We start from the raw sequence: 72,089 nt of genomic DNA on the forward strand, positions 1-72,089 counted from the left end.
AAAACTAAATATTATTTAAATATATAAATAAATAAAAGTAATTACTATAGGTAAACCGGTTGGTCTTTTTTTAAATATTGCAGCAGAAAATGCCACAAAATAATAACATGCAAGGACAAGTAAAAACTAAAAGTAAACAAAATATTTTAGTTATAATATAATCTTTTTGTTCATTTATTATACTTATTCCATCACACCTAATTAGTCATTAGTTTATCACCTATATTTATGTATAGTTTAAGTTTGAAAACAATAGTAATGAAGGAAACAAAACTAAAAATTTTTTAAACATAAAATAGTAATAAATAATTAATAAAAAAATGTTATAGTTAAATGTCTAGGTGGAAGTAAAATTGCATAAAAATTATATTCTTTGACTATCTTAGTAAACTGCTTGATTTGACTATATGCCTACAAAATATCACATATTCATTATAATATGCATATAGCCCAATTGATAAAGCCAAATTGTTATTAATGATTAATAAAAGAAAAACAGTTTATTAGTATACAATGTTAATTTTATTTAAAAAATATGTATTTAAATGTAAATGTACTTATCATTAAATTATCAAAATATAACAAATGAATAGTTTTATTCAATGATTTTAGCATTTCCAACAAACGTAACACTGGGAAAATACTAATATTGTACCTGCAATGGAAAACATTACCTTCTTAGCATCTTATAGAATAATGGAATGTTTTTGATTTAATCTTATTTATTATTCTGTAATTTTCTTTACAAATAACATTATTAGTAAGAATTTATATATAAAAACCATAAACATTAGAATGGTAGGAACACACGAGAGCGAAACAAAGATGAGCATGACTCTAGGGATTGAAGAACACAAAGGTATAATAATAACAATAATTAGACAAACAAATATATATAATATATATATTATACATATACATACATACATATATACGATTATTATTTTATTTTTTAAAATTTTTTATAACTAGAATAATTTAATTTTTTTCCCATGGTAGAAAAAGGAGACTGTAACACAGCGTTCACAAACACTGGACACTTATACACATATTAATAAAATGCACGTTTGTATACAAAACAAATAACAGCGCGCGAAACGTCGTCAAAATTAAACAAGAACAAGATAACCGAATACATAATAATATCTCCGACACATATATATATAATAATAATAATTCATACAAAATGCAACGTACGTAAATAATTATCTTAGTCCTGACTGCATGCATACACAGATATTATAATTCTATTACAAACGATACATTGGATTCATTGGAAAAAATGCACTCAACGGCTGATGGACAGATTGTAGAAAAAAAACTGCATATCTTATCGCCTAACATCCCCCCCCCCAATAATAAAAAATATCAAAATAATATATACTCCTGTTGTGTCCGGGTGAGGCTGTCGTGGTTTTTTTCCCTGCGTTTTACTTAGCTCTTTCTCGGTCTTACTTTATTTTTACTTTTTTTTTTAAATATTATATATATTTCTTATTTTTATTTAAATTTTTTTTACAGTCGGCTTACCTACCAGTGGTGTTATGGAAATATAGTTTATAAATCATTATTTATATTTTAATTATTATTATTCGTTTATTTAATTTTTTTTACTAACCCTTTCACCAAACTATTCTATGATAAGTTTTGAAATAAAAATTTAATTTTTTTTTAAGAAAAAAATATAAAGCGTACAATTATTCTATTAATATTATAATGCTAATTTTTGTGTTATTTTATTTACGGCTTATGGGTGATCTAAATACATACATAAACATATTATATTTTTTTCCTTGTTTTTTTTTTTTTATCTAATGACTTGAACGCCTCAAAATTTGTTAGAGCCGATAATTATTCAAACAGAACTTTATGCAACAACCGATTCCACATAAGTCAACGTGTGTAGTTTAAATTATATGCCATAGTTGTTTTAAAGAGAAACAATAATTATATTTGTGTAAAAAGTATTTTTCTTTAAATTAAAATCGACACAAGTATATGGATAAATTATTAAAAAATAAAATTAGGTATTCTTATCATGAGCTTGTATTAGTTTTTTTTTATATAATTCTAATAAAATAACTATTACAACAAGCTTTAAAAATAAATATTAGACATAATAAAAAAAAATTGTATATGCGTTCATGTCATAATTATAAAGTGATTATTTTGTCCAAGAAAAAATAAAGCCCAAAAATGAGATTAACTATAAAAATGAAGCACTCAAAGATATAATAATAATAATAAATAATAAGAATAAAAACTAAAGACAAGCACAATAAAGTTATTTTCATTATCTTGTAATATCAATTTTTAGTTAAATGTAAAATAAATATGACGTTATTTTCACAATTTTAAATTGCCAAAAAAAAAATTAAATAATAAATGGTTTATATTATAGTTCTAAAATACACATAAATATTGAATAGTCCATTTTTTTTTTTATTTTTTCTTTAAGTTGTAAAACATGTATAATTATTGTAAATAGGGATTGGTGGATATCCAGCAGTAATAAATAAAAACCCCATTTACATTTTTGTACAATTAATATAAAATGTGTTATCATATCAATCAGCCGTTTTAATTTCTACTATAACTAATATACATTTGTTGATATATAATATGACAACATCGGTAATGGTTCAAGATATAAACGGCCGCCTGTACGGATTTAACTACTATTACAAATACAAAATGAATGTATAATTATTATAAATTTAAAACGAAAAAAAATAGATACGGGAGGAAATGTGCCCACGAATCTACAGATATCTATCCTATAATAGTAATAATAATGTTTAATAATCGATTAACTTTCAATTATTTTGTAAATTTTTTTTTTTATATTACTTATTTAAATGCCCATGAAGTTGCTTTAATAATAATAATTAGTGTTTCACGACATTTTTAAAACCGAATAAATTTTAGTCAATAATTGTTTATATTTCCCCCAGTAACCGAACTATGTATAATGAATCTTTGGTTAAGCGCTTCGTAAAGCTTGGGGTTGCTTGGTCAGAGCGTTCTTGTTCTAAAAATATATTATTAAATTTAAATATAACAATAAAACTGTATATAAACTATTGTGTAGTGTATAAATTACAAAAAAATATTCTATTGATGTGAATCACAATGTTTTAAGTCACAGACAGTTATTTTGAATTATAATTTCATAATTATATAATGCCCATAATAAATTGAGTATGTGTTGATTATTCAGTATGTAAGTCTAGAACAAGATGCTGGAGACAAAATTGTTACATGTCAACAATATATATTTTTAATATTATTATTTATAATTAAATATAGTATAACAATTATTTTATGGACTAGACCTCCTACTAGTCCATTTAGAAATGCTACTGTGGCATTGTTTAATTTATGTAAGTGGGGGATGGATGGATTATCGCTAAATTTGTAGCCAGGTCAATGTTTCAACCTAGTAAAAGAGCAAAAAAAAAAAAAAGGTAATAATAGATTGCGTTTAATTTATTTTTATGGGAGAGAAGATGTTATTTAGAAATAGCAAAAAATGTTTTATTTTGTTTTTAATTTTGAGGGGTGTTGTAACTTAGTTTGAAATTTTGTATCTCCATTTTCTATGTAACCCTCCTGGGAAGGGAGAGCTACATCCTACCATAGTTATTTTTTTTTTTTATAAAATTTTTATAAATATATAAATATATATATAATATATACTTTTTAAATATAAAAAAAAATTAACAAAAAAAAAATTAATAAATTAAAAATTAAATAACTTTTAACAATTTATCAAAAATAAATTTAAGGAAAAAAAGGTATTTTTTTTTCAAAATTTTGTCTCCCTCTTTTTAATTAAAAAAAAAAAATCCCTAACTTTAATCATGTATAAAAAGAGCCGATTGTGAAAGGTAGATAGAGGCAAAAATCGTCTCTATCTATACCCTAACAATCGTTTGTACTCTTGGTCACGCAATCAGTCACATCCCCTCCTTTTGACCTATAAGGTCAACAGTAGCTCTTAATTTGTTGTGAGGAAAGACAGCCATTAATTCCTGTAGCAAATAAACCGACAACAATAATGTATAGTATGAATATCATTATTTGTTATGTAGAAATATTTAACGCCGGTGGAGGAGATATATTTGCCAGGAACTAATGGTAACTGTCATCGACTCACTGTTGTGGTGTTTCTGTGGGTCTGCTGTTGCGTTGTTGTGGACGTGGCACCGGATTTGCTCCAGATGCAACCATTGAACGAATTCTTCTTTGAGCCGACTAAAAATTAAATTACAAAAATATTATATTAATAATATTTATTAAAGAAACCATTTAAAATATAATTATGATACTTACTTGCGTAGCCAAAAAGTGACCAATAATGTGTACAGTGGTAGTATCTTCTGTGCCATCAGTTGATCCTTGTGTTGGCAGTTTAATTATAGATCCAGTAACTCTTTGCAATTCTCTAACATTTGATCCTCCACGGCCTATTATGCGACCAACTTGGCTACTAGGCACCAATATTTCTACTGTCAATCTAACTTCTTCATTATTTGGTACAAAACCTTCATCCCGCAACTTGTCAAATATCATACCTTGAGCCTATAAAAGTGCAACAAATAATTATTTAAATTGAAATATAATATATTACAAATAATTACTAAAGCTACTAAGTTGATTACCCAAAAAACATAAAATAATAACCTATAAAAAAAAATGTAAATAATATCTCAACAATGTTGCAACTGTAAAATTTGACATAAATCAATAAATTATAAATGAGAAAAAAAAGTTGTGACCTCTCTTTCTTGTGAAATTGGTTTAATACCCCTAAAATAACAAAATGTGATAATAAAAGGCCGAGAAAATGAAAATAAAAATGATTAATTAAATTTTTTAAAAACATTTTTAGTTAAGAAAGCGTCATTGGAAATACTTAAAAAAAAAAAAATTGAACTATCAAGCTTAAAACAGTAATTTATTATGATAAAAATATTTTATATTATACCTTCCACTGAGAATCAGCTGTACCAACAATTGTCACTTTTCGGCTAGCTTGTTGTGCGCTGTTTGCGTCACCTGTGCTGCTACCCGTTGCTCCTTGTTTTTCATTTTCTGTTGATGCAACTTTGACTGATGCACCACTAAATCTAATCATACTACGGATATTGGAACCCTTAGTACCAATTATAGCACCAACGGCACTGTTTGGTATAAACAAAAATGCTGTTTCCTAAAATTAAATAATATTTATATAGGTATGTTAAATAAAAATAACTCGGGTGTTATAAAAAAAATGTATATTAATTTGTAAGTATACCTGAACATCTGCAGCCAAAGCTGGATTAATTGGTGGAATGGTAGATGGATACATGGGAGGATATGGTGCTGGTGCAAATTGTTGATAACTAGTTGGACCACCGCGGCCTGGATAAGTTATACCTGTTGCTGACATCATTGCCATTGGATGAAGTCCAGGGAACATAACAGTTTGAGGCTAAGCAAAAATACACAATTATAATGTTAGGTCAGAAAATTTAACCGTTTACTATTTAAATAATAATTGCAGAGTAAATACTTACAGCCATAGATTGTAGATCATTTTCAAAACTTTGTCTGAGCTTAGCGCTAATTTGAGCCTCTGCTTTAGACATATTCTCTATTGAGCCTTTGACAGTAATTATCCTTTCGTAGTTGAAGCTGTTGATGTCATTTATGCTATAATTATTTTGAATTGTTGATTACTATCTAATTTTTTACAAACATGAACATGTTTGTACTTTTTACTTACCTAGATACAGTAATTTTTGTTTCAGTTTCAGACATAATTCTCTTGATCGTATTACCCTCCTTTCCGATTATTCTACCAATCAGATTATTATGAGCCAAGATTTTCAGTATCACATCACTAAAAAATATAATTATAAAATCCATATTAATTAATAAATGTGTAAACCATTATTTCTTAAATTTAATACAAGGAATTAGTCATAACACAATTTATAATTACCTTTTATTAGTGTTAGTCGCTTCTTGTTGCATAACTTCCAAAATTTTGCGACATGCGTTAGTGCAATTTTCTGGATTACCATAGATGGTTATAGCTTTTTCCAAGGATCCAACATTATCTTTTCTATGAACATCCACTCTAGAACATAAAATAATATTGTTATTACCTAATTTATAACAATAACATACCAACGTAATCAACCTTCTTAATTAAATTAATAAAATAATACTTAACAACATATATTTTACCTGGCTCTTGTCTGTTGTGTTATTTGTCGAATTGTAGAACCACCACGGCCAATAATAGCACCAACCATATCGCTGTGCACTAGTATGCGTAAAGGAAACTCTGTTTGCCTATTCCCAATAGTAGGAGTAGCGCCAGGGGCGCCATAGGTCCTTTGTCTTATCGCACTACGATTTCTCCTTTCCATGGCTGGTTCAACTTTAACCTGGCAACCCTCAAGCTCTAAACCTGGCAAATTAGCTAATGCACTATAAAGTTAAAATACACTAAATTAGTACCTAAATGTAAAATACATTGCACCCAATTGGTACACATTTGAAGTTAGAAATTAGAATACGTATATTTTAATAATTGTATTATTCTATCATATTCCACATGATGTTATAATCATTATAAAAAAAAGGTATGAATCGATATTATGAAATCAAAAATATAATACCAAATTAAATGGCCAGAAGTTTACAATTTTGCAGTTACACAATGTAACACCAAAGAGACTACTCTGGGTCCTAACGTCTCTGAACAGTACATAATGACATAGTGGGAAGGATGGGTTGTAATTTATATGCTCACTTGTGTGCTTGTTCGGTGGATTCGAATGTGATCTGTATGACCTGTGTTGGTCCATCGCGTTGGCTGAGCTTTTCGATGTCTTTGACTTGACCGAACTGCAACAGTATCTGATCCAACTGTTCGAATCGAACGCTGCTTGGCACGTTGCTGATTACGATCTTATTGGCACTGTAACGAGAACGAAAACAAGACTGAAGATTATTGAGTGCCGGCACGAGTAAATTTTGAAGGCGGTGGGACCACGTGTGTCCGCCGTGGCGTATACCACAACGTGTTGTGCTGTTGTGCAATCGTGTCGAGGGTGCAGGAGGTTGACGGACGACGGTGATGTGAAGAACATCGAGAGTATACCTAAAATAATGGTCGACATTGTTGCGAAACCACGTCCTCCTCCACCGCCGCCGCCGCTACCACAACGACTTCAGACTTGGCGCAGTACTACACCTCCCTAATCAGTAATTCATCAGTCCGACCCTACACCGCCCCTACAGTGTGACGGTTTCTAAGTTTCTTTATCTACTATCGTGCCGTACACTCGTACGACATTATAAACATTAACTCTGGGTTGTCATGCATCTATGTTTATTTTTGTTTATTTATTACCGTTGTTCATTACTAATAAACAGGTAGATAATAGTGTATTACTACAACTGACAGTAGTTGTACTAGTTGTATAACTGCTTTATTTGTATTATATACGTTTATACATAGGTACTACACAGATATCGTCAACGAATGTATGATAATGATATTATTATTATTATTATTATTATTATTATTTATTGTGTACAAAAACATCGTAAAACGATAGTGTGTGCGTATGTGGTATATGTATTCGGTTGTGTTTTAGTGTAAGCGTACGTTACTCCGTTAGCATTGGCGTTATCGTCATTGAGTTTTCGATTTCGCAAACGTCGGCGCCCGACGGGTCGACGGAAGAGACGAAAAACGAATTACAGGGCGGAGGGAGTGTAGGTGGCGGCGCCGCGAATGCGGTCCGACAGTGTTGCCACGTCGTCGCCGTCGCAGGCACCCGGCGTTTGCAGCCAGTTTTAAGTACACGTTGCCGGTGTTTTTTATTTTTTTTTTTTATTTTCACGTAACCTACTGCGCCGGACACGGATCCGCTTTGCCCGACAGTGTGACCGCCGATTCCGGAACACTCCCGTTATCAATCAATCGTAAATATACTATTATACAAAATACTACATTTTATTATAATGCCGTTTTGCATTATTGTTAATGGCATTATTGGCATTATCGTAATTTGTATGATATAATAAGTAGAAGTTAAATAAGGATATTAATAAGATTAACGAAACGCAAAGTAATTTTCAAAGACGAATTTAATAGCCCCCTCCGAGTGGCGGACCGAATCGATCCACGGACGAAATAATATTATAATGTGGCCATGGTAGTAGACAGCTGCTGCTACTTCTAGTGAGTTCTAGGACAGCACGATTTTGTTTGTACGGTAGGGGTAGTATGTACCACACTACCATGTTATTGGTATGCTATGTTTGTGGCAGCCCCGGTATGGCGGCGGTATCAAATGTCGAATACCCTACCCAACGTAGACCCCGCTGTCTTTCCTTCCGTAGTTCCGTCAGTTAACACACTTTTGTATGTAACGAGCGGGAGATGTATTGTACAATTTCGGTCGGAAAAAAATGAGAAATTAGAATGATTGACATGAAAGACGAGTCCCAGTCTCATGTTCGTCCATGATAATACAACTATAAGGGAAATTCGACGATTTTAGCAAATTAGCTATTTGAGAAACATAATAAACCACCCAAAGATCCAAAAAATTTTACTTGTCGACTTATAAAAATAATTGTCACGATAATTGGATACACACACACACTCATGAGGAGCGTAAAAGAAAAGAAATTATTTTTAAACGACTATTTAATAATTAATTAAATATCTTTTGACGATGACGCAGACAGTTCACTGCTTTAATACTTGAAGAAACAGATCAGCAGATAGAAAAAGAGAGCCCTTAGTGATAGGACGAGAAAATGACTTATCCAGGATAAAATCCTTAATAAGACTATTACTAACTTATTATGTTTCGGTATACCACTTCCCGGGTGTAGAAAAAGTGCATAATATATGTTGTTATAACGCAATCAGACTACCTGAGTAGAAATTATTAGACGCAGATGTGTGTGGGCGTAGTGTTGTGTACACTAAGCGCACACAAATACAATACTGCCAATCTAGAATGGAACCAGAGCTTAAGCTTATTCCAACCTGCCGTTACTTAAACATTGCAAATATATGCAAGATCAAATCGAAAATCCGATCAAACCCACAGAAAACAAATGTCAAATAACAATGTCAGCAACATAAATGTCGTGAAGTACATAAGGATTTTTTAAACATATATATATTTTTATGTATATTCTTTTTGAAACGTGCACACGTTTAATTCTATGAACGAGAAATAAATAATAATACAATCGTTCGATACGATGACCGATGACTACGTTGATCTTATACATTGAAATGAAACATATTTATGTTTCTTGAAACAATTTTATGTGAGTACACGACTCATTCGCCAAATTATATGTAGTTTATTTGATAGATTTGAAAAACATGAAATCAGTTAATAAATAAACCTAACCATTTAATGAAAACAATTATAGATTTTTAATAATGTAATTAGTTTTAACTCGATACGAATTAAAAAATATGCACAAATTATATAAACTTACTATAGTACTCAAGGTATATATACTACATATTAGATATATAATCAAATCAAAACAATTATTAGCCTCATACCGAAACTTTACATCCTAACACATAAATAATACACCAATATACTGTTATACATCAATAACGTTTTATTTTTAGATAAAAAATACATTGATATCGTATTATCGTAAGAAAAAGATTAACAAACAATTTTTGTTGATGTTAAGGAATGAAACGCCAATAATGACAATAATTATTAGCATTTTGTTTGACAAAGTAACATATATCCTGTCAATAAAAGAAAAAAAAATTGAAATATGCCCCCTGCATATAATTTTGAAATAATGGCGTATATCCATGGCAAGCACATAATACACATTGCTACATATTTGTATTTTATTATATATTATGTTATAATTATAATAATGTGTGTATATATTATACATATATTAATATATATTATATATATATACTAAAAACATAATGTGTGTTATTACAAGTTCGCATTATACTTTTGTTATTACTTTTTAATTATTATTTCCGGCCATCATTCTTCATACATTATTTTTAACTTATAATTGTAGGTTAAGTCATAGTAAATAATTGTTACTGTTGTTGTAATTAAACTTATATAATATATTAATACGAGATTAAAGTGGCATAAAATTAGTTATCGTCAGGTAAAACATCGGACGAAAGAATTTGAAGAAAAAATAATTATTTTAATAATCAATCGTTATAGTAACAGTACAAAAATTAAAAATTAGCGAGACAATTTAATATAAACAATAAACATATAATATAATATATATAAAGTACACATAATTAGTACATTTTTTTTTGTGGAACAGACTACAACTACATCACCACCAGAAGTTCTGGTCCCGAACATTACTTATAATAATATATCAGAGCATGATCATGTTATACATTACGTCTCCACTAGACACTCAGTATTATCTCATAGTATTATAAATAAAAATATCACCAACTAGTACTTACAAACTAATTATCGCCACCACTTAAATCGAGTTTATGTTTTAAAATGATAAAAAATCAAAATACCGGTATCATACAACAATTATCTTGATTTAAAAATTAATAAATACATTATATTTGAATACCTATATTAGCAGGAATATAATTATCATAAGATAATAAATTATTATATTATTATTTATTTTACAATATTACAGCGATTACCTAAGACAATAAGACGTGATATAATATTACTGCTGTAGCGCTATATCGCCAGGGTACAGGATGGTTATTAATTATTATATACCATTTTTCAATGGTATACAATGGTATTAAATGGTAACCATTATTCAATGGTTAGTTACTTATTATAGGTACGCAGTAGCCAGTCACTATGATGTAAATTAATTTCACTGCAGGAAGGTTTCATAATTAAAACTCAAAAATATAATTGAGAAAATTCAAATCGGCACACACCGCTTTTCACACACGTTCAAATTTTGAACAACAATAGTATAATTTGAACGAATGTTACTCGCTCCTCTGATGAATCACGCAGTAACCGTTGATACAAATTGTACATTTCGAAATTGTTTCCAATTTCCGATGATAACTGGTAACGCTGTCACTATGCCGTCTGACAATTGGACCGGTTTACTCCAGTAGCTTATACATGTAGATCAAAAGTAGTCGTAAGACGGGGTGACGCTGCCATACCGACAAAGTCTAATTTTAAATTGCTAGGAATTTGAAATTGACTTGAAGAATACTCCCACCTCGAGACGAATTAAATACTTATTATTTATACTGTTTATTATTTTGAAGGTGTACATAAGTAATTCTCGTATTATCCATTATCAACGAATTTTGATTTTATGTGGTATATTAAGTCACTCTATGCTTTAAAAGTTTACAATACATTCTGTTAGTCATCCGCTCATTGATTGTATTTATTATTAGTTATTAGTTATTACAATATTATTACCATTGCGATTGGCGAGTCAATAACTATAAAATTCAAAAGATGTAGGGCCGAATCTATACGTTTACTTGTGTTACCCCCCCCCACCCCAATATCACACACATAAATACATATATTATTAAATCATGGTGAATTTGACGTCTGCACTAGATAAAAATTATAAGGGCTGTGAATTTGTAGGAAAGTGAATTTTTATTTTATGATTGTGAAACGTAGCTTTGTATAATTTGAATTATGTAACAACAAATTTATTTACGAAACTTTTATAATGGATTTTTTGATATTTTTAACAAAATTTCATTAATTAACATTTTTGAAAACCTTTTAAAATTTTTAAAAAATGTTCCAGGCAAATAGCATTATTAAAAGATCAAAATTAAAATTAAAATTAAATCAACTTTTTATTAAAAAAATACATTTTTGCATGTAATATACTAATATCAATATAAAAATTAAATTAAAAATTATTTTAAGTGCATTTTGTTCAATAATTTTTGAAATTTTAAATGGATTTTTAAGGTTTTTTAGTGCATTAAATGCACAGCACTAACAATAATATAAAACAACTCGGCGACGTTTATAAAACAAAAAAATATTAATCTATAATATAAGTATATATCGTGTTGTAGGTATGTAGGCGTTCAATTTCAACGACGACAAATATTGTTGATGTTCCAGCCAGTAATATAAATATAACCTTATAACGTCATTATAATCGTATAACTACAGAATATACATGATATAATATAATAAGTAGTGTCAGAACGTATTATTATACTTATATTAAATTTACAATACTGAATAAAAATTCATAACCCATTTATTCCATTCTATGCTGCACACAATAATACGCGTAGGTAACTACCACCTAAATAGTTGTTATCTTTATACATTTGCAATGCGTTTAACACGTACTTAGGAAAATACACTAATTTACTTTGGTTCATTATTATTATTTTTTCCATTTTGAAATGACACACATACCATATTCCGTTTTCAGAAAACTGTCAAAAACCTACACCATGAATGTGCGAACGCGTTTTTATGAAATATTATTGAACGTCGAAAGACCTGTATGGCTGTTTGTGGTACATTATGTTTTATGTTCGAATGTATTAGGAATACAATAATATTGATTCAAATAAAATATCTGGACTGAGTATAGAAAAAAATCCAAATGAATATTTTGACGATTTTTACTGTACAATAAAAATATCGTGAGTTCTCGGTATCTACTATAAATAAACCATTCAAATATTTGTGAATGTATGTTCAGTTTATACATATTACTTACTTAATTAAAATTTACTAAAACGTATTACTATAGTTATTTTTTTTTTAATATGAACTGTTTTCGTAAACTTCAATAGGTAATATAATATAATATAATATAATATGCAAGTAAATGATAATGTCACAAAGCCGAATAAAGTTTGAAATAAGAATTATTTTTTGAAATTTTTGTCATAGTCTTTATGTCTGTATACAATTTACGGGAGGAAATGTACTTAAAATATACGCGCCGGTGAGTTCATAAGCTCCATCATAATATCGAATTTCAATAGCTCTTTAACAATATATAGCTTATTTATAAAAACCCTTGAAAGCTCTATTTAATAATAAACGCGCGCCATATGCATATTGTTATATAATTCAAGTATCTGTGCGATTCTGACCAAAATGGAGTCATTAAAAACCTGCAGAAGTTACGCCCATCATGATTTAAGGGTAATAACATTTTTTTAAACTACAAAAGAAAATCAATATTTATTAATTTATTGCCAACATGCATAATATAAGACATGTATTCATGCGTATCATACCGTCATATTATAGACTTAATACATTAGGCGGTGAGATGGGTTTTATTTAATCATAATTATCACCTTTGCAAATATTGTCGTCATCGTATAAAAAGCGAAAAAAAGTATAAAGTTATATAAATTTAAAAATAGAATAATAAAAATTTGCATGACTGCAGCGACGATAAAAGTTTATATATTTTGTTATAACTTATAAGTTATAAGTATTAACAACAATATATAATATTATTATACAATATGTCGTGGTATATGAGGTACGTTAAAAAAAATAGTCATAATTTTTAATTAGATATATTTAATATATCTAATTATTTATTTACATTTATCAGCTATTTATATCGATATCCTGTATATTAATCATATACATTGCAAGGACTTCAAAAACTTATAGTAAAAATTTTATCCGTGGATAAATAAAACATAATAAATATAAATATCGCCTTGTATACCCATATAATAATTTAAGGTATTGATATGGACTGGAGTAATATAAACATTATGCATACATGCGTTTCGGGAAAAATAATTATACAGGTTGCACCATAATAAAGTTTGTAGGTTAAGACCATTGTAATGAATATAACAGGGAAAGAAAGATACGAATATTAACATACATATTATATAATAATATTATAATAGAGAAGATCTAAAAAAGCAAAAACCTAATATTTTAGAAATATAACATAATATAACCAGGTTAATTAAAAAAAAATAGATTGTATTTCGTTTAGGACCGGTTTCTTTCGATTTCAACACTTGTGTTAAATGCCAAAGGATATGTATATATTATATCATATACCTTATTAATATAGGCTACTGTATTGAGTAATGAGGCAAGCTAAAAGACATAAATGGGCGGATCAAAAAATAGGGGGATATTGTAAGTCGACCTTGAAATCTTATAGGCACTAGAAAGAATTTGTTTTGTGCACATGCCGCCAGGGGTCATTGCCTAGCATTCGAAATAAATATTGCCTACACACGCACACACAGGATATACTACACAAAATAAATACACTATCTTCGATGACGTTGGAAAATTCGAATTCCACATGATCCAAAATAATGTTTCGTATTATATACATAATAAAATATTTATTTATAATACTGTAAATCTAACTGAACCAGATGAATAATTGAAACTAGCAGAATATAGGTTAAAAATTAGGGAATAATTTTTAAAATACGACTGTATAAAGTTAACTATATAAAAATGGTATTTTATAGGTACATATTTATCATAAAAACAGTAACTTGATATAGCTCCGGATATATATAAATATATAATATAATATAAATTAAAAGCGATTAATTAAAAAACAGTATAAAATCGCTGTATATTAATTGAGTCCCAATACATAGACGGGGAAAAAATAATATGCCAATTATCAGTAATTGAGTCCGCAGTTGGGAAATCATAAATATACTAATTGTGTCCGATAATTATTTTGAGTAAAATATAAAAACAACCATAATTTAAGTATATGGAGACAACTACGTGATATCGTTGATATCCATTTCATACAATGTTTATAGCACAAGTTTGTACCAATATATATAAAATGTAATTTTATCATCACCTATATTCATTTAATATTTAAATTATTTATATTATATTATAGCCATACATTACTATGTAATAAAGTATTTAAAAAAAAACATTTTTTAAGTCTGTAAAAATGGAAAGGAAGATGTTTTTTTAAAGTTTGACAGGTCTTAGTATATTAAAACACGGACTAAATTAGAATATACCTTGAAAACTCCAAACTCAATTCATCCTAAAAGGTTGTATATGGACTCAATTCGTATGCAGGCTACATAATATTACGAACTGTAGTAATTTTAATTTATATACACCTATAATATACCTATATAAAAAGGAAAACAATTCTAGTTCATACTTAATTGCATAAAAAAATTCAACTGCATCTTCAGAAATAATGAATCAAAAACATTTTTAAAACACACATTAGGCATCCAAAGACACGGTTTTTTTCTTGAAATCAAATATTTAATATTTTAATGAAGATCCTAATGAAAGTTACGCAACGATTTTTTGTTTTTGTTTTTTGCTCGTTCAAACTTAATAATCCATAATACCATACAATAAGATCCATAAAATTAGCAATCAATACTAAAAATCGAAATTTTCAATTAATAAAATACGCCGCACAATTTACTCAATTGATTCGTTCAGTATTGACAAGTTTAAAAGTATAATCTACATAATATGTAATGGTATACTTAAAATGATTGTAAAACAATAAGAAATATATGAGTTACAAGTCTAGACTTTTAAGTACTAATATGGCAATGTCATTTAATATTAAATAAATAAATAAATTACTTCAAAATAGTTTTAGAGTATTTAAAAATAGAATTTATTTTTCTTTTGAATAATTTACAATATTTTATCTGCCTGTGTGCTATTTTTAATACGTTATAATAGTCATGCCATGTTTGAAAAAGCCACAGCACGCTTATATTAGTATAGTTTTATAACACTCTAAGGTCAAAGTCATTTATGTTATTATTTTAATATTTTATGTTATTTATAATATAGGTACATTATAATATTATATACATGATTAAGTTTAGTGTAAAGATTAAAGACTAAATAGATTACAGCTAGAGATAATAAAATAACTAGGTGGAAAGAAGAGTCAAAAAATTTTTGAATCTTATTCTGACTATTAGACGAACTTAAAACAGACATAGTCATTTAGATTTTATAAGTCTATACACAACATTTTATAATGTTTTGAAAATAGTTGATTCAAAAATCCTAAAAATAATTTAGGTCTGCCCTTATTTCAATTCCAAGCTACTCAACAAAAAAAAGTATATGTATAACTACGTATTATATTTATCAATTAGGAATAAATATAATTTTCAATAGCAAATAATACATAATTATGTAACAACTGATGCATTAATTCAAAAATAGTTTATTCGCAATAAGGGTTAATAAAATTAATGTTAAACAAGAATATTAATACAATTAGTTGAAATGAACAAATATTTGAAAACATTCTATTTTAATTGACAATTTTTAATATAAATCTAAAATAACATTCGAATGGATTCGATTAAATGTTTACAAGAATAAATATTTAATCATCAGTATTGAACATTGAATCTACCTGCTTAATTATTTATTAAGCTTCGGATCACAACACTATTTTTTTATTATTTAATTTTCAATAAATGTATTAAAACTAACGATTAACACACTTGTACAATAAATATTATGTTTTTATTAATGAAAACATGCGAATTAATGTAATAAACATTATGAACTTGATATCATTTTGGTCATATGAAAATGCAATTTACATCTGAACTTCACTTATTAAACTATTTGTACATTATTAATCACATTACTTTAATTAATTAAATATTTATAGAATTTAATAAATTATTAAATATAATATACTATAAAATCAGTACTTGGTTATATGCGTAGTTAAATTTTAAATTAGATATTATTTTTCCGTAGGCAACATGAAAAAAATAAAACACTGTAAATAATATAATTTAAATATAAAGAAATTGACTAGGTATTTTATTGAAAAAATATAGTATTATAGTACTCGTATATTGAAATAACAATGCTAGAAAACAAACAATATCGTTAAATAATATTATAATATAATAAATCCCAGGCTTTTTTAGTTATCATAATTGTATTTGTCAACTCAGGAATTCTATCGGGCGAGCCAAAAGTTAGTGATGTAAGTAACTATAATATAGTTTGTGTACAGACTACAGATTATGACATGAAAGGTTAGGTTAGGTTAATTATGTCTCGAAGAAAACTTACCTTGGTTTTCTCCAAAACATAATTAAAATTTCAAATAGTAGTACGTCATAATCGAGGAAATAATGAACCATACTGGCATACCTATATTCTATTATAGCGGATTTCAACTTTATAGTAAACAAAAAAATTCGAAAATTCATTGTTATGATGCAAGGCGGATAGTTTCTGCAATTAACACCGTAACCAGACTCAAACTGTTGATAAAATAAGGACTGTTTTTAAAACCAGCAATAAATTTGACAAGACCCAGACGAGGTTGATAATATTTGCGAAACGCGGTGAATTACAAAATGTCTTCTGGACTCCAGACCGCCACAATTAATATTGTCAACAGAGTATAAATTTTAATAATACTATTTATTGTTTATTGACCAATGACAGTTCATAATTATAACGTAGTATATACCTGAGTACCTCACTTATACGCTATATTTAATATATTTTATTGCTGTACGCAAAACAAACAATAATTATATAATATAATTTAAAAATAACGAAACGCTTTATAATTGAAAAATTTACAAAAAAAAATATATAAAGTAATCGTTGTTCGCAAATCATACGTATATAACTAAATAACTTAATTTCAGCATAAAAACAAAATATACAAACCATAATATTTGGTTATCATAAATTAAAAACACACTAAGTATATATAGCTACACAGTACATTTACAATAAAATGGCTATAATAACTAAACAGTATAACTAGTAAAACTGTTTTTTAATTATCAAATATTTTCTTATGTTCAAATGTTCAAATGTTTACATTTTTGTTTTTAAGCAAGAAATGCAGTTTTAATTTAATACCAAGCGATTCTTTAATAACAAACTATTCATTAATTCAAAAACTATTAACATTTGAAATTTTTTTTAAATATTTGTTTTAGATAATTTATAGTCGAATAAAACAACATTTTTAATGTTTTTTAACTTACTCGAATGACAACATACATTTTTCTATTTTTCATTTCATATTCTAAAAATTTCCTTTTTTAAATGTAAATCGCATAAAAAAATATTTTCAAAAACGTTAATATAATTTTTGTAAATAATGATTGTTTGTATTGATTAAATAAAAATCATTCTGTAGTATAACCGTTTTTTAATAAAAATTATAATTAAAAAAATAAAACAAATCAATAATTGAATAATCACGATTTAAAAGCATTTAACCTTCACTGATAAGTATTTTAAAACTATAATAATAAACAAGTTTTAATTTATTTTATTCGACTAATTGTACATTAAATCGAAAAAATAAAAAAATAACATAAATTAAAAACAAATTTAAGAAAAAGTTTAATGGAAATTTCAAAACAAACCTAGACATAGCAACGTAGTGTCTTAACACATGGTTTAATCTTGAAAATCCGATAAACTGATTATAATTCTTTGGCGGGTTACACATAAATTTAATATATTTACTGGCCCTCATTACGAGTTTGACATTAATTGGGCTGTCAAATATTTGAAAACGTGTTAAACTCTATTGTATGTTTATGGACCCCATCTCAAAGATGTTAAAAAATAAATAACTTTATACGTATACTAAATATTTAAATACATTATATTATAACTACTATTAATCGCAGTAGTTTTGTTTTTAATTCAGGATATCAGGACTGAGAAACAAGTATAACACAATATTAAATAAATAATATATGACATACGACAACGAGTATAAAATTATATAAATATAAAAAAAAACAAATCTGATTGAACTGTGGTAGCTAAATAAGTGACGAATACTATATTATCTATATATATTTGACGTATTACAAGTTATAACGAGTCTAGGTGTATATACGCATCTATATGAACTAAAAGAAATATTAAGTCTCAATAAACATATTATTACACTATAACTTGGTGTGGAGGTGGCAGTTAGTATAATATTTTAATGATAAATCATAAATACGATAAACGGGCGCTCGACGACTGTTTTGTAGTTATCGCGTGCGTGTATAACATAGTACATAGGAAATTAATATAATAAGATCTATTACCCCTTGCGGCGGCGACCACCATCATATCAAAAACACCGGGCCACGGCGGCGGCATCGTCCCACGCGCAAAAAATTACCTCCTCCCCCGCGTCATATAATTCGCTTACCCCTTTCACCGTACGCCCCCACAATAACGCACACGCGCTGTTGAGACACACGAGCTATATGTTCGCATATATAGTAGGCGGTGCGGGCACGTGATTGTCCAGCCGCCGGTCCATCCCGTAAGCAGGATCCACACCCCCGCGCTGTACGGGTTATTGTGGATAGAACGCGTGCCCCATTGTACGCGGCTCGTACGCACACGCCAGTTGAAATTATAGACGGGATAGTAAAAAAAACGCAAAATACGCGGGGGCCACCCGCACTATATATATATATTATAAATATATGACATATATATGTAGATACAATAATGAAATATAATATGCGAATCCGACCTCCTATTGACTTGCTGCTGCAGTCAGAGATTTTTATTTCTATTTTTTTTTAGTTGTCACATCTCTCCTCACCCACTCATTTTTTTTTCGTTATTTCATCTTTTAGCTCTTTTTTCTCTGTTTAGTGCTCGAGAGTTAGTTCATATACGATTCACGAATATTTAAATATACATACAATATACACACAACATTAATATATATGCACGACTTGCCGTAATATATAGGTATTTATATAGATATATACCCTCCCATTATCCTAGATTGCGCAGAGGTGATTAAAAGTTGATGAAGGCCGAAGGGGATGCCACTACCATTATAAAATTATCGATTAACGTGATATATATAATAGGAACATTAATATATATGCCTTGACGTACCCCCGCCCCAAACATCACCACTGTGCATGTATGTGACATCAACTAAGTCATAATATTATACCGACCATGCCGATAAATTTGTTTTTTTTTGTTGTTATTACTCAAGTACTACTGTACTTGGTATTTTGATGTAATCATACATTTCCTTCATTTAGGCAGGACCGCTAATTCCTAATCCCAATCTATTTAATAAGTGAGATAATAGAACTTAACAATTGGGTCAGACTTGAGTATAGGTTGGTTATCGGGACAGTTGATTGAGGAAAAGATACCTACTAGCAATCTACGAATTTTTTTATATCGACTGTTCTAGAATCATTACGATAATCAATCGAAAATTATGCAACGAAGAATAATATATACCTACCTATTAAAAAGGCTAAAATGCTAGGCTAGGTAGATAGCTAAAACATGGCTCAAACTCTATGATATCAAACCTCATGTTTGATATCATCACTCACAATTCACAATTATAATAATATAACGACAAGCGTTCGTAATGTAATTTAAAAATCAATAATGATGATGTTAAGAATGTATGTTTCGTTGAGTTATTTACAAGACATCGTCGTGATATTCGTAACAAACATTTTTATTTTAAATAGTAAAAGTATATAATATATAATATTATATAAGAACGAATAATATATAAATAAAGTTGAAATTATTTTACTCAAATACTATTCTATAATGATTAATGGCGTTCTGCATAATAGCTAGAATATAGAAAATGACAGAATGCACTTAAATAATTTTAGTGTACCTAAGTTCATCAATCACACATGTTCTTGAATTTAGTATGGTTCGATTTTAAACAATAACATTAAATTTCAACAATTTTTTACTTATAACAGTAATATTAATGTATATTATATATACGTATTTTGGATCAAATTGTATTGCCAAGTGAACAATAAATGTATGTAAATTTTTTATTGGTTACTTTTTCAGATCTTAAAATGTATTATTACAGTAAACTAATATAGATATATTATACTATAAACTAAATATAAACATATTAAGCAAAAACATTAAAACACAATTACGAAAAATAAGTAATAATCAATATGGTAAATACTAATTAACGATTATAGTTTTGAGAAATTATAATCGTTAAAAATTAATCTATTATATACATAAATATGTATAAATAGTATATGCTACACATTAATATATTCATACAATATAATATTATTACAACATCTTATGAGTTCTCTAAGGGATAATGCATTTTTAATGTTCAATTCAATAATCTTCTACTAATGAATTCAAAGTACCATCATTTATCGATCACATATATTTTTCATACAACTAGCCTGGTAGCTAAGTTTAGAAATAATATTTTTACCCAAGCCACCTAAATGAAAACCAAAAATATTTGCAAACGTGTTCATTAAAAAATAGACTTGAATAAAATATGTAGTTACTTCATGGAAAAAATGTATTCGTTTCATGTCGTTTCAAAATATTAAAAACTAAAATACGACAAAAAAAAAACCGGTAGTGGTCAGAATTCAAATAACACTATATTATACTATAGTCCCAAATATAAGTATTCCAATTGCATTTAAAATTTTAAACACACATTGGTTCCCAAAATAACATATTTACGTATTAATAAAATAAGTAAATATAATATAGTTTAATTTTATTTACACATCATTAAACATACATAAACATAAATTGTTAACTAAGAAAAATATTACAGTTATCAACTCATAATAATATAATTAATATATTTTAAAAATATATTTTTATTGAACAAATCAATAATAAATTATATTATTATTATATTTTAATGGTACGCATATTAACAGTCAAATTATTAAAAAGCATACAATAAAAAAGATTATTGATTAATTTGTATAAATAATTATTTTTATGAATTCAAAATTATATATTTTTGTTTGCAATCTTTCAGTTTATCGGCTTTCTTATCATTAATATACAATAAAACATCATTTGCGCCAAATATTGTTAACTCGTACGAATACGAATGCGGTATATTCAATTTACATTGCAATATGTAAGACAAAATCGGGATATTTATTTAGTTTAAGTAATCACCGAAAAAAGGGTATTTCTATAATTTGGGCCGCAGCAAACGCCAGGCGACACCCCAAAAAATAACGAAAAACTCTGAAATTGTTTTCTAAAAACGTGAATTGTTCGACATGCAGTACAATGACGAACGCTAACAACAATAATATACTGATAATATTTGCTTTGGAATAAACGGTTAGGTTAAAAAAAAATCCAAGATTCAAAAAAACCATTTCCAAGAAGCCCTGTTAAGAATAAAAATTCACCTTTTATAATCAGTAATCACGTAACAGCATGGGCACACTATCTACAATGAAGGTATGGTAGGTACACCATACTCCTCGAAAAGACTACAAAAAATAAACAAGTTACCACTACGACTACTCTGGAAACGTATGCTACAAATTTCAGGGATACGCGAACGATTGGCGTAACTTGATGCGTTCAGCGCACGCACGATATCAAAAGCAGAGTTATATTATAATGTACATTTAGATTTTCACGCACAACTCGAAAGAAACGTAAATAAGGGCCATTAAAGATACCGGTCGGTTGAAAGACTATATAATTTTATATTTTTACTGCCCACACTATAGTCGTGTGCACCATACCGCGTATACACGCGAGCGAATAATATATAAGGTATGCATAAAAAAACTAAGAAAGCACAGCTGCAGTATTCTACCACGTTTCATATATTACCCGCGTGTTATACATTATATATCATATATTTATAATTTATATCCATTACGAACGCGTCAATTACGGTCGCGTTTCGAAAACGACTTCCGGTCATTGACCACCGCCGAAACGCTATACAGTACGGTCAGCCACACTGGGAAACAGGTTGTCGCGAATCTCGCAATTCAGTGTATACGCATCAGAAATTTGAAAGCTAACAAGTAATTTTTTTCATCTTTATCAGTATGTGAGTTGAAGCGACCCAGAAGAACTAAGTGGACGTTCGTAATTTTAAGTAATCTACACCTGTCGGGTCGCCGTTAATCACATGAGAAACAAAATTTAATCAAAACGTATTGAATTATTCGGGCCTGCGTGTCCTTGTGTTTTGTCTGCACCCCAATTTCATATACTATTATTTCCGAAGAGGAAAAAACCGACGTGCCGCCGCCATGTTTCACGGGGTGACGAGAACCCTAGCTACGAGTAAAAGCCTCATTCATTTGTCCATCACGAGCCACGCACACGCAGAAGCAGTCCCCCTTGTCGACTACTGTTGCCGCCACTGCCACGAACGCCATTGGTCCCACCGTGAAAACGTCACGCGTGATAACCGCAATGTGATCCCTGCTACGATGCGACAAAATTATTGAAAAAATAAAACCGTTTACTACTCGTCTATTCGAGAACACGTACTAACTTCTAAAGTACCTGTACATAAATTTTGTATCGCAAAAATCACGCGAAAAATATAATCAAAACTACAGCAGCTAAGGTTCAGATGTATTTAAATTATAATATAATTGTTTACCTCTGAACGGCCGGTTGTCTCGGTTGGAATTGAGAACTCGGTTGACCGAACGCGTAACCGTTGTAATCTTGAGTGTTACCCTGGTTGGCCTGCTGTTGACTCTGGTCCATGTCGTTCGGAGTCATAACTACGGAGTGCACCGGGTTCAAACTAAATACACACACAATGTTACACTCAACACAGCCAACAGTAAATTACTTTAATACTTTATTACATGTTCTACTCTATTACAATATAATATAATTTATTACACACAGCCCGCAGTATTGTATATCATGGAGCACGTGTCGCAACGGCAATCGTCTTCATCGTCTCCTTTCCGAGGAGTTCACTCACAATATCAACGATCGTACTCGTATTATAATAAAAACGAGTGTATAAGTTCGAGCCGGTGTTATGGACGTGTGCCGATGCGACCGTGTCTATAACAGTATATGACACCTCAAAACAACGTATAATATTCTACGTATATATCGTATTGCTCTGGAAGATCGACAGGCAATTTTTACGATTCTTTTGGACCCGCCAACGGTATACTTATTGGTTTGATAGGTATCGGTATCGGCGAACGAAGATTTTTACCGCGAGCGTGCTTCTACGTAAATCGATCCCCGTTCGAACGCGGCGACGGCAGCGTCGACGACTAATATAAACGCCCGACCGCCCGCGCGCCTCGCCCTGCCAACGCCGCATTACACGCGTACGATAAACTCGGCACGCCGCACACGCAGCCGGTCGTCGTCGCCGTCGTCGCGCGTTTGCCCTTCTCCTCCGACGCGGCGCGTCCTCTACACGCACGCACACACGAGGAATGTGCGGCGAAGGCTCTCCTCTGTTGTAGCCGGTTAGAGTGTGTGTTGTGAGTTTAAGTGAGTGTGTGCTGCGAGTATGAGTGAGAGAGTGTGTGTGTATCGCGCATATTACAGTGCACGGCAAGAGGTGTACAAATCGCATAGTATTATTTTATTTATGCCATGGTAGTATCATCCAATATGCACGAGACGTTTGAAACGAGCGCGTAAAAGTGTATAGTATTTTTACGTTACATGAGAGCAATAATAATAATATAGTTATAGTATCGCGTACACGCGCGGCAGGTACGACGAGACAGGGAAGCGTTTTTTTCCCCCCGACTTCACCTGCAAGCGAAGCGCGCCGTTCGCGAGGGGGTGGAGACGATCGGAATGTCCCGGCGGCGGTGAACGTCGTAAGCCACGTGTGGGAAATGTGACTTGTCGCGTGCGTAACACGACGGAAAACCGCCACCGAGGGTGTAATACAATAATATTATATTGAACGGGAAAAAAACGGACGACAACGACGACCCATATCATATACTATTGTTTTACCGTTTTAATTTTATGCCCGAAAAATACATTTAAAAAAAAATGTTTACGTGAGATGGCGGAACACAATATTATTATTCTAATACCGGTCGGTCACAGTGGTGTGTGTACATATCATGTAGCAGCGGTGGCGGAATAAACATTTTCGGAATCGATCAAAAACGTTTACGCCACCGACGCCAGCGAGCAAACAAAATATTAATAATAAAGATAAAAAAAACTACGTACTGTTGGCCGTGTAATATTTATACACCAAGGTAGTACCTTTACATACACACAATCGAAGACGACGGCAGCACGAAACAAAAATTATTAATCGGCGTTACTTTTATTTTTTAGAAAAAATATATGTTTTTATTCCGACGATGGCGACGAAGTTATACTGAGCCGCTCTAAAAAGCGATTATCACAAAATGCAAACAACGTCACTTAATTAGATGACAAAAAACTAATTTTCAAAAAAACTATTAAAAAATATATATAATATTTATACGTCAGATATTAATTGTTATACTATTTTACAATTACATATATTAATACTACACTATTATTATTGTTGTTGTTAAGTTATGTTACTATATTACCGGATTCGTGAACAAAAACCACTAAAACAACTGACGGTACACAATAAATGTCAAAATTTAATTTAATTTATATTTTTATTAAAATATAATAAATAAATGTACTTTTAATTTATGATGTGATGGATTTTGGTCGGAGCGCACGGCGCAAAAACAACGTTACGGACGGACGGGCCGCGGTAGACAGAGAGGGAGAGAAAAAAATACTTAAAACTCGTCCGAACTACTACATAATATATATATATAAAACGCAGTGTGGCCAACTACGACGATGTGTAGTCGGCCGCCGCCGACACCGCCGTCGACGACGTATGATGTCCCGAACGTAAACGTGTTTTTTTCCTCTCTTCCTTGCTCAGTATTTTTTTTCTCTATTTCATTTATTTTTTACTACAAAACTCACGCCATTCATTATCGGCGTATACTTTGAACGGGATAACATCGGACCATTTCGGGCACGCCACACAAACCGTGGCCCGATTGCTTGCGGCGTGGGGGTTCGATCAGCACAAATACAATAATATGTAATATATGTGTAATTATGATATAATATATTCATAATAATATAATTATTATAATATGCACTTGTGTATACATACTAATAATACATATAAACATATAATATAATGTATTGTTTATTTAATAGCCCCTCATAATGTGTACAATGTTTCCACAATAAGTTTTTTTTAAAGGGTTGGGGGTTTGTAAAAAATTTAAAAATTCTATAAAATAAGTAATTGTTTTCGTTTGTATGTCAGATATAAAAACGACGCAATAAAAATAATAATATAGTACATTATAATAATGTATGATATGATATCGTGTGACGGTGAACGCCACGGCGAGACAACGGGTTTCGCGTGCAGTATGTATTTTCAGAGCAAAATATTGCAGTTAAGTACTAGAATTATACAATCGTCTATAAAACGGTGTTCCTCCGCTGTGACATTTCTTTGACCTTCCGCGCGCGCATTTGTTATTTATTTTTTTACGACACTGGTTTCTTGCAAAACGCCGGCGACAACGCTTTCCCTCAGAACATTTCTCTCTGTGAGTCCGTTGCTCCTATTCCAAGACGATGAAATAAACGAACGAGAATTTACGCGTATAAATAATAAATGGATAATATATGTATAGACTAATAAACTATAATTGTATATGTTCGACGATAAATATACGAGAATCACCATAGCTAGTAGCATCCTATAAACATAATAATAATATTGTAAAACCAGAAAAAACCGCCAGCAATAGAAACTGCAAAGTGCAGGGCTGTATACAGAAACGGCTAATATTTAGAAACTGCATTAATACAATTCGTTAAGGTAAATATTGCACTATACTTTTAAAGAATGGTTTCAAAGATGGATTTACCTGAGCCCTTCATCTGCCAAATAAAATAATAAATATAAATTTAATTAATCAGGTCAGAGGCGCACAAAGCAAGACGATTTCGAGTAAAATATTATACGAGTCTATAGAATGCGATATTCTTCTCGGGCACAAAGAATACATATTATTATAAATAATATAAAGTATATTATACTATATATATGTACGAAATAACCTACCTATATATTGTACACTGGTGTACAGGACAAGGGCAAACGAGTAACGACAACGTTTGATATACATTATACATATAATATAGTGATGTGGTGGGATGATGGTGGTGGTTTTTGTGCGCGTTAAGTATAATAAATATTTCGTATATTTTGCAGGTCAGGATTTTCAAACTACCTGCAGGCTGCAATAGAACGAGGCAAAAGACCTTGCGCCCGGATTACATCAACAGCAATATCGAGAATCAGACATCCCGTCAAACCTTGCGTTTTAGTATTTTATACCGTTCATATACACTGCTACACTATAGTATGCAACAGAATAAAGGTATTATTATAATAAATTATAATAATATAGATGTGTTGTTGTTGTTACATACTGCAGAGGAAGTGGATTACATATAGATAAATTCTCATTAAATCGTTGAAAATCACGATAAATGGGTCGTATTTAAACTAAATGTATGTTGCACATGAACACATGGACAATGACCTCATTCAAAAAAGTAAGAAAAACCCATTCAAAGCACAATGGTGATAATGTGTTATTACTTATTACTTGATTAGGTAATTAATACATATTACATTGTACCTAATAAGTCCATAATAAATATATACTTTACAGAGTAGTATATAATTTAGAGGAAAAAAAATATTTTGGAAGAAACGTTCCACGCCTAAATGTTTTAAATGGAATAGGAATACCATCTGCTTCCGGTGAAAAATTATAAATGTGTAAAGGGACATACGTAACACAAAAATAATACCAATTGCATAAACAATTCATCACACTAAATTTTTATGCCAATTAAACGTCAAACATAAGAGTTAAAATAGGTAAATACAATATGTACAGAAAATACTTTGGTAAATTTATCTGCATACATACTTCTAACTACTTCCAACCATACGTATGTACAAAATATTCGTATATTGAAAAAATTAATTCAATTAAACAGTCACAAACAGTATCGCTAAATAACATAATAAAGACTTTTAGTTTTGTTTTAGACGTTTTAGTAACTTTTAAAAAAAAAAAAAAATGGAAATTATCAACAAAAATACAAATTACTTAACATTTTGACTCATTGAAAAAAAGGTACACATAATATTTTTATGTAGGTGCAGCACGCGTGCGCGTACACTCACACACGTGCATATTATTTTGTAGTAAAGACTGGATGACACACGAGTCAAGTATTTTAATGAATATTCGTCATGTACAATGTATATATGTGTATATGAAATAGTATATATATATATATATATATATATATATATGCGTGTGTGTGTGCGTATGTATATATATACATAATCATTATATTACACAAATAATATGTTCTCTTCTTAGGTCGTGTACTAACGACAAATAAACATGTACATTACATTATATAGAAATGAGAATAGTCACTTAAAACGTATCATTTTGTTCTTAAAATATCGATACATGGTATGTATACATATTATATAAGTACGCAGAAATATTATTGTTAGTATAGATGCCGCCAATTAATATCATATTATTCGTATCAGAATTATTACAAGGGAAAAAATATGAACCAAGGCATAAGAAACGACTGTTTTTAAAATTATTTTAACTTTAACTTCTTATTAAAAATATGGTAACTAAATATTACATAGTTACATGTTTAATAAATAAGGCACGCTAAATATGTTTTATTGAATAAAATAAAATATAATATAATTTATGTCCAATAAACTATTCCTAATCATTATAAGCAGGTATTAAGAATCATTTAGATTTAAATTTATATTAATAATTAAGTTGAATCAACAAATTTATAATTTTATGGTTCTTACAACAGACGGCAATCATTTATAATTGAATTTAACGTACATAAAAACAGATTAAATTTTTGCCCAAATTAAATATACTAAAGTATTACAATGTAGTATTTACAATATTATATATAATAATGGTTAATTTATACATAATATTAGAGCGCAGATTTTTATGCATTTGCATATTTATTCTTGGTATGATATGCTTAGTGAGCACAAAATTTGTTTCATGACATAAATATTTAAAAAATAAAACTTTTTAGTGCATATTTTTACAGATTTCGACATTTTTTTTTATTTTAATGGCTTATTTAACAATTTGAATCGCATATTTCATCTTTGAGTGGATATTTGGATGTTTTTTATTTTTTTTTTAGTTTTGGTTAATATCAAAATAAATTAATAGAGGTATACTTATAGGTTTTTCCAAACATAACCTTAATAATCAGGGAAATAAAATATGTATACCAAGATGACGAAGGTAACGAAAAAAAGTGAACAAGTACCTATAGTAGGGTTCTATAATTTTTAAAATATATTTTATTAATTAAATGTTCAAAAAATAAATTTTCTGTTTGCTATTTTTTATGCATATTTTAACATTTCAGTGCATATATTTATGCATATTTAGGATTTTTTAGCGCATATTTGGTTGGTTTTTAATGCATATAGATCCACGCTCTAATAAAATATTATCGAAGGTAGGTGTTTATCATTTGATTTTTAATCCAGTAATAATTTTCAGTCTAATATTGTAAGAAATATACTTTTTATATATTATTTATATATATATATATAACCTCTATATTATAAATTCTTCACGCAGAAAGTTGCAATGAATAATACAATGATAATAATAGCATACATAAAAACAACATTAATACAAATGAAACTGCCATCGATTTCTGTTTATAAAAAAAAAAACCAAATTGAAATTAAAATAAATTTATTCCCACTAAGTTTTGAATCGTTTATCATACGCGCGCGCGCCGTTGCGTGCACCCTGCTTGGCTTGAATCAACCCTCATGGAATATACTCGAGTTGTATATATATATTTATATTTATATATCTATATATATCATATGCAAAGCACTCGTCATCGTACAACCCATCCGACGGATATACACGGGGAATATAAAATATATACGTGTGTGTGTGTGTGTGTATACAGACGCGAAAAAAATGCCATATAATATAATACGGCCGGTAATGAAATCCGTTCCGTTCGCCATTTTGAGTGCGTATAATAATTGATGTTTTTTTCATTCTTTTTTATACTCATTTCACTACGCGTACATTGTATGCACAACTACATACATAGAAAATGGCGATTTCGAATTAATTTTTTTTTAAAATCAGTAAATATATATTACATGTTATAAAATTGCATGTATATTATTTCAGATAAAACATATACAGTATACTACATAGACACAATATAGTGCGACAGCCTATATCATAAAGTCATACAAAAAATATATTACAACCGATAATATATACTTACGAGTAAACTATTTTTCCAATGAATCGAATCTATTCGATAGGTAGTATACCTATGTATAATATACCTATACAGAGTGATTTATCAAGCATGCTTAGTGCTTACTCCTTTTTTTCTCAATTAATGACAAACTTTTTAAAAAAATATTCATAAAATTGTTAAGCAAGTATGTTAATAAGGATCATATTTTAAAATACTTAAATTTTGTTCTGAATAGAATTATTAGATTTTTTAACTATAGAGTATCCCGTGGGGTAATAATTGTCTTATTAACAAATGATAACCACCCTTTTTTATGGTTGATAGTGTTAAGTTGATGATTTTTTAAAAGTGTTGATGTATATAAATCGAACTTCAAACTTTTATGAGTTACTGTTAGTACTAAGGTAGCACATGATAACATGTTTAGAAAATCTGTATAAAGGGCTTATATTATGATGATATCAAAACTAAAGTGATGAATATAAATTTTATAATTTTTTTAAGCTGTCCGAGTGTCATATAAATACTATAAGCTAAATATTTCACCTATTTCATATACTTTTTGTAAAACTATTACTATATAACATAAGAAAAATTATCCTTGATACATAAAATGTAATAACTTGTTCGAGTTTAAATTTAAATGCGTCAACGAAAAATTATCATCAAATTAAAATCTTGAAATAGAAGCGTGTTCCATTTTAAAAAGTCTGTATCGTCACAGTATACTCATTTAACGATTTAAAAGTCTAAGTATTTAAAAACATGAGCTCTCGACGTATTTAAAAATCCCAAAAATTAGAATATTAATTATTAATAAAGACTAAAATGAGTGAAAAGTGAGCGTAGGTATATTATTGGATATAATTGAGTTTGTTTTCGAATATCATAATTTTTATTTTTTGATTTAACAAGAATATAAAAAGGCGGTGATTAGACTGATTAGATAAAAACACATTTATCAAACTGTTTACACAGTTATTTAAAAAACCACGATTTCATTCAATCGTTAGTAACTAGGATACTATATCTCGTTTTTAATCAATGTTATTTATTGAAATACTTAATTGCATTCCCTCGTTGCAAAATTCAATATCTATGTGTAAAAAGGCCATTTAATTTTTTTATTACAGCAATTTCAAATATTTGTATATACAATATATACACGATATTTTCTTTTTATATATAAATATGCAGGTAAATACGCTAGCGAATAATATGGTTGAGCAAATATCTAAATTCGGTAAATTGCTGTCAAGTGTAATCAATATTTATATAAAAAATAAAAAAATATATCATTCATAGTTTTACAATTGGGTATTTTATTTTTAAATGTATTTAAAATACAAAAGTAGGTATACACACACATTATTAATTTCAAAAAATAATAAATTCTAGCAGTTAATAAGTAAATTAAAATAATTATTTATTGAAACAAGCAATTGTACCATGACATTTAGTTATAAATGATTAAAATATATACATATATATATTTAACCCTAGTTAGGATATCATGAAATAGCCCGACTTTCAAATTCTGCAGTAGATATTTATTTGTTATTTACAGATTATAATAGTGGTGTTGGCACATATTATGCGGTATAAGAAATAACTAAAAACTGTAAAATATAATATATTTTAAAAAGTATAAATTAATAGATTAAAGAAATATCCGAGAATACAATATAATATACATTCAGATTATTGATGTTTCCAATCGACCTAAAATTATTTTAGACAGAAGATTTTTTTCAACTAACTGTGATAAATTTTATCAAATTTTTACTTAATATTTAGCCAAAGATAAATTACTATTTGATGGAATTATATTATTAGCTGTTTGACTATAAGTTCAGTTAACAAAAACTGTTATTTTTCACAGCTGTTAACAAGGCTGTAACTGAAAAAATTTGAGGGAGTCCAACAAATTGTATGGTCAATAAACTATATTTACCAGTGAAATGTGGCTGCTTTTAAAAATGTCGGGTTACGAATTCAACCCTAAGGGCATCGAAAGAGCATAAAACAATTCACTATATATTATGTTTCTATTATACATGGGTTCAAAACAAAATTTAGTCAAAAAAAAAACATTAACCGGGCAAGGATAAACATTATAAATAAGCCATGTAGCTACATAGGTGTATATACAGTGGTAGATACCAAATTATCTTTGATAAATCGTCGCGATTCGCGGTTATCGACTAAATTACAGTATATATAAAACTTATTTACAGAATATAAATAAGTATACCTATAAGATATTTACTAATATACAGTATACTTAGTGAATATTATACTTGTATAAGCAGCTCGAAAATATTTTTTACTATTTCGTTTTTGTTATTGACATAACAGCGAATAAATTGTATTGAAACATTCTTCGCCGCACGCAAAATACATAATTATAATATTATTATTCTCGTTTGTAGAAAAATTTGATATTTTAGTTGTGCTTTTTTGCAATACGCCAATACATATATTAGGCGTTAAGTACCTATTATAATAGACATCGACGAATATTTACACATATACACATACATATAAATTTTAAACTATATAATATTTTGATAAACAATAACAATAACAGTATGAACGATATGAGGATAATATATACATTATATATATATGTAATATATTATATTTTAACATCTGCACGTAGTCGGGCCCGCGCAAGAATATAAAAGATGCGATCGTTCGGGAATTATATACCTAAACGAACTATGTGCGTGCATAGGTTATACCGTATATTATGTATACTATGTAGGTACATATACACACGCCACACACACACACACACGATGTGATACACAATATTATAATATTATACTTATACTGTGTAGGTACATAATAATCATGGCGGTTAATGTGCGAAGAAACCGTTAAAAAACTCGACACATGCGTCAAAACACTGATACCGCGGTTGCTTTCTTGGCGGGCGAAAGAGAAAAAAATACCGGGAAAAGGCTCGTGCGTGTCGTCACACGTGGAAAGATACATAACATCGTCGCACTTCCCGTTCGCGTACGTACCTACAATATATTATTAACATTATTATGTACCCTGCACGGCACGGTGCGACGGCCAGTGCTGCGATGCACGTGTAAAAAAGAACGTGCGCATTTTTATTTTATTGTTAAGGGAAGTGCGTGCCCCCCCACCCACACACAATAATCTGAACGAAGTGTCCAGTACCGGTTCGGCTTTTGATTCTTCCGTTTCCAAAATCCGACCACCAGTTTTGTGGTGTCCGTCGCGTACGTTATTATATATTATTACCACCCCCGCGATTGTCCTGCGCCCCTATTTAAAGGCCTCGCGCACACGTCATGTACATCGTCGTCCAAATATAATGGCTAGGGATTTCCGCACGCCCGCGGACCCCTCGAGTGTACGCAGCGGGCACGTTCTCAGCCGCCCCCGCTGCGTCCCGTCCGGCTCGAGCCCGACCGGTCGGCTCGTACATATACGTACGACGCCGCCGCCCACGTACATAGTCGAGTGACGGGGACGGCGCGCGCGAACAATGCGGAAAAATATAAAACGCATTCGCGCCGGGACACAATGGCCGCACTGACTGCACACTCACACACGGGCATATTATTATAATACAAACACAGACGGTGTTATAATATAATAATAAATAATACATACACACACGCATAAATATAAATGTATATAATATCATTGTAATTATTTACCACGAATTAATGTATATATAAATATATATTATATCATGTCATGTAAATGGCGGCGCGCGCGAACGAAAGGGGTAAGCCGGGGGTAGACTATTTTTTTGCGTTATAGAGTATAAAATAAAATGGCGATTTCGCACCGCGGTATACCGCGAATGCTGTTTTTTGCTAGAAATAAACAACGTCGACCCGCGGTACATGGGTATACCTAAATAAAATAAAAAGCTGGACAATAAATTATGATCAATCGCAATAATATATATCAGACTCGAATCGAACTGGTTTTTTCGACCACCAAACTTTTTGCGTGTCTATACCTCATAACAAACCGTAATCTACACGAAGCGGCGAATCTTTTATATAATATAATAATAAACGATAGTCGAACAAATGTGTGTAAATATATGCGTGACTGAAATTTAAGTGCGCGCCCTGGTGCAACTGCGACAGCAGCTCCGGGGTCCCTCGCGATTTTTGTCGAGCCGGATTCCAGTGGGAACGTGCGCGTTCTAAAACGGTCGAAATTCACTTTCATACCACTTATATAATATAAATGAGTACCTATCATATTATGTGTTATATGTGTAAATTTCGACTATCATACATACCTTACAAGCTAAATTATGTAAATTTACGACGTTATTTTTTCTTGGCAGTACGAACTATACAACTTACATTTTTATGATATACTGGTTATAATGTATAAGTCGAAAACATAATAATATATGCCTTATAGGTCTGACGGTCGCACACATAAATATCAAAGGAAATCGCGCGTGAAAATTGTGACGGTCGTGTGGACGACGACGAATGTTTTATTATAAGCGCCGTGGCTGTATATTATTACACGATAATGAATATAATAATAAAAATAATATTCGTTGTACCGACCGATGGGTTTCGTGCAGTGGCCCTGTCATGGTTCTGTAGCAGGAGCGGCTGAAACGAATCGACGTTCCTTTATAATATATACCATAATAATAGGTATAGTATGTATAGATGGTTTGCTATTTATTCCACAAGAACGACCTGAGAACCGCTGTAGTCGTTATAACGATGGACTGTTATCATCACGCGTGTATAAATTGTTCGAATTATCAATTTTTAATACATAATATATATTACCTACACTCTTACAGCTACTTAGACCACACATATATTTGATGGGTACCTTAAATATAATATCTAATCGGTAAGTATAATATAAAGTTTACCACGCGTTGTCCGGCGCACCCCACTTTAAATTAATAACGTTAAATTATCTCTCGGATTTCTTAATTAGGTACTTCAATCACGATTATGTTTGAACATTACTGTTAGTGAAACACCTATAAAACGATCGATAATGAAAATAATTTTAATACATTTTTTCATGTTTTACTACCTATATAAATACCACCGAGGCACCGACAAGTACATAGATATAATACCTAATTCATTAGCGAACTTTTGAGAACTTCTGGATTGTCATCGAAAAACGAATTTGATTGAAAAAACATGCAATACCTTAGATGTTGATAATACATCACTTGCATAATATAACTATATTATCAAACTGCAAATCTAATAATGTATAGTAAATAACAAATTCAACCATAACGTAATACTGCTCTTCGGGTATATATATTTAATATTTTATACTAGATGGTTGATACAACTTGTGGCAAAACAACTTTTCATAAAAAGACTATTCTTTTACCATTTTCATTTGTTTCGCGCGTGCAACAAGTCAATAAAACATTACCAGCCCTGTGTGCAACAAATATAACGAAGGAGAAAATAACTTTTGAAAGTCCCATGCATCTGGTTTAACTTATTTGATTTATTTTTCGAGAATATTGGCACTAGGAACACTATAACAGATAAAATATAAAATATCATCTTACATATAGGAAAGACTATATAGAATAAAAGATTAATAGTATTTCGGTAGACACATAAGTACTACGGTACAGATATAATATGACATATAATGTGTGTGTGTGTATGTGTGTGTGTATATATATATATAATGTATATTTATATGCCATATAAAATTGCAAATTAAACAATATATACATGAATATGATAGATTATAGTGATATTATATCCGCAAGTATAGAATTTCGACCTATAAGTAATGAGCTTTTTATTCTCTATAAATAAAAGGGAGATAAATAACTCATTTTATTGATGAAACTATGCAAAAAAATATGTCCAGGAAAAATAAAATGAAAAGTTTTAAAAAAACAAATAATATCTTTCGTGGAAAAACGGTTTTATTTCAATAGATATTTAACCCGTTTTATATTTTAATTCATCAACGTATGGATATTTTTCTTTTTAACAAATATATTATTATTATATTTATAAATACCTACATGGCTACATACATAATACATATTTTATTGAATCGTATTATATAAATCGTGTACAAAACATTTTGTATTATATATATATATCAACAAATGTACATACATTTTTAATTATAATAATTCATTTTTATGATTATAAAAGTATAATTCTAAACAGATTCAAACATACTAAAATTTTTAAATGCATAAAACAGCAGGTAACTAAATTTGCAGTATACAGCTAAACTCTGTAAATTAATTAAATTGTCTAGATAATTTTAGTTGTCAATATTTTTTTTCTAATTCTTTCAGTTATTTCAGACAACATGGATAGTTTGTATTTATAATTATACCCACTAGTATATTTTAGTGTATACTTTTTAAGTCCCAGGATAAAAGAAAAAAAATACCAAATGGAAAACGAAAAATATACTAAGTCCATGCAACTTCAGAAAAGTAAAATACCAATATCTATTGTATCCATAGATTATTTATTTTGTATGATTAATAAATTGTGAATTTCTATAGTTCTAGTTGAAATAGGAATACTAATACAGTTAAACACTAAATTAGTATAATAACTAAATCTAACAGAAAGAAATAATATATTTAATAACTAAAGAAAACGAAATTAGAGGAAAATGCAGGTATTACAAATAAAACAATAATGTATTTTTAATATTATTGAATACAACAGTTGTATAAGAACCATTAAAATAGAATAATAATTTACTATTTAATCTAAAAAATTATTTTTCATAATATTACAGATTACCAAAAAATTATACAGATTAATTTATTTCAAAAGCTAACCCACATTACGATTACATATTACTCATAATTAAGTTCCAAGACCCCAACTACTCGTTATTATATATCTTATGTATATATCTCTGTGGTATAACCAATAACCATATCAATTGTTTAAAATGTTTAAATGGCATTATTTTCACGCACCAATTCTTGAAACTGTTGACAAATTACTACATACTATGTCAAAATCCAACCCCACAAAATATTTATATATTATTAAACATAAGAAAGTTTTAATCGAACCAATAGTACCTACTTAATTAATTCTTGGAACAAAATTCAATTGTAATGGATTTTACACGCACACACGCGCACACACACACACACACACACACACATAACTACACGAATCAACATATTGTAATTACGCATAATAAAATTATAAAAATTATGAACTAAAACAATATTTCGATATTTTATCATTTATACCTAAATCATATAATGTATAAACAAAAGAAGTAAATATATTATATACCTTATAACAACTATTATTTCTATCTGCAGATGAATAAATATTCAGTAAATGCAACCTATATAAATAGTACTTAAATAGAATTAAGTATGAAATTGAAATTTTAAGTATTTCTTAGGATTAGAGTAAAAATTGAAAATAAAAATTTCTTGGCAGGAAAACATAAAAGTATGAGATTCGAATGTATTAACCAATGCGTGAAGATTTCAATAAAATTCCCCTTTGAACTCGATTTTAATTCTAAGAATCGCTTGCCGAAATAAAGAAAAGGAAATTATCAAATATAAGGGTGGCTATCCTACAAAATGTATTGACGACTGTGCTTCCCATATATAAAATTATATACAAACTACAGTGTACTCAATAATAATAAAACATAACTTAATAGGTAAGTAGGAAACCATAAATGGCAAAGAAACGTTTGTGATTTATTCGACAGAATTCAATAACTGACCTTTTTTTTTATAAAATGGTTGACCTTTGAAATAAATATATATCCATGTCCAAATTATAATGTGAAAGATAAATGTAAACGAGTGTAATGATAATATACATACAATTATAATAATTAATGATAAAAATACCAAATGTTTGTTATAAAAATGCCTCCCTTTTTAATAAAATGATCGTAATACATGGTTATTATAACATAATAATGCACGTGTAAAAAGAATAAATGGCTTATACATCAGAAGAATAAAATAAAAAATTGCTTGTGAAATTATTTAATTTCATTTCATTTTTTTTAAATAATATATGTGCACACTGCACACATACCTCTAAACGGTACTTTATATTATATAAAGACGAAGTAAATACAATAAAAATTCGACCGAAAAAGGGCAAGATTTCACAGACACGGAGTTTAAGAGGGACAATGACGAGAGGGATGTATTACTATTATTATTATATTCTATGCACGTGTATGTGTGCGTATATGTCCCTTCTCTTGGTTCGTTTTCACATATATATATATATATATATATATATATTCTTATATAGTATATACATTATAAATATAACACAATAATATATAGTTTCAAAGAACGATAATCGGGGTGCATGTTGGTGTATATAGTATACATATAGTATATCTACGTATGTACGGTGGCGACAGCGTCGTCCAATGTGAAGATGACTGTTGGAAATTCAATGGTTCCCAAAATGCACGTAAATTGTTTGTTACTGTACTAATAAACAGAACTATTGTAATAATTAATAACTAATAAGTAATGAATAATTTAATTATCGTCTTTCTGTGTATACAATACGAAGAAGATTAATACTTGTTGGGAAGATGGAAAACAAGTCACGACTCACTACGATATAGATACTATATATCACCTATTAATGAAATTATGAAGTTTGTGAGGAAAAATAATGTATCATGAAATATTTTTTTTTATTGACAACCACGAGGTTAGTCTGACAATTGTCTATTATTCTAAAACTTTAGACCGTTGTGTACGAAGCAAGTTAATTCTTAACCTGTTACCTGGCTACGTTTAACTACAATAATATGTGTATATTATAAACTACATTCACGCGTATAACGAAATAATATAAAGTAATTAATGTAATTACTAAAGCTGCTATGATTGTATTTATAGGAAATATGAAATATATATTTATCCTTACATTGCTTAAATACAAATACACCAAATTTTTTAAAGAAGACTTAAGCCTCTCATAATAAAGATAACGAAAAATGTGAGGTATAAGGACACACCCCCAAATATAGTTAACGATATACAAATAAACAAAAAAATATAATTTACATTCAATATCTATTTTACATCTATTAAACAAACGAAAATGCTGTAAAAAAAAAAACCATGGTTAAGTCATATTCTTACCACAGTCTTTACAAAAAAAACCAAATTTTAATTTTTTTGTTTTATTTTAGAGTAATTATTAATGTTGAATTACAAAATTATATAAAAATGTACATTAACTTATAGTACATTGATGAAGACTTGATATTAAAGAATTTTGAAGTTTGAGAGGGTCTCAATTCCCACAAGCTCGCCAAACATCAATTGCATGGCTATATATAATTAAAGCAATAATTTCTTTTATACCTTGTTAAAAAAAGGTCGTTAACATACTAGTTTGGATAACCGTCCGAGTGTAAATGATATTTTTAGTTTTTTTTTCTTTAAATAAGTACAAGCAAAAATATTAGGTGGGTCTTAGCCAATTTACTAAAAACATAATTTAAGAATGTACACAGGCATTCGTATTACCATTATTTATTTATAATTTTTAAAAACTGTCAACGCTTAAAAAGTATAATGTGTATGCGATTTATATGTTTGCAAATAGGTATTTAAAAATATGCAAACGAGCAGAGAACGTGGTTCAATACTTAATAATAAATCAAATATCAATCATAATATCATATTAATTAAGTTAAAAATATTTCATAAAAATTGTATTTAATTTTGTGTATATTATCAAATAATTTTATAATTATTCTATAGAAACAATATTAGTAGTAAAATTATTTAGTTTTAAGATCAAGTAAATGAAAAATAATAAATATTACTCAAACATTTGTATTTATAATTTATATAATACATGCAAATTACAATAATATAACTTGCAACTTAACATAATAATACGCTAATAACATTAAACGAGGAATATGAGCAGATATCGTTTTGATATGCAGTTGATTAGGTATTCCATTTCTTAAAATTATTTGAATTAAATGAATCCTCGTTTAAAATATTGTTAATTATTAAACATTTGGACATAATTAATGTGCTTAATTAAGATAATACATAGTATCTAACATACGCCGTAGAAGTTTAGGCGTATAGCTGTACACATAGACATACCTACTACATTAGATTTGAATAGTAACTATATAGTTAATAAAATGCAAACATAATTATTCAAAATTTCTTAATTTTTTTATATTTATTGAACTCAAATACTGTGATGTTAATTTAAACTATACTATGGTAAATTAAACTTAATTTCTAAGAGAAATGACGAGACACAATTTTATTAAAGTAAAATAACAAAATACGATGAGAAATTAATATTTTGAATTTTCTACCTATCATATTACAACGAAATAATTGAAATTTAATCAATTAATTTATTATTTTATTTTATTTCATTTACTCTGTAGTAATACGTTTCATAAGTATAGTATGTATATTTTGAACCTTGTTGTATACAGTTAAAACTTCAGGTGTATACAAATTAAGAATATTATACCTATACACTATATGTACTGATACTAAACTATACTAAATACTGACTATACAGTCAATTATTCAGTGAAGCATAGATAAAAGCAAGTAATTAATTTGATAACCAATAATTTGCATTATCGTAGCTCAGTAGCTATAATAGGTACTTATACAATACAATAATAAAAAATAATTGTAACAAACACAATTTGATGATTGAAATCCTTGGACCTTTACTTTCTATTTTTATATGCATATATGCATATTTGTATTGCTGATTTAGAAACTTAACACATTTGCACTTTTAAGGCTTGACGAGATAAAAAGCAGAATTAAGTCTATACTATTAGTTTAACGTATAGAAAGTCAAAAAATACAAACCATACTATTAATAATAAATGCTAGATTTTTTTAGAATAATTACTGATGTCCCATTAAGTGGGATTTATATATTTATAAATACTAAATAGTACATACATTAATAAACTTATATTCTAATTTTTAAGATAACCGCTTTAAACTCAAGTTATTTTAAAAGCCATTTTTTATCGATAGCATAGTATTGATAAAACTCGTTTATATTCTTACACATTTTTCTATATTTGTCCAAGTTTACTAAGATTCTGGATAGATGAACTAAATTCTAGTATGCGGATAATTTTATAGGTTTTTGATTTAAAGTAAATTTGAATATGCTGAATAGTATCTTCTCTGAATATTTAATTTATATCAATAATATTGATCATCATCAATTTATTTTAACAATTATGTATAAATACTTTTTATTATATAATTATTTAAACATCACATAATGTAATACATGTATAATAATGCTATATAAATATATATATATATTATACTATAGACTGTATTTACGGTAAGACAATAATTGAACTTTACCTTTTAGAATATAACATACATAATATAGTCATATATAATGACGGAATAATAATTATTGAGTAATCAGTATAGTTGAGCCATATAATATATAATGTACGATATTATATTTAAAATGATGTTGCAATAATATCGAATGAGTTCAATGATACAAACAATTTAAGAAGAATTTTTAGTTACATTATACGCTAATTGAATGATACTGTTATGATTAAAACACAAAGTTGATGATACGAATACAAAAAAAAAACATGAAAGATATATGCATTACATATATACTCATAATACTGTAACAGTAGGTAGCGTAAATTAAATGTTTATATCATCTGTTTTTGGTCAAAATCGGATAAAATAAAATAGGTATTATAAGTAGAGTACTCGAGTAGTCGAGTCTAAAGTTTAATCAACCACATACACGATATTCGGATAGTTATTGGTAGATAACATAATACAAATATGTAACTATAGTGCACAGTTCAAAACATAATATACAACATATACAAAAATTGAGTCATTAAAATTCACCAAATCTATATTTTAGTTGTATATATAAAAATATGCGAACCACCGAGAGAAAATATCACTATATATAAAATAGAGTCATTACCAAAATCGAGTTAATACGCCATATTATTACACGCGGAAGTTTTATAGCATATATATTAGTATAATATGCTAGTCTATAACACCTACATAATTATTAATTAAAGATTATATAGTATATACTGGCATATTCTTTAAATCTCGAACGGAATTCACGTACACACACTTACGAGCTGCAAGCTTACAACAGACGCCAACTACGTGTATAAGATTTTTAGTCGAGGATAAAACATAGCGCGTTTTAGAACGCAACATAATAACTTATAAATATAATTTATAGCCATAAATTAGTGTATTTAAATCCTCATACAGAGGAAACGTGGTAAGTAGGTACGCGCGTGTATATGTACACAAGAGATATGCCTATTTTAATAATAATAGTTAATTCCGTTATATGATATATACGTGAGTATTTATTTATAACACGTATAGAGGAATGGGGCCGTAATAGGAGGAAAGAAAAAATAGGAAAACGTATACAGGAAGGACACACGCACAAACATGACGGAGGGTGAAAAACGACGTGTAATTTTATTATTATTATTTCCAATTTTTTTCCCCGTCGTCGTGTGTCCGCGACCGGTATGTGCGTGCGCGCGTCCGATTGGGGTGTAGAAACAAGATGGCGACGGCGGCAGATGCGGATTGAGTCGCGCGGGGATTAAACGCGCGCACCGTCCGTCGAAGGGTTGCTGACGCCCAACCCCTCCTCTTCATCCCTCCACAAAGCACACGACTCACCCCCTCGCACATCCGTCTCACACAAATACGCGACCCCCGCCACACATATACGTACACACGAACACAAGCACACACATCGAATTCCATTGTCACGTTTGGCAACACAACAGACAGAAATATGATGCGCCGGCGTCGACCCTTCCGTGCTTCACCAATACAATAATGCAGTTAGTGCATGTGTATATGAAATATAATGATACACGCGTACCTATATGTATATTATTATAATATAAATACAATATAAACTTATTTAAAAGTTACAACATTGCGAACCTATTATAAAATATTTAGTATGTAATATAATTACATGTAAAATGTGAAATAACTACTCGAATACCGATATCACACCTATACGTGGAAACAATACCAGCACCGGAATTTCTTCATCGACGTGGTTATTACTTCATTCGGAATAATTTAACACACATCACAAATAGGTATACATCGAATGGCCTAGGTGTATATATATATTTCACGTTTTTTTATAGGTATATATAGATAATACGCACGTATAAGTATAATATCATTTATATACACGTTTGCCTATTTCTCAATACGGAGATGTGAAAAAAAAATACATCCTTAGATGACGACCCAGCTATAGGTATATTGTATATTATATTATATTTTACAATATATTATAAGATACTATATATCAATTTGCATACTGTTACTAATTAGATTGATACTATTAATAAAATATATAATATCTTTATTTTAATCAATGCTACACTCGAAATGTTTTGTCAACATTTAAGGATATTAATTATCATGTACAATTTTACATGAACCTTTAAGACGATTATTAAAAAAAAAAAAATCTACAGTAAATTAAATTATTGTCAAATTCAATCTTAATAATTTAGAAACATTATAATGTTTATTATTTAAACAAATAATAATATATTAAATATATTTTTATTTTTTTAATTACGTGGAAGGGTTATCTGACATAATTTACTTGATTCACTGTCTAAGTCATATACTAGGAGATTTGTGTGGTTGATTGATTTAGTGTAGAATTTTTTGTAGTAATTTTTAACTGTAGTAGAAACTGTTTTAATTTGTAGGTCCTTGTGTAATGAAAAGTTTGAGACGTACTATGGTGCAGACATTAGGTATTTTGATGAAAGATTGTCATCTGGAAGAAATACATGGTACGTATTTTGGAAGGCTTGAAAGAATTTATTTTGATTTTCCACTTGGAGGACCATTTTGAAATATTAAGATGAATTTGGAAATTTTGGTATGCTATTGTGGAGTCGGAATATAATGAGCGTTTTCATTGTTTTTACCAATATATTTTAATTATTTATTTATTTTCAATTTATAGAACAGTTTTTAATAACCTATATTTAAAACAATTTTTAGTTTCTAAAAAGAAAATGAACAAATATTATCTTTTATCACTGACACTTAAATCCAAATTTTAGATTTGTAAATATAATTTATATATTATTAACTATAATCCAAAGCACACGAAACTCAAATGTGCAATAGTATTATAGTGAATATATATTATGAACTGTACTATCTACTATAGTGTGTTAATATACGAATTAATGAAAATTAGCATAGAAAAATCGTTGTATGCTTATACTGTTATACAACAACTATCCTTTTTATATTTTTAAAAAATAATTTTATTATACTAGTCTTAACATCATTGTGTATTTATTTTTAAATATTACTGGAATACAAGGGTTTCCAATAATTTATAATTTTAACAATCCAATTTACATTAATCTTATTATACACAAATAGGATTTTAAAAGCTTTTTCATTTTGTGACTTTTTTGTACCCTACCTAGCTAATCATAAAGCAACTCAATAATCATACTAAAACTTAGTAGTAACAATCATAAAAACTGAAAATATATTTTGACAAACAAAATATTAAATACTTCCATCAAACCAGTGGTTAATTTTTTTTTTTTATAACATTTTCAAATAAAGTTATGAATACCTATTGTGCATACGTATTTATATGTAAATAATAAGTAAAAACGATGTATTCATAGATTATATAATAATATATATAATATAAATGTAGCCATTATGTTATTTTAACAACCTTATTTGATAAATTTAATTCGGAATAAATATATAGAATATACATAGATAATGAAAATAAATTACAACTTGATTCACGGCCACAGGTACATTTGAATGCTCCACCTATATAAGATCTATGGCACCACCATAGACACAGCATAGACTCTATGGGACACAGGTAACGTGCCGATAAAAAAAAGATAGGCGTATGATACAACCAGTTCCCATTTTGCCGTAGTTTACTACTTTTTTTTTCAATTAAAAAATTATAATATTTAGTTACATAAAACAGTTTTTATTCAAAATAATATTAAGATACCTATATTACAAAATAATAAATAAAAACAATTCAAAATAAAATTATAAGTCAATTAGAGCAGCGGTTCCAAAGTACGTTCCCTAATTATTAAGGTATTACATAAGCCAGATTAATTCAAATTTGTAAATGTATATAATTAGCAATGTTGAATGAGTATTGCCATTACCAAATTTAATCGTGTTTGCAGTAATTCATACAAAACAAAACAATATTTTAATTATTAAAATAATAATTATAATTATTATCGTTAAAAATAATCGCATTTATATTTTATTCTAAGATGTAGATAATATAATATTGATTATAGGTAGGTCACCGCGACATACTATTATACCTATACGTTGAATTCAATAATCGATAACTGAATAATATTAAAATAACTGACAAAAATAATTAATACCAGGCAGCGAAATAGTACGGTGATGAGATGAAATAGTGGCAAAACGATATAAACCTAGTGTCTGGCGCATGACACACAGAAGTCATATAACACATTTATATTTTATAAAAAAAAAAAATATTATTCTTTTACAGGTAATATATACACATAGAATTAATTGTTTCTATTTATGTTATCGAAAAAAAAATTACTTAGTTAAAAAATATAGACAATTTTATATTCTGAGCGGATCAAGAATGTAAATTATATTTTAAATCCACGAAATTATTTTCATCTAGTGACACTGTAATTTTATAGAGCAGTAACAATACTTCAGTCATTTAAATTAAGAATAGTTTATTTAAGAAATGTAATTAAGGTATTACTTTAGAAGGTCATATGCTGAAAAATCCAAGTTTTTACTAAATAATTGTGAAAATTTATAAAAAACGACAGTAAAACGCGCGGAAGTACAATATACGTAACAGAGGTTTTCAAAAAAATCGATTTTCTATTTATCGCCTAATTCAGAAAGAAATAACCATCAACTTAAAATTATCACCAAAAACTATAATATTTTTATAAGTGTCTAGCATTAGTTTTTTAGTATTTTTTCGGATTATGTTGATAACTTTTTTATTTCTTGGTCAAAAATTCAAAAACCTTAACATTTTAATTAACAAAGTAACTTATTAAACGTGGTTCTTTTAGCAATTTAAAAATATCGAAAAAATAGATAGACATAATTAAATGTGTCAATTTAAAGTTAAAATTTTAACAAAATAAGATGTTTAAAATAATAATTTTAGTAAAAGAAAATTTAACAAATCCTTCATTATATAAAGTGACATATAGTATGCAAGGCGAGGTCACTTGAAAATTAATTTCCCTCAAAGCAAAATCCCCGATTTTAGATTCTTTACAGCTTCAATAAATGTATTAGTATTGCATTTTATCGTTCATACCTTATTTTTTAGTAAATAACAATTAATTAGTAATTAAAAAAAAATTTTCAACATATAGGGTGATTTCTGGTAAAAAAATTAGACCTTGCTATACTTTAGCTGATTAAAAGTAAAAAAAATCATCAAACTCTTCTTAAGAATCGTGAAACCAATTTTATAATGATTATATAACTGTTTATACAGTTAAGCTACCAAATTTAAATATTGTATATAATAATATTAGATTGTAAATATACTTTGTTTAAGTAATAAAAAAAAGTTTGATTTTCAAAATATTTAGATACTTTTTGAACTATTAATAAATCTTAAAAAATGTTCTAATAATTTATATAAACCATTTTATATTCAGTAAAATATCTTGACAATTTAGAACTATAGAAGGTTCCTATTAGACAACAATCTTGGTTAATTAGTTGTAGTTCAAAAACATTAAACATTCAATAATCACCTAAAATATTATTTTCTATATTAAAATTTTATAAATATAAAGAATAATTTTAAGCTATTTATAGACATTTGAAATTATCTATTATTTTTTTATCATAAAAATGTTTAGTTTTGGTCAAAATCTTGAACATTTAAAACAATATTCTTAATAACTTATTCTTGTAGTGGCTTGAATATTTTAAAAGTATATTCGCACCTATTTTTATAGACTCAAAAGTGTAATTTGATCTATATTTTGGCAAAAAACAATACATTTTAGTTATTCTGTTCTAGTTTAAAAAATATTATACACGGGACCAAATCATTTACCCATTTTGTATATTGATATTAATAATTAACATGATCATATTTTTAAAATATTATTGTAATTAATAAAAACAAATAAAATATCTGTAGAAAAAATACAGGCTGATAGATCTTAGCTTTGAATTATTTATTGTATACAATAAATTTATTCATTTAATTCAAAAGTAATGCATTTATTACAATGAGCTATTCAATGACAAGGTACACTAGTCACCTATTATACAGCAAAATGAGTTTCCAATTTGTTTCCCTTAATTATGTTATTGTTATATAAACAATTTTATTTCTAATATTTTGACTACAATTTTCAGAATACAACCATGTGAAACTGTTTTTTTTTATATTAATTACACAATTACACATTGACACAATAACAAAAAATGAAAACAAATACAAACTATTTATGTAAGTTATCTATTTTAGTTATAAAATAACAATTTTTCTTTTCAAATTGCCTATATAAAACCCCTTAAAAATCAAGTTTATGAATTTTGATCGATTTCCTTAACAAATTCAACAGTAATTAGTTACATCTACTATTAATGCAATTTTATATAAATGAACATTAGGTATACCTACATACAAATTTAATTTGTATAAATCTAATAATAACTTGTGTTGAGTAATGCGCATATTAGATTTTGCGTTTAAAATATGTAATTTTTATAAATAATTATGCAGAAAGCACATTTATTAGTAAAAAAAAAAGGTAAAACATGAAGCTTACTGACCATTTAGAATTTAAAGAAAGATTGTGCTTATAAATAAATGTGATCTTTTTAATTATATTTTAATTTTAAAATAGGGTAAATAAATGTTAACTAAGCATTAAGTCAACCACTAAAAACATTTTTTTTCAGCTTAAGTCAGTATGGCTCACTGCAATTTTCCCAGAAGTTCCCTGTTTTGATAATGCCTGATTAGATGGTACTTAATTACAAATTCATATTTAAATATCAATTAAAAATTGTAATTAGTTAATAATTAAATGTTGAATACTTAGATTTGCTGTAATACATTAACCTACTCATGCATGAAAATCCTATTTGAATTTAAAATTTTAACTTTACACAGAGTATATTATGGTATTTTAGAATTGAATATCTTAATATCGGCATAAAAAAAAAATTGCAAATTAATGTGTAACTATTACATAAATATTATAACATATCACTTCACCAATTGTATTGTATTAAAATAATAATTGAAGTCTCAAGTTTGATTAAAAAGCATACTGAATTCACAATTTGAATAGTAATTTTAATATTTTTAACTTTTAGTTTTATAATTAGTTAAGTTTACTATAGCATCATCAAATAATAAGCATTACACACAATAATGTTTAATGTTAAGAACATAGTTAAGTTTAAATCAATTTCTTTTTTATACCAATGTTCAAGATTTAATAATATAAATTGATTATACAATATTAATTTAAGCTAAAACAATTTAATATAACAAAATATTACTACTTATTATTAGAAGAGTAATCACTAATTATACTTCCATCTAAAATCATTTTGCGATTCCAACCAAACTACTTTGAATATACTGCATAATACAGGCATGACTAGACTTCATCCACAGTGGCAGCCTAGCTAATGACTGGCGCCACCTTAATGAATCAAAAAATGCCTCATTCCTCCCTTAAATTGGTATGGGGTTTTTTTCTGAATAAAAGTTGAAAGCCACTAGATTTAAAACTTAGTTAACTGGTGCCTTTCAAAAATTGCAGGGGCAGCCCAGACACCTTAGGCTGCCACCGTAGACACGCCTATACTGCATAGTCTGTGTAATATTTAAATAGTACTCCAATTAATGTTATATATACAAATGAGATGAATGGATATTTTTGATTAGTATACAATTTAAAATGCTGGCATAAAGCTTTTATTTAAGTTACATTACTTTATATAAGATCAGATTTAAAATGCAAAAAAAAAAACAAACATTTTTATAGGTGTAATTATTAAGATTTAATAAAAGATTTGGCTTTCAGAGTAATTAAATTGTACTAACAGAATACACTAAATATGCTGTATAATTAAGTAGGTATTTAAATAATGGTTACAAAATATATAAATTAAAAAAAGAAAAATGCAAAAACTAGTCTTTATAGAATAAATCAACAGTAGTTAATAAGATTTATATTATTATATAATATATAGTTGAATAAAAGGATGCTTAATATATCAATTGGTTATTATACAGATATCATTATCATCTTAGTTATAAAAATAGGTATTTATCATTGATGATGACCACGCCTAATATAATTAATAAAACTATAACTTACCTTGCCTTTTTCACCATTTGACTATGCAATCCATTGTAAGGTTCCACAGCTAGGGTTTGATCTTGAAGCGGCATACCTGTAATTATTTAAAAGAAAGTTTTACCAAATTTGTTTTTTACTTATTCAAAATACTTACCGTTGAGTTGTGTCAAAGCATACTCGGCAGTGGACGGTTCCATAAAGTCAACCGTTGCACATGCTCCACCAGACTTAAACATTATAGTACCACAAGGCAAATTCTTACTGTTAATAATCTGTCTAAGAGAAGGCTCGTCTAGTCCACGAATATTTCGAATAAACAGCAATTTACTCATGATGGATGAAATGTTGTAAACTAAGTTTAGTGTAAAAAATTTAGGAAAGGAATTTAGGACGGAAAAACAAAAGGATGAAAGAAAAATTAAACAAAAAAAAAAAACACCGAATAAAACAATTTTTTAGGAAAAATGAGATTAATGGAAATAATTTTTACAAGGATATCGAAACCGCTGATAAGAAAACGCAACGTTTTTCAAATATAACCTCAAATACTAATACTTTTCTAGGAGCTAGTGTTAAGACGAGTTGTACATAATCATTGAAATTTAACTATAATACGCGATAACAAACGTCATGTCCGACGAGGATAACGCCACAGAATTTATTTTGTGATAACGAGAATATAATTGAGTTCAGTTTTCAATGTTCATTTGATTGATAAGGATAACACTACAGAAAATTTAAAATTTTGTTGAAATTTTTAGTTTTTTATTTAAACGATTATTGTTGGGCATGTTTATATTCGTTCAGTTTTCAGATTTATGAATCCACAATTATGGAGACGTATTACGTGTGCAATGGAAATCTAGTTAAACGAGACACTGAAATTGGTAAATAAATAAATTATATATTCTAATTTATAAACCAAAATAGTACATTTTTTTAATTTTCAGATTCTAAAGATATATTTGTTATTGAAGAACCATTTGAAACATATGACAATAATATTATTCAAGATGAACCGCCACAACTTGAAGCTGATATTCTTGAAGAATCTAGTAATTTTATTAAATTATTATTACCATTGATTATAGAATATTATATTCTATAATCAATGTTATTACCTAATCAACATTGCATATCATATTTGAGTGTGTTAAAAAAATTTGAGTTTCTAAAAAACATTGTTAAAAATTGAGAAATAAAATAATATTAATGTATAGGTTGCATGGGTTATGAAATAATACAGATATAATTCATTAACAAAAAATTAATAATTCAATTGTAGCCCTCAACAAATTGTAATGTATTTAATAACAAGGTTGATGCTAATTAGTATTATTCAGCATAGGTGAATGATTTTTAATGACATCCTTTGATGTCTCGTAAGGAAAATTCAGAAATTCAGGAAAAAATATTTCCAACCACAGTGATGTGGTTATCCCTTGAGATGAAAACAGAAGTGGTGAATATATTATACTGAATATAATTATTATCATTAAATTGAAACATATTTTAGGTGTAATAAAATAAAAATTTTGAGTTTTTCTTTAATTTTGGTTAATTTATTGTATTTTAAAATATTTGGTTTTTGAAGAGTATTTTACTCTTCATAGCAAATTAAATACTTTGGTACAGAACAAGAAATTAATACAGTATATCGAGCACGTACAAAAAAAAGTTATAATAATCAGTATTCCATTTATTTTTTTACTTATATACGACATCCTGAAATTTTAATAGGGGGATGAATCCACAAAACCTCTATATATGCCTAATCTGTGGTGCCAAATGAATAGCATTTTTTTATTAATTTAAAATTTATTTGGCTTAAATAATTAGAACATATTAAAATATTGTTATTAACTACTAAATTATTATAATATAATTATGTTATACATATTCTAAGCTACTAAAAATTTATAATTTTTGTTTCAATTTAAGAAATTGGGTTAGAAATATAAAAAATACTATTTGTTTTTATAAAGGAAAAAGAAATTGTCGAGAATGGAGTCAATATGAAACAAAGATTCTTTTGGATATGTTTAGACGAAATGTTACTCAAGTAGGACCGATGAAAAAATTTAAAAGTAAACGAGAAATGTTCAAATGTATAGCACAAACAATATCTACTAAATTAAACATTACCAGAAGTGCTCATCAATGTGAAAATAGGTATATTAGTTATTATTTTATTTAGATTTTTAACAGTAGAGTTTTGTGTTTTGTAAGATGAACTGGATTGGTTTTAGATATAAAACGGTGGTAAATCAACGAAAAGTTGGATGTTCAATATTACAAAAGTCTGTATCAAATGTCAAAAATAAATTAAATGAAGAAGAAAGATCTCAAAATGATGTATCAGCTTCAGTGTCAGCAGATCATGATTATAATGGACAAAACTCTGGAACTAATGGTTACATACTACATTCAAAAATTATATATTTTGTTTTTAACAAGTCATGATTGACAACTTTCAAGAAATATAAATCGTCTGGCTGTAAATGTTTATAAAAATCTTTAAATTAATTATTGATTTTAGGTCAATGCACTATGAAATCCTTGAATGAATGGGGTGTTGATGATACTAAGCTTTTAATGGAATTGTACAGAAAGAACATTTCCAAAGTTGGACTGGAAAGAACATTCAGGACTAAATTAAAAATGTTTGAGTATATAGCAGATACCATTAATAATATACTAAATATCACAAGAACTGCTGAGCAATGTCTAAATAGGTATATCTTATGCAATTTTTATCATTTGAGTTAAAAATAATAGTACTTTAAATTAACTTAAAATAAAATATATGTTTAAGATATAAAACCATATTTAGAAGAAAAAATTTTAAACAAAATAGATTAAACAATGATATGTCCATAAATAACATAGTTATAGAAGATAATTTAAATAACAGTGATAATTCAAACTGTGATACACATTTTGTTGATGGTAAGTTAATCACTAGTATTATGTAAATTATGTTTCTACTAATTTATATTTTATCCACAGATTTGTATGAATCTGAATTTAACACTCACATTTATGATGGAAAAACATTAAGAAAGGTTGTTAAGCAGCCAAAGATAGTTCCTAAACTATTACCCAAAGAGCCTGATACTAGTCAGGATACAGTGTTAACAAGGACTCTGAGGGAGATTGCCAACCAAAAAGAAAAGACGCTATTAAAAATTGCAGCAAACCAAGAACGTGCAGAAGAACGAAGGCATCAAGAAACTTTGACACTTATCCGACAACTTGGTTATATTTTATTATCTTATTTCTAGAAAAAAAATCTTTAAACAATTGAATATTATAAAAATTTTATACAAAAATTTTACAAGATAAATTCGGCATAAATCTACAAATTAGTATTCAAATTTAAAAATAAAAACATTCCTAATTATAATATGTTGGTTTTTACAATATTTTATTTTTTAAAAGAGTTAGGTATAAGAATTTTATTTTACAATGTCTTACATACTCATTACTCTTTTGAAAATTAAAATATTGTTGAAAACTTACCTTTAAAGTTGATAATATATCAATTCAATATTAAAGCACTCACAATATAAAATTGATTCTATTGAGTGCATATTTACTTTGTTGTGTGTTTGTAGTAAAGATAATAAGTCAGGTGGCATCCTCTTAAAATCCTTCATTATGTTAACATTCTACTACACATCATACATTCTTTAGAAATTATTATCATTTTTAAAAAGGAAAATATTTATACTTGAAAAATGAGTTAAGTGTACAAGTTGAACTACAAAGATTTTTTTTCTGACAATCTTTATTATAGTATTTATCATAAATATCTGACAATTTTCCATGTAAATTATACTAAAATTAAAACATGATCTTTGTGGTATACTCTGTATAAATAACTTTGACTAAAATATTGTTTATTGACCATAATAAATAATGTGTGATATTTATTATAATTTAGGTGAAACTATTGTTCGATACATTGGAAATCAACAAGGTGTTACATCTGAACAGCATTATTAAATGATAATATATTTTCAAAAAAAATTTGTGACTTACACATGTTTTAAGATTCACTTATAAAAACAGTACATAATTTAAAAATATTTTGTGTATTGGCACAAGTATTTTATTCTTCAAAAAATGTAATGTTTTGATACTAACTAAAAATCAAATTATATAAACCAAATTTATTTTAACAAATATTACTTTAAATGAAGATAATGAAAAATAATATCAACCATTAATTAATGTGTCCTGCCTTTATAATATGTATTTACTATTATTTTTATTTTGTAGAAGAGTTATATTTTTGTAAATATAAGATTATTAAAAATGTAATTGTTAATTGTTAAGATGTGACATTTATGTCATCTCATGTTCTCATTGGTTCTAATTGAACAAACGTTTCATTTTATTTTTATATATTTATAAATTAAAAATATATATTGTTTTCCTAATTTGTCTTATTTGTTATCCATACTAATTTGTATTATATTATTCTTAGATCAACATTTTATATATTTTTAACAATGCAAAAACATGTGTCATAAGACAAAAAATTACAAAGTTAATAGTTACAAAAACATAAAAAGTTGTGGAAAAAAAAAATTACATTTTTAGTTACTTGTATTTTTTTTTTTAGGTATAAAAATAACACTAATCAGTCATATATAAATACAAAATCAACTTTTAATTGTTTACTTGTAGATAATACAACACGCAATATACTGTTATTTCGTTTTATTTTATAGCTTTAAATGGTTTAATTACATATTTACATGGAAAATAAACTTAAAATTACAATCGTTTAATAACTATATTCACATTAACAGGTCCGTATTTAGGGAGAGCAGCCGAGCACCGCTGTAGCTTGGTATTGTATCAATAAATATTTTTTTTTTTTTGAAAGAATTTGTACTATAATACAGGCGATACATCCATAATTTGATTGCGTCATGAAGACTAGAATAAGGAGACTAAACTCCGCTTCTGATAATGTCCCGAAATGAGTCGCCCAATTTAAAGGCTATGGTGGTTCTGCTGAAGCTAGGATTGCTACTTTAACCCACATAGTATAGGGATTATTCATGTATTTGTATTTTTTGTAAAATATATGCATTATTTCAAACCATGACTCATGATACATTTTATAGCTCGTAAAATTACGCATTCATACATTTGCATACGTGTATATATATATATATATATATATCAACAATGAAAGAAGAAACACTGATTGCATTATTAGCTGTTAAAATAGGAAATCACAAGAGAATAATTAGATTAATATAAGATATTATTGAAGATTTTACCAATCAGCAAACTAGAAGACAATTATTACCATTGTACCTATTATATTCATTTTTGTAGATTTTTTTTTTGCATGTATAATATTATATGTTGTTAAAATGTTAAATCAAGATTTTAATAATAGTAATTAAAACATGAAAAATTAACAAATTAAAGCGAAATAAAGAAATTTTTTTTTGTAAAAATATATACTTTATTTTAAATATTAAAACATATAATAAGAATTATAACTAAAAATGTATTAAGAGGACTCTATACCCTCTATGATATCCCTGTCTTAAAAGTATACTGAAAATGTTTCATTTTTATTTCTTCAGCACGACTACATCACAACTTATCAATGCTTAGTTGACTGGCTTACTACATGTTATATTTAATGCCAAAAGTGTATAAATCCGGGAAATATTTATTAAGTCTGCTTATTATGTCCTATCATATGTAAATTGTAGAAGTTCTATAAAATTAAAAATACCTCAGCCCCTCTATAGTTGGTGCTTTCCCCAGGCACTCCCGCTTCCGAATTTCGGATTCGAACCAAAGGCTTTCGTTTGTGCTACGTTTGTACGACTGCACCCCCCCTCAGAATTTTCGAATTTAAATTATGCCATTTGTTTGTGCTGATTTGTGCTTAAATTTCGTTGTTTTGTGCTGCAACCACTAATTAACTACCTAGGTACTAGAGATCAATAGTGAGGCCATAACGCAACCTCAACTCATATTTTATAAATAATAATTACTGCCTTCTTTCGATTTTATTTAAAACTAGGTACACTAGGTATTCATAGAATATGTTAAAAGCAATAAAAGCATACATACAAATATTATTTAGGTTGTTTTTTTTTTCAATATAGAATTTCCGTATGATTGAGAATATAGTTTAAAATACAACTCGTTTCACTAGTATCTAAGGTTGCAGCACAAACGATGAAACTCAAGCACAACCCAGCACAAACTAAAGTCCTTGGTTTGAATCGAAAATTCCGAAGTGAGGGTACCAGGTAAATGCATCCAGTATTATAGTTCATAGCAGTGATGTAGCTAGGATTTTTTGGGGGGAGGGCTGATAAATTTTCGTAAAGTACAATTTAAGATTTTTGTAGTGGTTTTCATAAACCATTAAAAATTAAAATAATTTTAAAATTTTCTTGATATTTCAAGGGAAAAGAAAGGGTTGCAGTCACTGGTTCATAGAAAGCTGACAACATTAATAATTTACATTGAACATAAATAAGTAATTATTCCCAATACCTCATTATCTTCTATCGATGTGAAGTATGAAAGTGAGTGTGTATAACTTATGCTCTATAATGATTTTTAAATAATAATAAACAAAACTACCCCTAATCACTTAGGTATGCATTTAGGCAATAATATGCAGACTAGCCTCCATATAGTATTACTAGTATCGATATTCGATATTACATATAATAATAATTTAGCATTTTTCTAACACGCCTTATTAGTATATCGTATATGTAATATACCTTCTATTTCAATTAAATGTCATTAGGAAAAGACAACTTGATTTACATGCGGAATATGACTTATCTATATACCTTATTTAAAGACAATATATATATTTCGACACATGAAAAACTTTAAATTTAAGCAAACTTGTTTTTAGTATTGTGATGTTCTTTAATATTTTTTAAAAATTCAATCCATCACTTATGCTTATCACTATAAAGTACTTGTTTACATATACGTATATCCAATTTTAATATTAAGTATTAAAATAAAAGTAAAATATCAACATTTTTTTTTTCTAAACGGTTGATATTGCCTATTTATTGCAGGCGCGGATTCAGAATATATTTACGGGGATGGGGAGGCCAAGTACGTATCGTATTTAATCGGCTACAAGAAACAGACATCCTAAAATTTACCTGTGTGACAGAGTTTACGAATCCACACCTGATTTATTACTAATTATTAATAAGTTATTAGTTATTAGTTATTAGTTATTACTATTAAATTTATGTATTCAAATTACTATATTATTAGTGCAACTATTAAATGTTAGATACTATTGTTTTAAGGTCTGGGGTTAATGGAAAATGTATTTTGATTTTTTAACACACGTTTATCATTACTCATATTTTGCATAATTGCAAAACAAAAAGTTTGATTATACTGTGTCATCAAATTCGAATTACATTTTTCAAAATGCAGGACTTTAAAATGATATTAACATTTTATAGTGGTCAGTGGTCACTAATAATATAAAATAAAATTAAGTAAGGATTTATATGTAACTATGGCCTGGTTTTAATGCTAACAATTAATTGTAGAATATGAACATATTTATGCATAATGCATAAATAATAGTCAATAGATATTATTGTCTCTGAATAAGTTAATGTGTATATCGTAGGCCATATGGAAAATTAGTTTTTTTGCAAAAAGACTAGGCTTTTTGAAATGGGGTAGCCCGTTTGCGAACTACTTATTATTTTTCCAAACAGCTTGCTGTTTTTCAGGCTCATTGCATACAGACTAACAGCAGTTAGGCCTTTTAAGAACTACAATAATTTTATGGTAAAATCATTTTAATTATTTTATTTTAAGGGTTATTGATAATAATAGAGTACAATATAATATGTAACATATATGTAACATGTAACATTATTATTTATTACTTATTCATTTTGTACAACTGTTGACTATTGATATTGCTAGTTTTATTATATATTACTAACAAAAAAAAATATATATTAAATTATATTAAATTCAATTAAATTGAAATATTACAATATTAAAAATTATATATTATATAGGTAATATTTAATATTGTAATATAATATTTTTTGTAATATTTCAATTAATATTTTTTTTTTTTTTTTTTGATAGTATTTTATAATAAAACTAGTAATTCAATAGTCAACAACTGTACAAGTAATAAATAATGTTACATGTTACATTTATGTTATAGCTTAAAATTAGCCAGTGGACGCAGTCGAACACTCAAAAACCCGCCGCCGTGCGTAACTTTTAAATACAAAATCATATTATTTATTCTTTAAAAATCTACCTGTAGCTTTATCTGTATTCAATGTCTCTGTGATGTGTGTCGGTTCATAAATGTCTCTGATAGAAAATACATAGGTATTGCATAGAATTGTCTTGCAAATCATCAAATGCAATAATTTTTTTTTTTAACTAACCTTTTGTATAAAATGAATTAATATAGAATATTTATTTTTAAATAAATTGGTTTCTGATTTGTGATATTATAAAAACATATTTGACAAAACCTATAACATTTAATAATTATTTAATAAATACTTTCAAATTTATTTTTTTTATAGTTGTATACTTGTATCTATTTATTGTTTGGGACTGAAATAAATATGTCTTCAAATAAAAAAATAAAACTAAGTTCATTGAAATAATTTAGTATTGCACCAGTTGCATGTTCACCAGATCAGACAGTCGAATCTTCAACATTACAAATTCTTGAACCACATACAACAAAAAAACGTTCTTTATCGCTCAATATTAATAAATTAAATACATTTTTTGTCGGATTTATTAGACCCCCCCCCCAGAAAAAATTGAAAATACGCCACTGCTTTGAGAAACGCTGACCTAGTACATTACATATATACTATTTACCAATTTATTATTTACGGTAACATACCGAACAACTAAGACATTATTATTGGTGATATTGAAGATAATAAAAAGAATATTTCACCTCAAGTATTTCCTAATCTTTATAAAATGATACAACTTGCTTGTTCTCCTATCTATACATCAAAAAAAAAATTTGATCTGGGTCTGTTTGGCATCAAATATTTGTAGCCCCCCTCAATATTTCACAGGATCTCCGCCTATGTTTATAACATATTGAACTTGTATTCAACAGTTATTGTAACTATCATTACAATGTTGTATTTTACTTAAATATACAATAGGATTATATTAGCTATAGAAATATAATTTATACGTATAAGGAAATGTTGATAATTGATTATTTAATCAGAATTATTTTAAATATAAAAAAATGCATTATGTTAAAAATCAGGCTCTTATGACTTGAAATAAGGTGTTTAACAAGTATAATGATAATATGTATACTTAACTCGTCATGGATTCCTTAATCATTGAATTTATAAATATGTATTGTTCTAAAATATAATAATTGTTTCAAATATGAAAATATGTTACTCTTATCACTATTTTAAGTGACAACTGGTTTTCAGAAACAAGAAGTATTATAAAAACCAAAAACCACCCAGCTTTCAAAAACTATATCTCGCTAAAAAATTAACAAAAAAAAATAATTTGAAAAAAAACTAAAAATTAAAAATAAAATAAAAATCTATACATAAATTGCTATTCATTAATAATAATAAATAATTGACTTATTTAGAATGTGATGTTAACAATTTTAAAATTAAACGCTATTTTAATAAACAATATTTTTAATTGATACCTGTATTAATTGATTGCAAAATATTTTCATACTTTTCAGACTTTATTTGGTCCTAATTTAATGGATATTCGTTATCTTGCTTATTATTTCAAGAATGGTCTTTTTTCAGAGTCTCTAAGGATTTAATACATGATTATAATTTATAATAAAAATTAAATTCACTCTAATATGTAATAAGTATAAGTACAATATTACAATATAGATAATAATATGTCTAAATTCATTATTTCCTATAGCTGGAAACGGTGAAGCTATGAGTATGGACTTTTGTTAGCAGTTTCGTTTTATCGTTTTATGGTGTATATAAGTATACTAATAAAGTATTTTGTAAAATTACTAAAATTCGTATTTTAAAAAGGGGCTCAAACAGAGGCATATTACGGGCACAATAAAGGGAAAATTATTTTTGAGTGATTCAGCCCCTTAGCCCTTCACCCGGCATTTTATACCACTATTGTATTTTCAACTATCATAATGGTTTTCGGTAGTGAATTGAACATATGTAGTTAGTTCCTCGAGGGATCAAAAATTAAAAGCTCACAATGCTTTTCAAAATAATTTTAAGTTATTTTAAGTTATTTTTTTCAACATTAGATAAGTTTTACTATTTATCGATTTTTTTTTTTTTGGTAAAATATTTGATCCCAAGTGAAAAAAGATTGAAAATAAAGTATAAGATTCCTAATAGTTGTTCTTTTAGCAATAAAAAACCATTAAAATCTAGTCGTAATTATTTTTAAAAACTAAATAAATTTACTTACGGATCTAACATTTTACGGCATTCCTCCAAATCCTTAAGATTAGCATAGCCTGTTGGATCTCTGAAATCAAATTCATCATTTATTACACAGTTATGTTTGATTATTTTATGTACCACATTTTGTTTTGGATGGGTACATTTAATGTTACTGTGTAATGTTTACGATTGTTCTATTTACCATGGTATAATTATTTTATTATTACCTTTTCTGTATTCTTTTTATATTTTTTAAAATGTCTTTTCTGTTTTCCTCATTCGTCTTTGTTGAAAATACGACTGGTGGTTGTGGAACAAAATTTGTGACTGAGGGAGAAGGTTTATTATATACTATTATCAAAGGTTCTTCACTTGGTTTGTCCGTATTCAGTTTTGTCGCTTCATCTGGTATTATTTTATGGCTAAAATAGATGGGTTATAACTATAATAAATAATATGGACATTACACGATTCGATTCGGTTAGGTTCTCATATCAAATGGTTAAGTTGTAGCGAATCCTATATGCGGAGGATTGTGGAGGATAATAAACGTATTCAGTGCATAATATGTTTTTATATAAACGACAATTAAAAATATGCAGTAATTATGTACAGCCGTAAAGGTATGTTATTAAGGCGTTCTCCTGAAACCAAGCCCAGATTATGATATTTTAGGCCCAGGGACAAACATTTTTAGGGGTCTATAACTATAATCAAAATATTGGTGACCCACAAATAAAAATATTTCAGACAAAAAAAAAATTATATTTATAAATGTATTTCTTACTTTTTTAAATATAAATATAAAAATGTTTGTATAAATAATTGTTTATGTTTCTTTTGATATACAAAATATACTATTATTATATCCAAATATTTCTGATTTAATAAAAAAAAAACATACTAGGTATTACTAGTAGGTATTCGCCAGGGGCCCACTATTGTTTGATATCCTTTGTGTGCCCGGGGCCATGGCCACTCCTGTCCCCCTTAATCTGGGCTTGCCTGAAACTCACCAGAAAGAACTGAAAGGTAGTTATCAATTTTTTCGATTGCACTTTGGCCTGACAAGCTTAGGAAGGACAATCGAATGATATTATTTTTCATAAATTTTTATTTCGTAATTTTTATTTGATTTAATGTGTACTTGTAGTATTTATTTGTGTTTTTCGGCATCATTGCTGGTACAGAAACAACATTTGTGTCTGAATAAGGTTTGAGTATAGGTATTCCGGTTATCTTAGCAGAGTTTATCACATCGTCTGATAAGACATTTTTGCTGAAATGAATGAATTAGAACTATCATCAATGATATCACATGTTTCTATTACACGATTTAATTCAGTTAGGTTCCCATAAAAAATAGTTAAGCTGTAACGAATCTACGTGCTACATATAAAATCATTTTTTTAAATAGTTTAATAGTTATTATAATTTATAGTATTAAACTATTCCTTAAACCAAATGAAATGATTTCTAATCTGACAGTTATTGTAATTTCGTTATAATATATACATAATATGTAAATATATGTAAATATATTATATTTAGATTCTTAAATGTATTTACTTTTTACATTTACGCTTTTCCACCCACGCAATCCACTCTTTAGTTTCTTTATCTCTGAAACAATTTTATTGTTATAAAATTAATATTTATATAAAAATCATGTTCAAATTTATTGAAATTATTTTAAATTTATTTTTATTTTAACTTCAATTGCATATACCCACAATGATATATACATTGAAGTATTTAATGAAATATTATTTATATTATTTGTTAAGTCTTTTTCATACTCTTTTCTATAACGGTCTAAAGCGTATTCTAAGTCTGCCTTCTTCTTGTTTTGATCCGTTGACATTGGTATGTCTGAACAAATTGACGATATATATTTTGTATTTACTGGCTTCTTCAAGCTACTATTAAATTGTCTACACTTGTTTTGTAGTATTGCCTTGCTAAAATGAAGTTTTTAATGACGATAAAGAATATTACAGTATATTTTTAGTTAATCGTTATACAATTAAATTCAATTTAGTTTTAATATGTAATTAACTTAAAAAAAAAACTAAATTAAATTAACTTTTCAATTAATTATCACAGGTTTACAAGGATTTGGCTGTTAAAAATTTAATAGCTAATTTATATGTATTTTTTGAAGCTGATTTCAAAATGTTTTCTATCAAGTAAAGTTCAAAAGTTATACCGTTATAACTATTTAACATTATGCACAAATAGTCTACGAACAGTTAATTAGTTATTAAATGTTGGGTATCGTTATTGTATTAATAAATAGTTACAATTGACAACCATATCTTAATAATGTGTAGATTATTTATACATTTTATCATAATTCATTCATAATGAATAAAGGTATATAGTGGTTTTTATATTATATACCTAAGACATTATGACCATATGGGATTGTCAATTACGGAAAAACTGATAAAATAAGCTCGGAGGTAAATGTGTTTATTATAACTTTATTTTTATCGTTTAGTGTTACAGATTTACAGTTTCAATACACAAGTAATAGTATATATTATTGTCAGTGTGATAGTGTCCTATTAGTATTTTGTAATATTTTAATAGATATAATACTAGTAATTCAATATATATTATAATCGTGGAATGAAGACACTGTGTTAATAGTTCAGACATTTTTTGTTTTATTTGGGGCGAGCTTATGGTGAATTGGTGATGAAACAAAGACAAAACATCACTCCATTCGTTTATCCCGATGACATTCAATCTGCTATAAGATGACCCATACCCCATATCCCACTATACCCATATCTTTAACTCCAGTCAATTTTGATACTATTTTAACATCTAAATCCAGTGATATTGATTCGGATAATTCTGATTATTTTGAAGAATCTTGTAAAACACCTGAACTTTTCACGCGTAGTGAATTAAATTACCTTATAAGGAATTTGGATCTTCCCAAATGCTTAAGAACTTTCAGCTTCGATACTTCGTAATAAAAACTTATTAACATCACTACATCAGGCACATTGTTATCTTTTTACAGTGTTCGGAACGTTCACTTAAAAAAAGAACTCGTTCACGTTTATGTTCTTTCAAAAGATGAACGCATTCATGAGTCGTTCATTTAATTTTTTTTTTCAGTGATTAGAAACAGGACAGCTTTTAAATATATATATATATTTAGACTATCACAGCGTAAAAGTGGGTACATAATGACGTTATACATAAAGACACATTATATAGAACGGGTAATAATACTGCCTCGATATATTATCAATAATTTTAAAACTCTATAAAAGTTCATGTACCACTAATAAGTGTTTATGTGTACCCATATATTGGTAAACTATCTGAAATTCTAAAATATTAAACACATATAATTTATAGGTAAAAAGTAATTTTTATACTTTATTTTCTGACTAAAAAAAAAAAATAATAACTCTAAAATACTCCACTTGACAGTGCATTATGAACACCTATTATTGAGTTAATGTTTAGATTATATTATAGTAAGTAAATTTGTATCCATACCTTACATCCGGTTGGTTACAACAAGGAGTATCGTTTGTTGTTTTCATCACGACTGGTCTCGCACATGACAAACATGTTCCGTCCCTATAAAAACAATGAAAGTTAATCAATAGCTTGACTAACCTATCATAAAATGTATTTTTAATATTATCATAAATTTAATTCATACCACGTACAATGAACGATAAATATCGATATTATCAATAAATTCATATTATTATTCAATCTTTTATTTTTTTTTAAATTTTATCGTCATATCCAGGGGCGCCACGCCATTCGGGGTATTACAGGGTCGTTGACTCCAAAAACCGCATACTTTTGATAAAATACAGGACAAAACCACACAATTTTGGTAGGTTAAAACCGCTCAATTTTAAAAATTGTCGAATCCAAAAACCGCAGAGTTATGATTTCGACTCCAAAAAGGTCAATAAACAAAAAATGCATATGTATATGTATAATTATTTATTCTCATCATTCTCATATTTCATCAAAAAAAATTATATATTCAACAATTTTAAATATTAATTTAAAAAAATTTAAAACTTTCAAAGTTTGATTGGTTGAAACCAACTGCCGAAATTATTTAAAAACTTTATACGATCTCCGTCACGTAAAAATTATTCCCAAAATTGAAACAAATGCTCCTAAAAATAAATAGGCAACTTTAGTGGCAACTAAAGACTTGATTATTGTATAGTACTTATCTTATAATCTTATTTTTTCACTATTTTCACTAAAAATAGTGTGTGGTTTTAACCCACTCTAAATGTGCGGTAATTTGTTATAAAATGACCGATAAGCTGTGCGGTTTTTGTCTATTGACCTTTTTAGGGTCAATAAACTTTTCAAAACTTTTTTTCAAATTAATTAAAATATTTATGTAATAATTATTGGAATAATTAACAAGAAAAACATAAATATTCGAACGTGTTATTTAAAAAAATTAAGTAATATTTAATTATAATTTTTAACAATATAAATACATATTCACAAACAAAGGAATATTTTATTTTAAAATACACTTATCTTAGTTTTTAATTTTCAATAATTAGTTTAAAAATATATTATTTACAGTTTTTGTAAATAGATCACAATACATTTTAACAATCATAATATACATCCCAAGTTGGTACATACCGTTTTTAATAAAATAATTCTTTCAGTTTGTTTAGAGTATAATCGTTGTTAAATGTAAATCCTAGGATTAACTAATAAAACCTTACTTTATAGTATATGTCTATGTCGATAATGTAATTTATATTAAATACCTATTTAATTATTTATTTTACCACATTTTAACCACTTGTTTCCCCTGAAATTAATTTTTAATTTTATATTCAAATATGGATATTTTTACAACTATTTTTATGTAATACATTTTAATAAATTATATTCATTCAATAACTAATATATATAACTAATATAAAAATCTATAATGCGTATTAATTACTTGATGAATCTAACGAGACCCAATGTTTCAGGATCTTTCAAAACGAGTTCTTTGATTTGATCCTTAATTTCAATATGCGTCGACATTACCGCTTTTTTAAATTTTAAATATTCTCCTTTACGCGTCAAATGCTTCTGTAGTTCTTGAATATCTCTTCTATCCTTCTCCAAATTTTCTTTCTATATTAAGCAATATAAATATTCATTGTATCTTGGTGTACTTGAATTTTATTTTTAAATTTAAAAAAAATAATATTAATATTGATATTGATATTTACAAATAATTCTAGAAAACTGTGAATTGTCTGGAAATTCGTTCTATAGTCAAGATCGAATCGACGGAAATCCCTAATGCATAAACTTAAATATAAATCTCTCCTTTTTTGGCTTCGCCCAAACACATCTAATATTGTGTCTCCTTGAGCACTTATTGACAATTTTTTTAAATTCTCCTCTAGATTTAATCGCTGTTAAAAATTAAATAATATTTTAGAATTGTAACCATATTAATTAAGCAATTTAAATTGTATAAGGATTTACATCATAACTATGTTTTTCGATAATGAAAAATGAATCTGCTTCATTGTCTTTTCTAGTTGAAAGACTGAAAACATTTTTACTTTAATTACTTTTAATTACTTAGTATAATTATACCGTATATTAATTAGAATCATATATATATTTTTTAACGAACTTCTGAACATAATATTTATCTGATTCTTCTAAAACTTTTGAAAAACTTGAATCTGGATCTTGGATCTTTTCTAATTAAAAGTAATACAGAAATGTAAATTAATTTTTTATTCCGAAAGAATATATTATAAATTATTATATTTAGAGTATTTAGGTATAACTGTATAAGTTAATTTGAATTATTATATAAGTCTATTTGAGATAATGAACATAGTTAAAAATTTAAAGTCAAATCAGTGTGCTTTGGCACGTATAAGTATCAATTTAAAAAAAACTAACTTTAAACTTTACTCAATTTTTTCTATAAAATAAAATAAATTAAAATAATATAGTTAACTTGTCCAAAATTGAATATATTATTATTTTAATTCTTCCCTTAGGATTGGACGCCGTCCGGCTTTCTGAGCTATATTTAACTAAATAAACTGAATAATAATAATAAAGGAAAAGCCAATGATTCAGTATCAATTTGGTACAGTGATATTAGGTTTTCAGCTCTGAAAAATTTCCACCTAGCTGAATTTTGGTACACACCTTTATAACATCATTGTAAACAACGTGTGAAAAGTCGCCATCTGTATCATGTACATGTCAAAGGTTATTCGAGGTCAAAGGTCACGAAATCGGCCTTTTTTTTAATATATCACTTTTTATGAGTCGTACAATAAAAAGTTCTAGACATAAATTGTAGAGGAAGTAATTATCTACAAGATGGTTAAATATTTATATCCAATCGCACTTGTGGTATACGAATTTTAACGCTTATCGTACAAAATTATGATAATATTATATATATTTATATATATATATAATGTATATAATATAATAACGATAATAAGAATGCATTCGTTTCCACACCACCATTGATGTAGTAGCACGGCGCGTTTTTTTTTCATGGTTCCCCAGTAGGCCTAATTCATGTAGTCAACAATTATATTATCATAGTAAAGTTATCTAATAGTCAAAACAAAGTAATTAATATTACATTTTAATTATTATTAATCATCAACTTCGCACTCGTCTTCTTGCATTTTATTCATTGATTTCATTAAGGATTACTCGATTACCATATCACTCCGGGTTCCACAACTAAATTTACTACTGTGCCTAATTGTCTAATTGTAAAAAGTCCGTTGGTAAAATTTTTAATCGCCTATTTATCCATATTATTTTTTAATTTGAGCATATCCTGCAGACATAAATTATCAGATTTTGCATACAAAAAATGTCCAGAAGCGTGGAAAAAAAGAAGCATTCAAGTTTCCGTCCAAATGTCCTAGTCTTTCAGATCTAATGAAATCTTTAACTATAGATACCATATAAAAATATTGTGCACATAACTTTGCCAATGGTCCTCGGTTTTGTATTTTTATTTTTATTGAACAGTTCAATGGTATTTTGGAAAAAATACAAAATTATTGAGATATTCAAAAAACGGCCAATTTCGTGACCTTTGTCCTCGAATAACCTTTGACGCGTTCATGATAAAGATGGCGACTTTTCACACGTTGTTTACAATGATGTTATAAAGGTGTGTACCAAAATTCAGCTAGATGGGAATTTTTCCGAGTTGGACCCCTTTTCATCTAATATTACTAGACTAATTAGGTATCAGATAACAAAAATAAAACATTCAAAATTACCAGGTTCTGATAGATCAACCGAAATCGAACTATAAACGGTCTGCACTGATGATTCTAAAAACGACTCATTTGGTACTTCGCAACTCTACGTAAAAAAAAAAACAAATAAAAAAAATGAAGTTTATCAAACAAATAATTTATACATGTGTTGAATCGTTTTGACAGTCCGGCGTCAAAGGCATCACTGTAGCATCTGTAAAAAAAAAGGAAAATTGTGTTAGTTATATCTAAAAATGTTGTATTTAAAAAAAATACAATCCAATATATTATCTGTCTATTTAATCATTAAAAAATATTAAATAATATTATTATTATGTTTTCACAATTTTACCTGAACAATTGAAACACCATTAAATTATTAATTATAATTATACATATGTTACTAACACATATACTATTCACTACTCAGTATTTATTAAAAATAAAATTAATATCAACAATTTATCTTACAAAAAAAAAATCGTTTTTCCCTAATTTTTTTTTTTTTGTTTTCCCTAATAATCATTTGTAAAAAAAAAAAGGTGGGCAAGTGGGTATCTCTCTGCTGTATAGTAGAGATGGAGTAGGTCACTATAATGGATGTGTTAAATATGAATGCAATGACAGGTATCATATTATACGAAAAACGATTCTGAATGGAAATGATTTTTCAGTCTAGGATAATTAGTAGAATATATTATATTATTAGCTATATTTAAATTGTAATATATCGTTATTTTACGCGATTTCGTAAAAAATTAAATTTCATACGCTCATAAAATTTTTCTTTATTAACGCTAGAATTGTTTTTTACAGTTATTTGAAGAAAAAATTATGGAAAACCTTGTGTTGGGTTTTTTAACCTTAGGTATAAATCACAAAAATGTAATGAATTTTTAACTTCAAAATTCCTTGTTAATTTTTGCGATTTTGACATATTTCGTAAACATTTGAACTTTAAATGCTTATAAACAAAAATTGTGACTAACAAATATATAATATAAACATTTGGTGACAATTTCAAGTATTTATACAATGATTCGTTTTTAAGTTTTGTCAAAAACTGATTATGCGTAAAAATTCCTGTTTTTCCATTACTTTTTTAGGGTTTTTCCTGACGCTTTTGAAAACTACTAGACATTTTTTACTTCTGATTCCAACTAGATTCATTTTTCTTTCCAAAAAGGGGCTGAAGTCAAAAATCAAAGCATTATTTCTACTCCAAAACGTAATGACAGACACAAAAAAAACATACATTGTAAAATCAATACTACATTCTTTTCTCCGTTCAGAATCTAAAAAATGGGATTGACTACTTTACATCTAAAATACAAAATATATCTAATTTTCTATCCAAAATCACCCTCGAAGTTTAAAATCGAAGAATTTTATCAACTTATTTGTGTTTAAAAAAAAATACACACACTTATCAATGTAAAATCAAAACATTCATTGCTGCGCTCAAATTCTGAAATAAAACTAGGTATTGTAAATTGTAGAATTAAAAATTATTTACTTTGTTGGATTTGCATTTCATTTACTCTTGCCGTTAAGTGATTTACTTGATCTATAATGGTATTAATTGTGTATTGCAAGGTATCTTCGGACTCTTCAGTCACAATTGGTTTTTTATTCAATGGTCTAAAAAAATAGATAAGTTGTATGTTATCAATTACATGTAATATATTATTATAATATTATAAATGATTCATCTTTACCGTTCTAAGAATTCTTCACTTAAAACAGATCTCTCAAACAACTGTAATAAATAATAAAATATAAGAAAAACAATACTATTGGGAAACTTGACTTTATAAGTAATAGAATTATCTTTATAATATACGGACCTCTTGTACTGATAATGACTGACCGTAAGTGTTATGAGTAATATGAGCATCCTAAAATGAAAAACGAATTACAATTTTTAAATGCTTTTAGATTATGACGATGATTATCTCACAACGACAAGATATCATGCAGTGCCTGATTTACCAATTCATTGCCCCCCCCCCCCAGTACAATTTACAATTTTAGGCCCCAAATTGTTTATTTCTACATTTTTTCAATGGTCATGCATAATAGGAGTAGTTGGATCACATAATAATATTTTATAGTCAAATATATGATTATTTAATATACAAGAACACTACATTTTAAATAATGTGTTTAGTATTCATTCAAGTTGGTATACAAATTAAAAAGTCAACGCTTTTTTTTTTTAATAAAAATTATTATTTTTTTCACTTATATATTAAACTAAATTTTTAATGTTTTAAGTCAAATTTGATTTCAGCTAGGCCATAGCAGTCAAATACTAATTTCTATTTATTATTAAAAATTTTTGTATTACTTTTTTTATAACATCTATTGGAAAGGTTAGGAAAGGTTATCATCACATAGTAGTAATGTGATGACACATTTGAGACTTAAAAATATAATCTCTGAGATGTTAAAATCACCTTTATGCACACAGGCCATACAGGGTAATGAGTAATGACCAAATAAGGTAAACGTAAATAGTGGTGGGTATTCAACACTTCTTTATTGGAGGGGGTCCTCAAAAATAATATTTTATAATATGTATTATTATAAATCGTATAACATTATATAATTGTGTGAGTGGGTCTAGACCCCACGGATTCCACCCCATAAATCCACCACTGAACGTGAATATAGTTATAATATGCGAGGCTTTTCGAGTGAATCTAGTCTTATCGACATATTATATTAAATTTCCCAAATGCGTTTTCGTGTATAAGAGTATATAACCGAATATTGTTGAGATTAAAGCCAGGCGTCAGTTAACCTCCAAGCGATGTACACTATAGGTGCCTATAAATTAATTGGGACGCATTAAGGTAATAAGAAATAAACAATTTGAAATCGAAACCGAAATAGACTTATATATCATATAAATATAAATATACTAACTCCGTCATCCTCGGTTATTTCTTGGGTTGCCGAGACAGCTGAAATAGTCGGGGGGTTAATGTTAAACTCTTCGTTCATCTCCAACATCTAAAAAATAATTGAAATTCTTAGATATACTCGTAAATAAGAGTATGTTCATAAATATATATTTTAAATTATTTTTGAATTCAATAATCGGGTAGCGCATATTACGAACCGAAAACTATTTATATTTTACATCAATCATGTCGTTAACAATTTACCATTTTCTTCATTTTAATAATAAAAACAGCGCAGATTAAAGTTTATTTTTTTAAATGACACTCAATTTTTCTTGCTGTAAATTATTAAGTATCTACCCAAATAAGTTTTTAAATCGAAATTCGGACGAGTAGTTTCTGAGTTATTAATATACATGTGCCTACCATAAGGATTATAGTCGTTTAAAATGATTTTATAAAAATGTATAATATTTATTTTGTCCAAATGATCTTTTTTTATGGACTTGGACTAATAAACAACCAATTAATAACAATTTGTTTGTTCTTACTCCTGATTCTTCAAAGTTTTCGTACTGTCCAATTTGATGAGTAATTTGTTTTTTAGGTCGTGGTCGTGGGCGTTTAACGGGTATCAGCATATCGTCTTCGTTGTATGATATTTCAAATGTATCATTAAGTGGAATTGTAAACATATCGTGAATTCCTGTATAAACATCCTTTCGACACACAATAATTTGTTAATAGCTATATTTATATAATCTATACAGTAGATTCTCGTTTAGTCGAATCTCAAGGGGAACAGCAAAAAGTTCGATATATCGAGTTTTATTATAAAAATTGAAAAAAATTAGCAACGTTCAACATAATAAGAATCTACTGTATAATGTAGTCGTCTCATGTCTGTAGCCTGCAAGTAGCAGATTTAAAATATAATCGATGATATTATAATTTATATAATATAGATTTTTAATGTAAAATACATGTGCACGGTTTTCGTCCTTCCCTGTAAAATCAACATAATATTTATCCAAATTTGTATGACGCACCAGAATTTTCAAAAGTCTCACCAAAAAATGTTGATTAATATGTCCCTAAAATTTATTTTGATCATTATTCAGTGTTCACAAATAGAATTAAACAAATACTCACATTTTTGGCATCTATTGCCATGTGGATCAAATTTTCTACATTCAATGAATATCCCATATTATTATTGAATACGACAATGTAACTTTACTATAGTCTATAAATCTATAGTAATATTTATTATTGATTTATTTAATATGTTGTATATTATAAGTTGAAAAATTCTTAAAAAATAAAACTATTAAATAAATAATAATATAAAGTATTAATTATTAACAGATTAAACTAGATGTTTCTAACGCAATAAATAAATATGTTTAAATATTGTATTACTAGGTATTACTTAGTTGCCAGAATAATTTTATTATGTAGAATACATATCTTTTATACCTACATTATTGTAATTATTTTTTTATCATTTTCAGTAGTAAGAATTACCAAATATGGATGAACTGTGAACAGCCTATATGGCTATATGATAATATTAGTAGTATATTACTGTTAGATATTACAGAATAGCCCTTCATATATGAATAATCCTTATTCGGTTATTCC

At 27.7% G+C, this 72,089-nt stretch overlaps 2 protein-coding genes across 8 annotated transcripts; one reads left to right on the forward strand and one right to left on the reverse strand.

Annotated features, from left to right (window-relative positions):
- Nucleotides 1–890: 890 nt before the first annotated feature.
- LOC113549886 (insulin-like growth factor 2 mRNA-binding protein 2) lies at nucleotides 891–50,210 on the reverse strand. Of its 7 annotated transcripts, none has more exons than XM_026951388.1 (12): nucleotides 49,927–50,210; nucleotides 49,791–49,866; nucleotides 23,488–23,637; nucleotides 6,812–6,979; nucleotides 6,241–6,486; nucleotides 5,993–6,130; nucleotides 5,774–5,890; nucleotides 5,565–5,682; nucleotides 5,303–5,479; nucleotides 4,991–5,215; nucleotides 4,336–4,584; nucleotides 891–4,257 (listed from the first exon to the last, which is right to left on the reverse strand). In XM_026951388.1, exons 1-12 carry the CDS (start codon nucleotides 50,102–50,104, stop codon nucleotides 4,156–4,158), a joined length of 1,944 nt encoding a protein of 647 aa, XP_026807189.1. In that variant the 5' UTR covers nucleotides 50,105–50,210; the 3' UTR covers nucleotides 891–4,155. The 7 variants fall into 7 exon arrangements, with proteins under 7 accessions (XP_026807189.1, XP_026807188.1, XP_026807190.1 ...); XM_026951387.1 differs by having other exon boundaries at nucleotides 5,565–5,700; nucleotides 49,927–50,209; XM_026951389.1 differs by lacking the exon at nucleotides 23,488–23,637 and having other exon boundaries at nucleotides 5,565–5,700; nucleotides 49,927–50,209.
- Nucleotides 50,211–50,604: 394 nt separating this feature from the next.
- LOC113549887 lies at nucleotides 50,605–54,036 on the forward strand. Its single transcript, XM_026951395.1, has 8 exons — nucleotides 50,605–50,659; nucleotides 50,723–50,827; nucleotides 51,758–51,944; nucleotides 52,022–52,185; nucleotides 52,312–52,507; nucleotides 52,588–52,721; nucleotides 52,782–53,030; nucleotides 53,719–54,036. The coding sequence occupies exons 1-8, from the start codon at nucleotides 50,605–50,607 to the stop codon at nucleotides 53,778–53,780; spliced, it is 1,152 nt and encodes a 383-aa protein (XP_026807196.1). The 3' UTR covers nucleotides 53,781–54,036.
- Nucleotides 54,037–72,089: the final 18,053 nt, after the last annotated feature.

The sequence above is a fragment of the Rhopalosiphum maidis genome, chromosome 1 (assembly GCF_003676215.2).
Source record: "Rhopalosiphum maidis isolate BTI-1 chromosome 1, ASM367621v3, whole genome shotgun sequence".
NCBI lineage: Eukaryota > Metazoa > Arthropoda > Insecta > Hemiptera > Aphididae > Rhopalosiphum > Rhopalosiphum maidis.

Coding starts and splice junctions, on each gene's coding strand:
- LOC113549886 (XM_026951387.1), bottom strand. CDS start 50,104: ATGAGTAAATTGCTGTTTATTCGAAATATTCGTGGACTAGACGAGCCT. Junction 5,891..5,992: donor GCGACTAACACTAATAAAAG/GTAATTATAAAT, acceptor TATATTTTTTAG/TGATGTGATACTGAAAATCT. Junction 5,216..5,302: donor CTTTGGCTGCAGATGTTCAG/GTATACTTACAA, acceptor ATTTAATTTTAG/GAAACAGCATTTTTGTTTAT.
- LOC113549887 (XM_026951395.1), top strand. CDS start 50,605: ATGGAGACGTATTACGTGTGCAATGGAAATCTAGTTAAACGAGACACT. Junction 52,722..52,781: donor TGATACACATTTTGTTGATG/GTAAGTTAATCA, acceptor TTTTATCCACAG/ATTTGTATGAATCTGAATTT. Junction 53,031..53,718: donor GACACTTATCCGACAACTTG/GTTATATTTTAT, acceptor ATTATAATTTAG/GTGAAACTATTGTTCGATAC.